Source organism: Oncorhynchus nerka, linkage group LG19 (genome assembly GCF_034236695.1).
Source record: "Oncorhynchus nerka isolate Pitt River linkage group LG19, Oner_Uvic_2.0, whole genome shotgun sequence".
NCBI lineage: Eukaryota > Metazoa > Chordata > Actinopteri > Salmoniformes > Salmonidae > Oncorhynchus > Oncorhynchus nerka.
The window spans coordinates 32421339-32482286 of record NC_088414.1 but is presented as its reverse complement, the minus strand read 5'-3'; the positions used below and the strand labels follow the sequence as shown (position 1 = coordinate 32482286).

General features: G+C 40.4%; 6 protein-coding genes across 11 annotated transcripts; 2 read left to right on the top strand and 4 right to left on the bottom strand.

Moving 5' to 3' along the window:
- Nucleotides 1-2399: 2399 nt before the first annotated feature.
- casr (calcium-sensing receptor) lies at nucleotides 2400-8627 on the bottom strand. The gene is made up of 7 exons (XM_029644984.2): nucleotides 8537-8627; nucleotides 6957-7260; nucleotides 6468-6774; nucleotides 5538-6377; nucleotides 5154-5384; nucleotides 4469-4592; nucleotides 2400-4367 (listed from the first exon to the last, which is right to left on the bottom strand). Exons 2-7 carry the CDS (start codon nucleotides 7139-7141, stop codon nucleotides 3229-3231), a joined length of 2826 nt encoding a protein of 941 aa, XP_029500844.1. The 5' UTR covers nucleotides 7142-7260; nucleotides 8537-8627; the 3' UTR covers nucleotides 2400-3228.
- A 243-nt stretch (nucleotides 8628-8870) lies between these two features.
- eif4e1b (eukaryotic translation initiation factor 4E family member 1B) lies at nucleotides 8871-12626 on the bottom strand. 2 transcript variants are annotated; one of them, XM_029644995.2, is made up of 7 exons: nucleotides 12519-12626; nucleotides 12235-12335; nucleotides 11742-11837; nucleotides 11493-11556; nucleotides 11261-11374; nucleotides 9648-9787; nucleotides 8871-9175 (listed from the first exon to the last, which is right to left on the bottom strand). In XM_029644995.2, the coding sequence occupies exons 1-7, from the start codon at nucleotides 12543-12545 to the stop codon at nucleotides 9061-9063; spliced, it is 657 nt and encodes a 218-aa protein (XP_029500855.1). In that variant the 5' UTR covers nucleotides 12546-12626; the 3' UTR covers nucleotides 8871-9060. The 2 variants fall into 2 exon arrangements, with proteins under 2 accessions (XP_029500855.1, XP_029500856.1); XM_029644996.2 differs by having other exon boundaries at nucleotides 11535-11556.
- Nucleotides 12627-16339: 3713 nt separating this feature from the next.
- Nucleotides 16340-23202, top strand: zgc:175280 (cationic amino acid transporter 2 family protein). The gene is made up of 11 exons (XM_029644983.2): nucleotides 16340-16944; nucleotides 17176-17331; nucleotides 20306-20468; nucleotides 20576-20712; nucleotides 20826-21048; nucleotides 21147-21283; nucleotides 21426-21528; nucleotides 21630-21763; nucleotides 21850-22016; nucleotides 22093-22201; nucleotides 22393-23202. Exons 1-11 carry the CDS (start codon nucleotides 16575-16577, stop codon nucleotides 22500-22502), a joined length of 1809 nt encoding a protein of 602 aa, XP_029500843.2. The 5' UTR covers nucleotides 16340-16574; the 3' UTR covers nucleotides 22503-23202.
- A 3325-nt stretch (nucleotides 23203-26527) lies between these two features.
- On the top strand, nucleotides 26528-36083 carry zgc:152816 (uncharacterized protein LOC777712 homolog). Of its 5 annotated transcripts, XM_029644978.2 has the most exons (22): nucleotides 26639-26799; nucleotides 27190-27256; nucleotides 29041-29577; nucleotides 29706-29767; nucleotides 29909-29950; nucleotides 30049-30149; nucleotides 30258-30301; nucleotides 30464-30580; nucleotides 30702-30827; nucleotides 30911-31075; nucleotides 31316-31440; nucleotides 31548-32100; nucleotides 33197-33290; nucleotides 33430-33449; nucleotides 33586-33714; nucleotides 33837-33959; nucleotides 34087-34215; nucleotides 34305-34435; nucleotides 34685-34808; nucleotides 35060-35207; nucleotides 35333-35454; nucleotides 35779-36083. In XM_029644978.2, exons 2-22 carry the CDS (start codon nucleotides 27254-27256, stop codon nucleotides 35815-35817), a joined length of 2934 nt encoding a protein of 977 aa, XP_029500838.2. In that variant the 5' UTR covers nucleotides 26639-26799; nucleotides 27190-27253; the 3' UTR covers nucleotides 35818-36083. The 5 variants fall into 5 exon arrangements, with proteins under 5 accessions (XP_029500837.2, XP_029500841.2, XP_029500838.2 ...); XM_029644977.2 differs by lacking the exons at nucleotides 26639-26799; nucleotides 27190-27256 and adding an exon at nucleotides 26528-26548; XM_029644979.2 differs by lacking the exon at nucleotides 27190-27256 and having other exon boundaries at nucleotides 26640-26799.
- Nucleotides 36084-36320: 237 nt separating this feature from the next.
- Nucleotides 36321-39829, bottom strand: tagln3a (transgelin 3a). Its single transcript, XM_029644982.2, is given in 6 exon segments — nucleotides 36321-37243; nucleotides 37512-37614; nucleotides 37865-38039; nucleotides 38603-38661; nucleotides 38664-38800; nucleotides 39674-39829. Coding segments are annotated over 5 exon segments (597 nt in total). The 5' UTR covers nucleotides 38782-38800; nucleotides 39674-39829; the 3' UTR covers nucleotides 36321-37101.
- A 3847-nt stretch (nucleotides 39830-43676) lies between these two features.
- On the bottom strand, nucleotides 43677-47775 carry LOC115116492 (palmitoyl-protein thioesterase ABHD10, mitochondrial-like). Its single transcript, XM_029644976.2, has 5 exons — nucleotides 47626-47775; nucleotides 46712-46895; nucleotides 46482-46593; nucleotides 46006-46143; nucleotides 43677-44901 (listed from the first exon to the last, which is right to left on the bottom strand). The coding sequence occupies exons 1-5, from the start codon at nucleotides 47705-47707 to the stop codon at nucleotides 44560-44562; spliced, it is 858 nt and encodes a 285-aa protein (XP_029500836.1). The 5' UTR covers nucleotides 47708-47775; the 3' UTR covers nucleotides 43677-44559.
- Between the last annotated feature and the right edge of the window lie 13173 nt (nucleotides 47776-60948).

Below are 60948 nucleotides of genomic sequence, written 5' to 3'. Positions count from 1 at the left end.
GGTGTTAGTTGGTGGTATATAATAGTTTTATTGGGGTTAGTTGGTGGTATATAATAGTGGTATATAGGTGTTAGTTGGTGGTATATTAATAGTGGTATATAATAGTGGTATGGGTGTTAGTTGGTGTTATAGAATAGTGGTATGTAGGTGTTAGTTGGTGGTATATAATATTGGTATATATTTGCTGGTTAGTGGTATATAGGTGTTAGTTGGTGTATATAATATTGGTATATATTTGCTGGTTGGTGGTATATAATAGTGGTTTATTGGTGTTAGTTGGTGGTATATAATAGTTGTTAGTTGGTGGTATATAATAGTGGTATATATAGTGTTTTAGTTGGTGGTATATAATAGTGGTATATAGGTGTTAGTTGGTGGTATATAATTAGTGGTATATATTGGTGTTAGTTGGTGGTATATAATAGTGGTATATTTAGGTGTTAGTTGGTGGTATATAATAGTGGTATATAATAGTGTATAGATGTTAGTTGGTGGTATATAATAGTGGTATAATAGTGTGTTAGTTGGTGGTATATATAATAGTGGTATATAGGTGTTAGTTGGTGGTATAATAGTGGTATATAGGTGTTAGTTGGTATATAATAGTGGTATATAGGTGTTAGTTGGTGGTATATAATATATAGATGTTAGTATGGTATATAAGGTTATGGGTGTTAGTTGGTGGTATATAATAGTGGTTTATTGGTGTTAGTTGGTGGTATATAATAATGTGGTTGGTGGTTTAGTTGTTAGTTGGTGGTATATAATAGTGGTATATAATAGGTGTATAGATGTTAGTTGGTGGTATATAATAGTGGTATATAGTGGTATGTTAGTTGGTTGTATAATAGTGGTATAATTGTGGTGTATATATAGTTGGTTATATAGTGGTGTATAGGTAGTTGGTGGTATATAATAGTGGTATATAGGTGTTAGTTGGTGGTATTGGTATATAGGTATATAATAGTGGTATATAGGTGTTAGTTGGTGGTATATAATAGTAGTATTAGGTGTTAGTTGGTATATATAATAGTGGTATATAGGTGTTAGTTGGTGGTATATAATAGTGGTATATAGGTGTTAGTTGGTGGTATATAATAGTGGTTGTATATAGATATAGTTAGTTGGTGGTATATAATAGGTGGTATATTAGTGGTATATAGGTGTTAGTTGGGGTATATTATAGTGGTATAATAGTGGTATGTAGGTGTTAGTTGGTGTTATAGAATAGTGGTATATACTTGTTAGTTGGTGGTGGTATATATATGGTTGTATATAATATTGGTATATATTTGTTATATAATTGTAAATGGTATATAATAGTGGTATATAATAATAGTGGCATATAGGTGTTATTTGGTGGTATATAATTGTGGTATATAGGCATTGTTTGTGATATAGTCATGGGTCATAATCATAGTGGTATAAAGGTGTTAGTTGGTGGTATGTTTAGTGTTAATTTGTGGTATATAATAGTTATATAGGTGTTAGTTGGTGGTATGTAATAGTGATATGTAGGTGTTAATAGTGGTATATAGTTGGTGGTATATAATAGTGGTATATAGTTGTTAGTTGGTGGTGTATTATAGTTGGTATATAATATTGGTATATAGGTGTTAGTTGGTGGTATATAATAGTGGTTTATTGGTGTTAGTTGGTGGTATATAATAGTGGTGTTAGTGGTATATAGGTGTTAGTTGGTATATAATAGGTGTATATAATATTGGTGCTGGTATATAATAGTGGTTTATTGGTGTTAGTTGTGGTTATAATAGTGATGGTTTTAGTTGGTGGTATATAACAGTGGTATATAGGTGTTAGTTGGTGGTATATAATAGTGGTATATAGGTTTTAGTTGGTGGTATATATATATAGTGGTATATAGGTGTTAGTTGGTGGTATATAACAGTGGTATATAGGTGTTAGTTGGTGGTATATAATAGTGGTATATAGGTGCTAGTTGGTGGTATATAATAGTGGTATTTAGATGTTAGTTGGTGGTATATAATAGTGATATATAGGTTTTAGTTGGTGGTATATAATAGTGATATATAGGTTTTAGTTGGTGGTATATAACAGTGGTATATAGGTTTTAGTTGGTGGTATATAATAGTGCTATTTAGGTGTTAGTTGGTGGTGCAATGTTTTCCTTTTACCCTCTTCCTTTTTGTACCACAAAATGTTATGTAATTAAACACACACTACTGCACATTAGGTGGCAGCATGCACAAACAAAATGTGTGAACGCCAGGATACCAAAGGTGTGTTAGTGCAGGGCTGAAATAAAAGCCTCTTCTCCATGTGTGTCCCCAGACAGACTGATGCAATGATAGGCTTCCACTACTCGCCTACATCTGATGAGCTTCCACTAATAGGCTACTTATTGCAGACTCTGATGCTTCTCTTCTTTGGCATATGGTGATTTTATTGTCATTGGATGCATTGTGAAAACAAACATTTTATTCCAGTGTATAGGTCTAACATGTGCAGTAACTTGGTGAAATAAACACTTGCAGAAAACAACCAGACAGTAGTATGACACCATATTGAAGAACCTACAAGTAGTCCTAATGTAATGTTTCCCAACCCTGGTCCTCAAGTACCCCCAACAGCACACATTTTTATTGTAACCCTGGACAAGCACACCTGATTCAACTTATCAACTAATCATCAGGCCCTCAATGAGTTGAATGAGGTGTGTTTGTCCAGGGCTACAACAAAATTGTGTTCTGTCGTGGGTACTGAGTGACCAGGGTTGTTAAACACTGGCCTAATGAGAGACAGGAAAGAGACTGATATAGCCTACATTAGTAGGCCTATGTCCTGTGCTCAGAGTGAATTACATAGTTTTATTGTCTCCTGTTATACCTCATGTATTTTACAGGTCATAGTTGAACTTTGACAATGTGAATCTATTGTTATTGACAATTGGTATGGAAAGTATTACTAATTAATGTCTGCTCAACAATGACTTGAATGGGCTATTCTATTCTCAAGAAAACGCAGTAAATTATGTATTTGACAATTTTCCGCATTTTGAAATGTCCTCATAATGAACAACACAGATTATTGTAATATAATGGAATCTTGGCCACCTATGCTGTGTCACCATTCTGAATACATCAAAGCTTTTAATATCATAATTTCTGCTACAACTACCCAACCAACAAAGAATGCAACACCAACTCAGGTTTTGACAAGGACCTCTGCCCACCAAAAGACACTTCCCTACTTCATAGAATTCTTTCTGGACTCCTCAAAGCTCAAGGACAGAGTAACTGTTCCACTTCCAAAGCTTACTCTTGGCTTATGGATTCTCTGCTGACCTGATGGGGAGTCATTGTCATTGGTCTTGAGGCTGATGGATGAGGAGGGAGTTGAGGCGCAGGATCCCCCCACACTGCTGGACCTCTTCCTGGAGGCTGAGCTGTGTCTCAGAGTAGCCTTGGCCGCCACTTTGAAAGAATGGGCCGCAGTGCTACAGCGAACCTCCTCTATAGTGTTCCTGGACGGTTTGAAGAGGATGATGTAGACTTTATTGAAGAAAATACAGGCCAGCAGTCCAAAGCTGGAGGCTAGTATGGCAATGACCTCCACAGCCGACACAAACTTTCCATAAGTGCTGAAGTAGGCAGGGATGAAAGAGATCCAGACGATGAAGAAGATGAGCATGCTGAAGGTGATGAACTTAGCCTCGGTAAAATTCTCTGGCAGTTTTCGTGATTTAAATGCAAAGAAGAAGCATATGGCTGCCAGCAGGCATGTGTACCCAATTAGGAAGCCAAGCGCCATCATAGAGCCCTCATTGCATGTAATGAAAATGATCTCATCAATGTCATGGTTCCTGTAGCTCGCCGGAGGAGCATTGTAAAGCCAGACCACACATATCATCACTTGCACAAATGTGAACAGGAACACCAACAGGAACTGCAAGTTTAGCCCCCACCACTTACGATGGAGACTGGTGGGGATCTTTGCTTCGAACACTAGAAGTACTCGGTTAGTTTTGACCAGGATGCAGGAGATGCAGAGAACAAAACTTATCCCGAATGCAGGCTGGCGTAGACGGCATGTCCAGTCCTGGGGTTCACCAATGAAGATGAGGGAGCTGGAAAAACAGCAGATAAGTGAGAACAGGAGGAGGTAGGATAGCTCTCTGTTTGTGGCCTTAACAATTGGGGTGTTGCGAAATCTGATAAACACTCCCATCACGAATGCTGTCAAGAATACCCCCAGCACAGAGCATAATGCCAAGGCGATCCCAAAGGGCTCTGTCCAAGACAGAAACTCTATCTCCTTCAGGAAACAGGATGTGTGGTTCTCATTAGACCATGAGTCATTGGGACACTTGGTACAAACACTGGCATCTGCAGGAATAGAGAAGTAGTGTTTGTATTTTTGATAGAAACATTAAATAGGTACAGATTTATATAATGGGGTAGTTCAGATTTTTCACTGTCTTTCTTACCTTTGTGATCACTAAACTCTCCTTCTGAGCATTCTGTACATTCAAAGCAACACGTTGGCATGCTTTCTATGATCCCCTTTCTGGTGCCTGGTTCACAATCTTCACTACAGTTAGAGAATGGCACCTAATGAAATGACAGAAACACAGACAAAGATCATGCATCATATGATTTTGGATACAGACACAATAGAAACAAAATGCAGCACATACTGTATTTTAGGAAGAATACATTTTTTAAAAATCAATATCAAATCATTTCTGGGTAACAATTAAGTGCCTTACGGTAATAGTTGTCCATTAAAATGGTCAAAAAGCAGCAAAAATGGCTTTTTAGCAAAACATTTTCTCAAGCAAGAATTTTGATAGAACTGTCTGGGAGTGGTCTGAGGGGGATGGATGTGTAATCTGTAAACTAGCTGTTACTGGCAGAGAGATTGCGCTATTTTATTGGTCTATATTAATTTACCAATTCATTAATTAATTATTGGTCTATATTAATTTTGGTAGGCCGTCATTGTAAATAAGAATTTGTTCTTAGCTGGCTTGCCTAGTTAAATGAAGGTTAAATAAATACAAATAAATTCACACCGCCTGGTGATGTCACCAGGCAAGCCAAAACTCCACCCATGCAAAACCTGCAAATCAGAAAGTCCTATGTTGATTGTCCCTGTTTGGAGCAACATACCTCAGTATTATATCCATTCCACAGAATCTTTGTGTTATCAATGAAAAGTTGAACTCCTCTCTTAGCTCGCATGTTGTAGAAACCGACCTCTTCAAACACAACAGAACCATCCTCAGGAGACCGGTGCCAATTGATAATGGTGTAGTTTCCTGACGGATCAGCATTCTCATCAAAATGTACCTTTTCTCCCATACTGTTTGAGAAGTTTAAATGTCTGAGCTGCTTGAGAACCTGTAACACAGAGCCAGGTATTTGATCAGGAAGGGATATAGGAAAGTATACAAAGGGGTCAACAAAGCTGGGAGCAAAAAAAAAAAGAGTATACAAATGGATGTGTCAATGTTAGTCATTAGATTTCCTACTCTTTTTAAAGTATCCATTTACCTGCCATGCTTCTATTTTCTTTATATCGGCACATGAGTTGTTGGAAAAAAGACCCCGTCCAGGAATGCAGGTGAGAATGTCCTGCAGGGCCTGTGCAATGGAGTGAACTGCAACATACACATTATAGGAAATACGAAGATGCGTGTAATCCAGATATGGGGTCTCTGCACCCATAATGTCCTCCTCTCCAGTACACAATGGTCTGAAACTGGTGCTCCCATTCTCACTGTCTCTCAGTCTCTGGCTGTCTTCCAGATAGCAGTTAAAAGTCTCCTCCCAAAACTCCCTGACAAACTCATTGTGGCTGGATTTCTTTGGTGTGACCTCTTGTAAGAAGTCCTTGAAGCCAGGTATTTCGCCTGCTCTGAGTGCAAAGCCAATGGTCCCAACTACAACATCAAGGTACTCTGGTTTGGCGATGAGGGAGGTGGTTGCCCAAGCCTCGCTGGCCAACCAGATGCGGTCTGTGATGTTCCGTCTGACCATCTCTTTGATAAGAGGCTCAATGTCAGGCCCACTGGCGAAAACGACTATAACTTTAGCTGAGGAGTTCTCAATACGGTCAACCAATCCTTGGATCTGCCACTCCTCAAAGTACTGAGAGATCAGCTCACTCAGATGGATACAAATGTCTCGTTCTTCCATCTCTTTCTCAAATTTTTCAATCCCTGGACGTCCATACTCATCATCAGAAGCCACTGCAATGACCCAATTCCATTGGAAGTAGTCGATGATATCTGCCATGGCAGTGGCCTGGTGCTCATCTGTGGGAATGGTCCTCATGAAGGATTTGAACTGGTTCTTGTTGCTCAGCAGGCGACTGGAAGAGGCATAGCTGATCTGCAGCAGTACAGGGGGAATAAAGTTACTGTGATTTGTTGTTGATCGATTTAAATAAATCAGGAAATTGGAATTGAGATTGTAACTCACCTGTGGGATGTAGAAGAGGCCCAACAGATTGGCAACAGCAGTGGAGACTGCTGACCCAGAAGCCCCCACCACTGCTATAGTCGAAGGGATGTGATCTGTGCAGTTACAGAATTCATCCAAGTTCAGAGAGTCAATCTTATTCTGTGCTACGAAACTGAGGGTAGCCTCCAGGGCCTTGGACACGGTGTTGCAGGTGTCAAAGATCCTGTAGCCCAGTGTGATGTTGGGCAGGAGAATACTGCTGTTGTTGATCTCCTCTATTGCAAAAATCATGGCCTGAAGCCAACGGAATCCCCGGAAATTGTACCTGCACACCATAACATGCATTTAGATACCTTTTGTTTTTCATGAAGTACAATGCAATAATACTGACTGCAATACATTAATGTATATATTTAAAAAACATTTCATCGTCAGTTAGCACAAAGCATAGTTTATACAGTTTTGCATAAAAATAAACATAGCCTCAATTGCAGATTCAAACCTTACCGTACACACTCTGTGGATTCTGGTCGCGCTGCCAGGTCTTGGTCTTTGGAGGTAACACCAAAGTGCATTGGAAACAGCCCGCCCAGCAGAATATCCCCAGTCTTCTGTGCTCTCTGATGAGGCCCATAGGTGGAGATGACAGAACTGAAGCCCAAAAGCACCAGGTAATACAGGTAAAATCTCATCGTTTAGCTCTCAAGAGGGGCTTGTTCTCTCAGCACATTAGACTTCAGAGTTAACCTCAGTCTTGTCCCCTCCAGTGACTCTGGCTGTCGCCTTGTTTCTGACTCATGCTGTTCTTGATCTGAAAAACAGTGTGAGAAGTCCATTAAAGAGAGAATTGGAAATGTGTATATTCTTAGTTTGACAAGTCAATTGTCTTGCACAATCCTGTGGAAAAAAAGTATTTAAAAAATACGTTTTAAAGGTTAATGAAATATAGCGAACCATGTTTGGCCCTAATGACTGCCATTGTTAGATCTTGTCCAATGTAGAACACGGAGGAAAAAGTCGCTCTGCACCGTGAACCCTTTTGGGTATAAAAGCATTACAAGTGTCTGAGCTCCTATTGTTGTAGTCTTTTTCCCTCTTGTAGATGCACAGTAGGAGTGACATGCACTGAGAGCGGCGTCACACTCCACTGCTCTTCCTTCCTGCTAGTGCAATGCTGTGGCCAGTGTACCCGGTCACCATGGAGAGGGAGTAATAACGGCCTGCGTCTGGCTAATTATCCTGGAAAAATGCTAGAGCAGGACTGTGCTATTGTGCAAAAGCCTGCTAGAACACTCTCTGGAAAAGGATACTGAACAGGTTATACAGAGGTCGGCATGCCCAGTCTATACCAACCTAACTTTCAAATGTGTGCCCAACTAATAAATTAAACTGATTGGTGTGAAAATTTAATACTGTACATCCACAGATGAGTCTATGGTTGCTGTGACTGGCAAAAGTTATTGGATATTACAATAATGAAAACCCAAGGAGGATGGATTACAAGGCTACCATCAACCATCATTTAATTTCACGTGGCATAGTAATGTCTGAGAGCAAAAAAAATGTTATACCTTTAACTAGACAAGGGTTAGGGAACCAGTTCTTATTTACAATGGCCACACCCAGACGACTCTGGGCCAATTGTGCGCCAGCCTACGGGACTCCCAATCAAAGCCAGTTGAGATACAGCCTGGATTCGAACCAGGTTGTCTGTAGTGACGTCTTAAGCACTGAGATGCAGTGCCTTGCACCACTCGGGTGCCCCAGGTCACATAATTCCCATAACACAATGCATAATTGAAAGCAAACATCTTCCAAGTATGTACTCTTACGTAGTTCCTTAGTCTTTACTTTATGAATACACTAAAATTAGTTTCCTTCAAAATAATTGATAAATACAAAAGTTATTTCCACGGCATACATTTAAGCTAATGCATCTTTTGTAAACATGTGAAACAGGCGTTTCAAGATTAACCCAATGATTGTATATACAGTTAATTTCCCAAAAGCACAATGTTTGTGCTTGCATTTAATGGTATACAACAACACTATCAATCATATGAAGAGCTGAGGCAAGAGAATCTTACCTTGATTTCAGACAAACCAAAGGAAAATGTAATGCTGTTGGAACAAAGACTCTCCTGCAATTCTAGTCTCGAATTAATTCAGCTCAGTGGTTTTGCCGAACCCCGCATCTGAACGAGATTAAACATTAACTAGGAGGGCAGTCCATTTCCTTTAGGAGATGGAGCCAATCTTTGGGCACTCCTTTTTCAAGTTCGTTGTAGTTGAGTAAATTCGGGAGGAGAAAAAAAAGGTACTTCCCAAATCTTAGTTATGCACTGAAATGGCAGACCAAAGTCAGGGGTTAGTGTAGTGTCAAATAAGATTCCAAGATCTGAAGAAAATTGCAAAGACAAATACGATCATATACATTTTATTTTGTAGCCACAAAAGAATGTCAAAAGAAACAATGTCAGACATGTATCATGCCAAAGTTACTATTTAAATAAGGTAATGAATTAAGCACAAATACAAACTTAAATTACAGTACAGAAAAACATAAAGAGCAGACTTGTCCTTTGCTATAGGAGACTTGGAAAAAACATTTCTACACCACAAACTTGTTCTTCGTTATTGAATTGCTTTTGGTGGCTGTGTCTGCATGAGCTTGATATCCAATGACGAGTTTTGGAGGTAGGCCTAGTCCTTCCTTGTACTTTCGTCTGAAAATATGAATCATACGGTAAAACATTAATTTACCTGACCAATCACATGATCAAACAAAGATAGCTTTGAAAATAAAGAAAATCTGTTAAATCTGGATGTATGAGGGAAATGGTTGATGCCAATTATTTGTAGCCAATGCTATATGTATTACTAATATCCTGGGAGCAATGGATTGCACCATTAGGTCTTTCCTTGGTCTAATGGAAATCCATTTTTCATTAGGTTGCTATGCAAATGTCCTCATCCTGAACAATTATAGTTTACAACATGATGGCCAACAGGACACATCTGGCTTCTGTGGGATTTGGCCCAAGCCTAGCTGTAACTGGAGTGAAGCCGGCAGATAAAATCCATGACTGTTCAAGGCAAATATGACTAGTCTGTCAAGACAACTGTGAATCAGGGTAGACATGACACTACAGAAACTAGTCATTTGGTCCGGCCACACTGAATAAATGTCAGACTTACCCAATATAGGTAACTGCTTCTCCATTCTCTGTATCGGTGGTCCAGATGGCAATTTTGTCACCTTTGGCTCGAACATTAATGACAGCACCACAAACATCCCTGCTGAAGGAGCCAAAGCCCTCTCCAATGAGGCAAAGGAGCTGTTAAAAATAACCATTTAAAATAATTAATTTGAATAAAAGGCATGAATTAAAGATTTCTTGCAATTCAGAGGACTACAGTTAGATTCCGCTCCAACAACAAAAACAGGGGACAGTATTAATTCAGTGGTCCCACGTCATTGGTTTCCTCAGTCTTACAGAGCCTTGGGTCTAAACCCTAACAGGGTCCTAGACCTCCTGACAGGCCAGCCATAGTTGGGGAAGATAGGCAACAACACCACCACATCACTGAGCTGCAACACAGGGGCCCCACAAGGATGTGTTCAGCCCCCTCCTGTACTCCCATGACTGCGTGGCCACGCAGGCCTCCAACTTAATTATCAAGTTTACGGACGACACAGTGGTAGGTAGGCCTGATTACCAACAACGACAGAGCCTACAGGGAGGTGAGGGGCCTGGCGGAGTGGTGACAGGAAAATAACCTCTACAAAACAAAGCTGATAGTGGACTTCAGAAAACAGCAGAGGAAGCACTCCCCTATCCAGAGACGGGACCGCAGTGAAGAAGGTGAAACGCATCAAGTTCCTCAGTGTACACATTACTGACAATCTGAAATGGTCCATTCACAGACAGTATGGTGAAGGCTGCACTAACAGCACATCTTCAACCTCAGGAAGCTCAAGAAATTCAGCTCAGCCCCTAAGATCAAACTTTTACAGATGCACCATTGAGAGCATCATGTAAGGCTGTTTCACCACCTGGTATGGCTACTGCAACACCCGCAGGGCTCTCCAGAGGGTGATGTGGTCTGCCCAACGAATCACCGGGAAACACTGCCTGCCCTCCAGGACATCTACAGCACTGGTGTCACAATGCCAAGATCATCAAGGACTTCAACCACCTGAGCCACAGCCTATTCACCCCATTATTATCCAGAAAGCGAGGTCAGTACAGGTACATCAAAGCTGGGACTGAGAGACTGAAAAACAGCTTCTATCTGAAGGCCATCAGACTTAAATAGCCATCACTCCCAGCCTCCCGCCCTAAACTTACTCACTAGCCGGCTACCACCCGGTTACTCAACCCTACACCTTGGAGGCTGCTGCCCTATGTACAGAGACATGGAACACTGGTCACTTTAATGTTTTACCCATTTCATATGTCTACACTATCATTTTAATCTATTGCTGTACATATACTACATATTATATCCACACTGTCCATAATGTCTTTACATCACATAGTTATACTCTGTACTCAGACATTGATCGTCCGAGTATTTCTTAATTCCATTATTTTACTTTTCGATGGTATTATTATTTGATTATACTGCACCGTTGGAGCTAGGAACAAGCATTGCTACACCCACAATACCGTCAGCTAAATAATGTAACCAATAATTTTATTCAGATTTGAATCAGCTTTCTGACATAAATATTGAGCAAACAGTATTTCTGGTTTTCATCGTGTTACAAAACTGAAAGTGTTGGGCAGAATGGACCGACTACTGACAGTCTCCTTCCAGAAGCGGTCGAGTTCAGTGTGCCTCTGCTGCTTCGACAGTGTAATCAGCCAGCGTCCTCCACACTTGTTACGCCTGTCTTCCCACATTGGCTCAATGCCATCCTGGGAGAAGTGACAGGATCACTTTAGTCCAATTAATATAAGAGTACATGTACGAGAAGTATTATGGAAAATGTCAATCTCAAACTGAAGGATACTTTTCTCCAAAAGTCTACATCACCTTGAAAACTGAGTAGTCACAACCAGATGAAAGCTTGCTCACCAGCTGAATGTTGTTGTACAACCTATTAAAAAAAAACAATACATTTTCAGTCAAGAAAACAAAAAAAGTGGTAGTGACCTACATCATAGGTTCTCAATATACTTTTGTAGGTTTAATTTACTGAAACTTCACCACAGTAGGTGTAAAACTGTCAAGGATATCAGCCATTTAGTCTGTACTGTAAATCAAGGACACTGCAAAACTCACGCCCAGAAGTCTTCCACTGTGTCAAACTTTGTGATGATCCTCAGATTGTCCTGCCACATTTTGCTCTTATCGTTCTTGTAGAACCAGAGAGCCCATCTGAAACACAATGCACAAGTGATTGAATAAAAGGAGGGGTTGCTGAATCTTCAAATATTACAATTCAGAACCATTTAAATCTAATTTGTACTTGATTTCACTTCCTGCACATTAAATTACATCTTGCAACAGAAACCATTTACCGTTAATGAACCAAAGAGTAAGTTAAAATTAGAGGGACCTACCCGAATTTGTCCTATATAAAATTACCTTTCGTTTCTAAACGTTTTCCGTTGAGTAAACGGTTGGTTGCGAAAACATTTAGTAGACGAAACGTTTTGCAAAAATCAGCGTAATGAATACACCCAGGTATGAACTATAAATGTTACTGATTGACAAAATAGAAACTTCCAAGTAATTGAAATGTACCAATAAATCTCTCAACCGGAAAACACACCTGTTTTGTAGGGGATGCTTCACATGTGGTCCCACTACAACACGCGCCACTTTATCAATCCTTTTTTTGGCTCCATCAATCCTTTTTAGGGCTCCTTTGTCCTAAAAATGGGAGAAGACATTTATAAAATAGCCATATAGGAAACGCGTAGGGAGACGACTTCGATTGAATTCAAAGGCACCAGTATCAAAAAAAGCAATAATTATTATTATATACTGTTCTAAAGAAAAGTTTGTCAATTTAAAACGAGAATTCCAGCAAAATATAGCCTAATGAAATTTTACCAAGCGAGCTGAAACGCACGCCATCATGAACGTAATTAGTTTGACGAAGCAGGTGTGGCACTTGAGGTGTCGCAGATCATTGAAACGGGTTCTTCCGGTGGATTTTTAACGAAATTTGGATTAAACCAGAGAGGAAGAGGCAAAGCGAGAGAGTCCTCTCCCGTCATAATCTTTCCACGCGGGAATACAGCGATAAGCAGACCGCTTTGAAGACAGCTGCCTTCCCGCCTTAGGAACGACTCCAATTGTTAGGGCGAAGATAAGACCATCTCGTCATTATATACAGTATCTCTTATTAAACTTCAGTTATGACATGTTGGCCTTTCACCCATGAACTTTAAGCATTTACCACAAGATGGTGCCGTAGGCAACATACGGTAGTTTTCATTATTCTTTAGGCATGTTATGGACATTTGTTGGGGGGAAATCAGATGATTTTTTGAATATAATTAAATCAATACAAAAAGTACATGGGGGGAACACAAGTATATTTAAAGAATATACAAAGGACATTTGGGCTAGGGGGTGCAATATCAAGTTACACAAGGGTCTTAAGAGGCCTACAAACATTTAGAATTCTAACTGCCTTTTTGTTGGTAGAGTATTTAATTGTCTTAAAACATAGTTACATGTATTTTTGTAAAGTAAGAAAATGTAGTGTTTTGTTTGTAAATTTTCATTTGTGAATATGAGATTTGGCCCCAAAAAATCTGAAATTAATTGCATAAAACAGTTTCAACTTATTTCTATTGTCGGTAAAGAATCCAAGCAGCACATCTCTCCATAATAGTGTAACATTTTCATAAATGTGTTAAATTATAAATCTACTGATTCCTGACATGAAAACAGATTCCTGACATGAATACAAGTTTCCATACACTAAGTTGACTGTGTCTTTAAACTGCTTGGAAAATTCCAGAAAATTATGTCATGGCTTTAGAAGCTTCTGATAGGCTAATTGACATAATTTGAGTCAATTGGAGGTGTACCTGTGGATGTATTTCAAGGCCTACCTTCAAACTCAGTGCCTCTTTGCTTGACATCATGGGAAAATCAAAAGAAATCAGCCAAGACCTCAGAACAAAATTGTAGACCTCCGCAAGTCTGGTTCATCTTTGGGAGAAATGTCCAACCGCCTGAAGGTACCATGCTCATCTGTACAAACAATAGTACGCAAGTATAAACACCATGGGACCAAGCAGCCGTCATACCGCTCAGGAAGGAGACTTGTTCTGTCTCCTAGAGATGAACGTACTTTGTTGAGAAAAGTGCAAATCAATCCCAGAACAACAAAAAAGGACCTTGTGAAGATGCTGGAGGAAACAGGGTACAAAAGTGTCCATATCCACAGTAAAACGAGTCCTATATCTACATAACCTGATAGGCTGCTCAGTAAGGAAGAAGCCACTGCTCCAAAACTGTCATAAAAAAGCCAGACTACGTTTTGCAACTGCACATAGGGACAAAGATTGTACTTTTTGGAGAAATGTCCTCTGGTCTGATGAAACAAAAATAGAGCTGTTTGGCCATAATGACCATCGTTATGTTTGGAGGAAAAAGGGGAAGGCTTGCAAGCCGAAGAACACCATCCCAACTATGAAGCACAGGGGTGGCAGCATCATGATGTGGGGGTGCTTTGCTGCAGGAGGGACTGGTACACTTCACAAAATAGATGGTGTCACGAGGAGGAAAATTAGGTGGATATATTGAAGCAACATCTCAAGACATCAGTCAGAAAGTTGAAGCTTGGTCGCAAATGGGACTTCCAAATGGACAATGACCCCAAGCATACTTCCAAAGTTGTGGCAAAATGGCTTAAGGACTACAAAGTCAAGGTATTGGAGTGGCCATCACAAAGCCTTGACCTCAAACCCATATAAAATTTGTTGGCAGAACTGAAAAAGCGTGTGTGAGCAAGGAGGCCTACAAACCTGACTCAGTTACACCAGCTCTGTCAGGAGGAATGGGCCAAAATTCACCCAACTTATTGTGGGAAGCTTGAGGAAGGCTACCTAAAACATTTGATCAAAGTTAAACAATGTATAATACAATGTATAATACAACAAATACTAATTGAGTGTACATAAACTTCTGACCCACTGGGAATGTGATGAAAGAAATAAAAGATGAAATAAACATTCTTAAAATTAAGTGGTGATCCTAACTGACCTAAGACAAGGAATTTTTACTAGGATTATATGTCAGTTGTGAAACTGAGTTTAAATGTATCTGGCTAAGGTGTATGTAAACTTCCGACTTAAACTGTATAATATATGTGTGGAGAAAAATGATGCTTATAAATTAAGGATCAGGGAAAGAAAACCTGCTGATGAAAAGCAGAAAGTTTCACTGGAACTTTGTCAATATTATAATTGCAATCCAACATGAAGTTAAGGCCACCAAAAGTAGAGAAGACATGATGAGGAATAAAGTTCCACATAGAAGTGGAATTGTTTTATCCAATTGATCTTAAAAGTAATAAGTGTAAGTAGTAAGTGCCTGAAAATTCAGCCCACCATACTCATAAGTGTTCACAACAGATTTCTCCACAGAAATCAGAGGATTCCACATGTGCAGTACAGAGCTTCTGGACTGAAGGGAGTGGGCCTGAACTCCATTTTCACAGTGAATTCTAAAGCATATTCATTTTGCACACTTAGAGCACGTTAATATAACAAAGCATAATCATTGACATTTTACATCTCATGAAATTTAGTAGAAGCAATAACGAAAATAAGTATGCAGTGTTTTATTTAATTATGATTTATTGTCATAAATCATACTATATGTTTGTCTATGGTTGTAAAATGTTCAAACACAGTCAATAAGCAATGAACCCAAAACATTTCCTATTAGAGAATAAGATCTATTGAAGTGGGGATTTGATACATCTTCTAGAGGACTGTGATCGTCAACTGGTTATGAAATACATGAGTAAATTATGAAATACTGTATGTACCTTATTACCTTTTACATCATAAGTCATCTAAATGTGCCCTGTTCTGGAATGTTCATAAAGGTTTTGCCATGAAGGTGAGCATCAAGCTCAAGTCACTACCATGCATCCCTAAAATAATGAATTCACCACCATACTGTAACCAAAAAACAACAATTAAATAAAACAATAAACAAATCATTTATTAAAACCCCAGTCTATTGGACATATTCTCTAAAACAACCCCTTGAGTCGTTGACATGACCAATTATGGACAGGTTGCGGACCAAGTCCAAGTTCTACAACAAATCAGTCTGGTCCTCTTTTTCAGAAATGGCACAGACATCTGAAATGTAACATAATCTGTCTAAAATGCTTGTACTTCAGAGATGTGAAAGTTAACAGGAGAGAAGCTATAGGATGGGTTTGTGCCCACGAATACCGAGGACAGAATCCATGACAACCCAGAGGGTCCGCACCTTAGCACACGGCCAAGAAGGTAAGATTACCTTAACTTAATACTAATAGTGACATGCACTGTAGCCTTCTGTACTGCAGCCTTGGTCAAAAGGAGTGGATCTGTATGGTCTCATCTGCTGCTCTATGGGCAGTAAATATCTAATATCAAAACGTATTTATGAAACAAGGAGAAGAATATCCACTGCTATAGTCTATGACAAATCTAAATTTCAAAAGATAAGATCTAATTGTTTGCTTGATGAAGTTCACATGGGTTAAACATACAGCTGGTCATAGCTTTGTTTGATTTTGACAAATTATATTTGTCACTCTGATCTTGTTATCAAATGTGTAATGTATGTGGAAGATGATCTAATCCTATTTATGAAATACTAGATACTGAATGTACTGCTTGCAAAGGTTTACAATTAGTAGTAGTTTTGTCTGTAGTGTCTTACAAGCAGTATGTACAACAGTTTACAGTAGATCTATAGTTAAAATCAACACTGCTTGTCATTGGTTGATAGATCGAGTCAGTCTATACATTTGAACCCTGTTTTGATGTAATATACACCTACCATTACTCAGTGTTCTAAAACAGTTGGTTGTACAAATTATGTGATGAATGGCATTTTGATGGACAGATCTTCTGCTCTTGCAGGATGTCTGGTGCCAGGCTGTTACTGTTCATACAGAGCCTGTCTCGTAGGAAACCCCTGGAGCCAGAGGGGGAGGTGTCCAACTTTAAACGATGTCTGACTACCCTTGACCTGGTGGCTCTGGGGGTTGGCAGCACACTGGGGGCTGGCGTGTATGTGCTGTCAGGAGAGGTGGCCAGGGCCGTAGCTGGGCCCAGTATAATTATATCTTTCCTTGTGGCAGCAATAGCTTCCATTTTCGCAGGGCTGTGCTATGCTGAATTTGGATCGCGTGTGCCCAAGACTGGCTCTGCCTACCTGTACAGCTATGTGACAGTGGGGGAGATTTGGGCCTTCATCACTGGCTGGAACTTGCTGCTGTCATATGTCATAGGCAAGTGACATCTGATATGGAATATAGAATATTTGATGCAAAATATGTTTTATTGGAAGCTACTGTCAGAGCTCAAGCCCATAAGGATTGTATAAAGGATGACAATGATCAATCAACAATAACAATTAGAGGTCACTGTTGCATTGACAATGTCTCATTGGCATATTGTAATGGTCCTTCACACATAGCCAACATCACCTCCTTTGGTTTCTTGATTTCTTCTCTGATCAGGAACATCAAGTGTAGCCAGGGCATGGAGTGGGACTTTTGATGACCTCATTGGAAATGCCATTGCCAACTCTTTAGGTCAACATGCAGCAATGGATATGCCAGGCCTCGCTACCTACCCAGACTTCTTTGCTGCTGCTCTCATCATGCTGTTGGCAGGCAAGTGCTATTAACAGAAAGGTTTCATGGTGCAAAATAACTGGACAATGGTGACAGTAAATAACTATATATACAGTTGAAGTCGGAAGTTTACATACACCTTGGTCAAATACATTTAAACTCAGTTTTTCACAATTCCTGACATTTAATCCTAGTAAAAATTCCCTGTCGTAGGTCAGTTAGGATCACCACTTTATTTTAAGAATGTGAAATGTCAGAATAATAGTAGAGAGAATTATTTATTTCAGCTTTTCTTTCTTTCATTACATTCACAGTGGGTCAGACGTTTACGTACACTCAATTAGTATTTGGTAGCATTGACTTAAAATTGTTTAACTTGGATCAAACGTTTCAGGTAGCCAACCACAAGCTTCCCACAATAAGTTGGGTGAATTTTGGCCCATTCCTCCTGACAGAGCTGGTGTAACTGAGTCAGGTTTGTAGGCCTCCTTGCTCGCACACGCTTTTTCAGTTCTGCCAACAAATTTACTATAGGATTGAGGTCAGGGCTTTGTGATGGCCACTCCAATACCTTGACTTTGTTGTCCTTAAGCCATTTTGCCACAACTTTGGAAGTATGCTTGGGGTCATTGTCCATTTGGAAGTCCCATTTGCGACCAAGCTTCAACTTTCTGACTGATGTCTTGAGATGTTGCTTCAATATATCCACCTAATTTTCCTCCTCGTGACGCCATCTATTTTGTGAAGTGTACCAGTCCCTCCTGCAGCAAAGCACCCCCACATCATGATGCTGCCACCCCTGTGCTTCATAGTTGGGATGGTGTTCTTCGGCTTGCAAGCCTCCCCCTTTTTCCTCCAAACATAACGATGGTCATTATGGCCAAACAGCTCTATTTTTGTTTCATCAGACCAGAGGACATTTCTCCAAAAAGTACAATCTTTGTCCCCATGTGCAGTTGCAAACCGTAGTCTAGCTTTTTTTTATGGCGGTTTTGGAGCAGTGGCTTCTTCCTTGCTAAGCGGCCTATCAGGTTATGTTGATATAGGACTCATTTTACTGTGGATATGGATACTTTTGTACCTGTTTCCTCCAACATCTTCACAAGCTCCTTTGCTGTTGTTCTGAGGTTGATTTACACTTTCGCACCAAAGTACGTTCATCACTAGGAGACAGAACGCGTCTCCTTCCTGAGCGTTATGATGGCTGCGTGGTCTCGTGGTGTTTATACTTGCGTACTATTGTTTGTACAGATGAACGTAGTACCTTCAGGCATTTGGAAATTGCTCCCAAGTATGAACCAGACTTGCGGAGGTCTACAATTTTTTTTTCTGAGGTCTTGGCTGATTTCTTTTGATTTTTCCATGATGTCAAGCAAAGGGACACTGAGTTTGAAGGTATGACTTGAAACACATCCACAGGTACACGTCCAATTGACTCAAATGATGTCAATTAGGCCTCCCGGGTGGCGCATTGGTTAAGGGCGCAGCGCCAGCTGTGCCATCAGAGACTCTGGGTTCATGCCCAGGCTCTGTCGTAACCAGCCACGACCGGGAGGTCCGCGGTAAGGATGTCCTTGTCTCATCGCGCACCAGCGACTCCTGCCGGGCGCAGTGCGCGCTAACCAAGGTTGCCAGATGCACGGTGTTTCCTCCAACACATTGGTGAGGATGGCTTCTGGGTTGGATGCGCGCTGTGTTAAGAAGCAGTGCGGCTTGGTTGGGTTGTGTATCGGAGGACGCATGACTTTCAAGCCCGTACGGGAGTTGTAGCGATGAGACAAGATAGTAGCTACTAAAACAATTGGATACCACGAAATTGGGGAGAAAAAAGGGTCAAATAAAAATAAAATAAAAACAAATGATGTCAAATAGCCTATCAGAAGCTTCTAAATGTTCTGGAATTTTCCAAGCTGTTTAAAGGCACAGTCAACTTAGTGTATGTAAACTTCTGACCCACTGGAATTGTGATACAGGGAATTATAAGTGAAATAATTTGTCTGTAAACAATTGTTATAAAAATTACTTGTGTCATGCACATAGTCCTAACTGACTTGCCAAAACTATAGTTTGTTAACAAGAAATGTGTGGAGTGGTTGAAAAACGAGTTTTAATGACTCCAACCAAAGTGTATGTAAACTTCCGACTTCAACTGTATATATCCATTGAGTGTACAAAACATTAAATATACTTTGCTAATATTGAGTTGCACCCCTCACCCTACCTTTCGCCCTCAGAACAGCCTCAATTCGTCGGGCATGGACTCTACAAGGTATTGAAAGCGTTCCACAGGGATGCTGGCCATGTTGACTCCAATGCTTCCCACAGTTGTGTCAAGTTGTCTGGATGTCCTTTGGGTGGTGGGCCCTTCTTGAGACACACAGAAAACTGTTAAATGTGGGGGGGAAACAGCAGCTTTGCAGTTCTTGACATGCCTAGCACCTACTACCATGCCCCGTTCAAAAGCACAGAAATATTTGATCTTTCCCATTCACCCTCTGAATGGCACGTGTACACAATCCATATTTCAATCGTCTCAAGGCTTAAAAATCCTTCTTTTAACCTTTCTCCTCCCCTTCATCTACACTGATTGATGTGGATTTAACAAGTGACATCAAGTTGGGCTCCCGAGTGGTGCAGCGGTCTAAGGCTCTGAATCTCAGTGCTAGAGGCGTCACTACAGACACCCTGGTTCGTAGCCAGGCTGTATTACAACCGGCCGTGATTTGGAGTACCACAGGGCAGCACACAATTGTCCCAGCATGTTCCGGTTTTGACCGGTGTAGGCCGTCATTGTAAATAAGAATTTGTTCTTAACTGACTTGCCTAGTAAAATAAAAAAATAAGGGATCTAAGCTTTTACCTGGATTCACCTGGTCAATCTACTATGTCATGGAAAGAGCAGGTGTCCTTAATGTTTTGTACAATCAGTGTGTGTATATATATATATATATATATATATAGTATACTGTATAAGGAGCTTACTCCTGGTTCTAATAATTTATCACTTCCATAGGGATCCTTGCATTTGGCGTTAAAGAGTCTGCTATTGTGAATAAGGTTTTTACAGCAGTTAATACAGTGGTCTTGGTGTTTGTTATCATCGCTGGCTTCATCAAAGGTGACATTGACAACTGGTACATTAGTGAGGACACTATCCTGAACATAACAACAAATGAGTATGAACTTTATAATTCCAGCACTATTATGAAATACGACATAACTGTTCTAATGAAGTACAGTAAATTGAAATTCAAAGAACATGAAGTATGTCATTCCCCTTCAGAAACTTCACATCGGCACTAAATGAAACCACAAATTACGGTGTTGGTGGCTTCTTCCCCTTTGGTGTTGAGGGAACATTGGCAGGAGCTGCAACCTGTTTTTACGCCTTTGTTGGATTTGACTGCATAGCCACAACAGGTAACTGTTGTATAATGTGCTGAAAACCTTGGGCATTTTAGAATGATCTGAAGTATAATCAATGTGCCTTAGTCTCATCTGTATGTATAACATCTGAATGTGTAATCTCCCAGGGGAGGAGGTGCAGAACCCTCAGAAGTCCATCCCTCTGGGCATTGTAGTATCCCTGCTGATCTGTTTCCTGGCTTACTTTGGTGTGTCGGCAGCACTGACCCTCATGATGCCCTACTGCATGCTCAGTGTCAATAGCCCATTACCTGTAGCTTTTACATACATTGGCTGGGGCCCTGCAAAGTATGCTGTGGCTGTAGGCTCCCTCTGTGCACTTTCAACAAGGTATGGTATGGTATTATGTATAATTACATAAGTTGTCCCCTGTAGTGTCATTTGTAAAGTTCAAGTGGTGGATTGTAAATGGTGTGTTGGTTTCGCAGTCTTCTAGGATCCATGTTTCCCATGCCCCGGGTCCTCTTTGCGATGGCCAGGGACGGGCTGCTCTTCAAGCCACTCAGTAACATGAGTTCTCAACAAAGTCCTGTGGTAGCCACTCTATCTTCAGGTGTTGTGGCAGGTAACGTTGCTGAACAGCACAAAATCATCAAGCCTAGGTCATTTAACTATGTATTGACATTTTAAAAAGTAAAATGCAGATGCTGTTCCTTGTTTGGGTTGGTATTCACAATGTACTATGTATCACATTTTTGTTTTTGCAGCAATCATGGCTCTATTATTTGACCTGAAAGCACTTGTGGACATGATGTCAATTGGAACACTCTTTGCCTACACTCTTGTAGCAATATGTATTCTCATATTGAGGTATGCTTGATTGATCTGAACAGAGACATTTTACACAATAGGATTTAACACCAAAGCATGTATGCATTTTATCTGGTTACTGTGTATGCATTTTTATTTAGGTACCAACCAGATCTTGGTGAGGAGTCCAGTGATAATACATCTGAATCATTTTCGATGATAGAGGCCCTAAACCCTCCTTCTCAGCCCAATGCTCAAACCTCTAAAAATGTATCCATGTTCACAGTCTTTATCAGTGAGCGATTTTCTTTATATCCTGTTTCCTTTTATATCCAGTGTCATACTCTCTTAGAGGTCTGACACGTTTGTTTTGTCCCCCAGTCCTTTTAGAAATTATTCTGAGCGTTTTCCTGACCAAGGCTGTGGATTCCCTGATGAACCAGGAGTGGTGGAGCATTTTAATCATCTCTGTGATCCTTTTGATGCTGGTCCTCACTGTTTTCATCATCTGGAGACAGCCTCAGAATACAACCAAAGCTGCTTTTATGGTAACATTGTGTCAAAGCTTAACTCAGATTTGGTTTTCTCCACAATTTACACCCATTTTGTTTGGTATCTCTGCAGGTTCCTTTTATACCAGCACTTCCTATTGTGAGTACATTTGTCAATGTCTATCTGATGGTTCAGTTGGGAGGAGATACATGGATTCGCTATGCTGTTTGGATGGCAGTGGGTAAGGAACCTAGGCATCTATTGGGCACACACTGGTTGAATCAACGTTGTTTCCACATCATTTCAATTAAATTAAGTTGAATCAACGTGGAATAGACGTTGAATTGACTTCTTCAACAACGCATACATTTGAAAATAAATTATGTCATGCTATTGTCGTAAAAATATTAGTGACGTTGTATTTTTTCACAGGGTTATTGATCTACTTTTGTTATGGAGTTCATCACAGTGTGCAAAAGCAAAGGCTGGAAAATGCACACAATCAGGTCAACATACAAAGTCTTAACACAAATATGGAGTAAAACTTTGTGACGGATGAGGATTCCTGTGGCCCTGATATCTGACCCGGAATTGAAATACAAGATTTCAAAAGAAGGGAAACATCAATACATTGTATTTGATATAATTATAATAATTGTTATTAATATTGCCATACAAAGCTGTTTTGATTTGAAAGGAGCATTCCATAAAATACCCTACTGCTAATCACTCACTTTAACTCTTGAAATATATACCCCTTGAATTTGAACAACAAGGTGAATAGTTTGCATAAAGCAACTCAAGTTATCATGCGAACAATTTAATCTTTGAAGGTGTTGCCCTGACACTGAAAATCATGTTGATTGTGTGATATGTAAAACTACTTGTAATGATGAATTTTAAATACACTTTTACTTAAATCATGACACAAGAGGCCAGTAATGTAACCAACATTAACAAACGTTTACCAATATACTTTACTACAGTACACTGAAAATACCAGTGGTTTTTATTATGTTGTGCATATCACAATAAAAGTGCTTTATATGATGTGGTGAGTGGGTGGTATTGGAGTTAGTGCTGCTGCCTTCATCCATCATACATATACCACTGTTGGCAAGGGTTCGAATCTATCTCACCATTTTCCTGACACTGCTCTCTATCATTCCTGTCACTCCAACTATCTGTCTATCAAAATACATGACGAATTTACAGGGGGAAAGTGCCGTAGATTTTGCTGCATGATGTATCTGTTGTGTTTTATACATTATTATATGTAATACAAATTAAATGTTTACTTTCTGTTGGTCTTAATACTGTATTGAAAGGTCAGTTGGCTCATTTATTGCTACCCTTTAAACAATGATAGTAATTCATAAATACTACAGTATAATCACAAAGAGAGCTGTTTCTCTATTGACAGTGATTAGATGTCCACCTTGTGTATACTAGATTGTCAGTTCACACCTAGTCAGAAATACCTGGACTTCGTCACATTGGTGTCAGAAGTGGGATGGATGGCACATTAATTGTGTTTGCTGCAGAAAAACATGAAGTGGCTTAAATGTGTGGTTTGTCTCACAAGTCAGCCTGGTCTCATTGACTTGACGTAGTATAGTAAATGTAAATCCGTGACACTCAAAGTAGTATAATATGTTACCTTTGGTATGGTTAATTAAGGCAAAAAACGAAAGTAGGGTGGACGTGAACATCTAGCAACCCAACGGTTGTGTGTTTGAATCTCATCATGGACAATTTTAGCTAATTAGCAACTTTGCAACTACTTACTACTTGGACAGAAATGTAAATGCAACATGTAAAGTGAGGGTCCCATGTTTCATGAGCTGAAATAAAAGATCCCAAAAATGTTCCATACGCACAAAAAGCTTATTTCTCTCAAATTTTGAGCACACATTTCTTTACATCCCTGTTAGTGAGCATTTCTCCTTTGCCAAGATAATCCATCCACCTGACATGTGTGGCATATCAAGAAGCTGATTAAACAGCATGATCATTACACAGGTGCACCTTGTGCTGGTATCAATAAAAGGCCACTCTAAAATGTGCAGTTTTGTCACAATGCCACAGATGTCTCAAGTTTTGAGGGAACGCGCAATTGACATGCTGACTGCAGGAATGTCCACGAAAGCTGTCGCCAGATAATTTAATGTTAATTTCTCTACCATAAGCCGCCTCCAACGTTGTTTTAGAGAATTTGGCAGTACAACCAACAGGTCTCACAACCTCAGACCACATGTATGGTGTCGTGTGGGTGAGCGGTTTTCTGATATCAACATTGTGGACAGAGTGCCCCATGGTGGTGGTGGGGTTATCGTATTGGTAGGCATAAACTAAGGAGAACGAACCAATTGAATTTTATTGATGGCAATTTGAATGCACAGAGATTTTGACTCATTGATGTCAGATATTTTTTTATATATATCTGTGACCAATAGATGCATGTCTCTTTTCCTTGTCATGTGAAATCCATAGATTAGGGCCTAATTTATTTATTTGAATTGACTGATTTCCTTATATGAACTATAACTTAGTAAATTCTTTGAAATTGTTGCATGTTACGTTTACATTTTTGTTCAGTATACTTACCATGTTAGATAACCCTTTAACCTAACTCCTAACCCTAATCTTAAACACTAACCCCTAGCCTAGCTAATGTTAGCCACCTAGCGAACATTTGCGTTAGCCACCTAGCTCACGTTATCCACAACAAATTGGAATTCATAACATACACTACCGTTCAAAAGTTTTGGGTCACTTAAAAATGTAGTTGTTTTCCATAAATATATACATGAAATGAGTTTCAAAATTAATAGGAAATATAGTCAAGACGTTGACAAGGTTATAAATAATTATTTTAATTTGAAATCATAATTGTGTTCTTCAAACTTTGCTTTTGTTAAAGAATCCTCTATTTGCATCAGTTACAACCTTAAAGACCTTTGGCATTCTAGTTCTCAATTTGTTGAGGTAATCTGAAGAGATTTCACCCCATGCTTTCTGAAGCACCTCCCACAAATTGGATTGGCTTGATGGTCAAGCTGCTCCCACAACAGCTCAATAGGGTTGAGATCTGGTGACCGTGCTGGCCACTCCATTATAGACAGAATACCAGCTGACTGCTTCTTCCCTAAATAGTTCTTGCATAGTTTGGAGCTGTGTTTTGGGCCATTGTCCTGTTGTAGGAGGAAATTGGCTCCAATTAAGCGCCATCCACAGGGTATGGCATGGCGTTGCAAAATGGAGTGATAGCCTTCCTTCTTCAAGATCCCTTTTACACTGTACAAATCTCCCACCTTACCACCACCAGATGGCATCAAGCACTCCTCCAGCATCTTTTCATTTTTTCTGCATCTCATGAATGTTCTTCTTTGTGATCCGAACACCTATTTTGCCCATCTTTAATCTTTTCTTTTTATTGCCCAGTTTGAGATATGGCTTTTTCTTTGCAACTCTGCCTAGAAGGCCAGCATCCCGGAGTCGCCTCTTCACTGTTGACGTTGAGACTGGTGTTTTGCGGGTACTATTTAATGAACCTGACAGTTGATGACCTGTGTGGCATCTGTTTCTCAAACTAGACACTCTAATATCCTTGTCCACTTGCTCAGTTGTGCACCAGGGCATCCCACTCCTCTTTCTATTCTGGTTAGAGCCAGTTTGATCTGTTCTGTGAAGGGAGTAGTACACAGCGTTGTACGAGATCTTCAGTTTATTGGAAATTTCTCGTACGGAATAGCCTGCATTTCTCAGAACAAGAATAGACTGATGAGTTTCAGAAGAAAGTTCTTTCTGGCCATTTTGAACCTTTAATCGAACCCACAAATGCTGATGCTCCAGATAGTCAACTAGTCTAAATAAGGGCAGTTGTATTGCTTTTTTAATCAGAACAACAGTTTTCAGCTGTGCTAACATAATTGCAAAAGGGCCTTCTAATGATCAATTAGCCTTCTAAAATTATAAACTTGGATTAGCTAACACTCCGTGCCATTGGAACACAGGATAATGGGCCTCTGTACGCCTATGTAAATATTCCATAAAAGAAATCAGCCGTTTCCAGCTACAATAGTCATTTACAACATTAACAATGTCTACACTGTATTTCTGATCAACTTGATGTTATTTTAATGGACAAAAAAATTGCTTGACTTTCAAAAACAAGGACATTTCTAAGTGACCCCAAAATGTTTCAAGGTAGTGTATATGTTTTACAAATTTGTAACATATAACATATATGGCAATTCATAGCACATCATACGGATTGTAATTCGTAACATATTGTAATGAAACAGGCAGGGAAGCAGGTCTCGAACCCTCGAACTTCTAGCCCGAAATCCAGTGTGCTATCGACTGTGCTGTAAAAGGGTGCTCGCGCGACAGAGTCAATATCCGCGTTTATAAACCCAGGGTCGTTACACTATCATAAGAAATGAATAATGGACATCCACAATTGAATGCATATTGTAGCATACGTAACATATCATGCCTATTGAAGTATTCCATACTTCAGTTTACTATGTTACGTCTACCCCTGAGTTCAGATTGCGCAAGTGTGTGGGCATCCTGAATGAAGGTAATAATAATATTTGTCTGTGTTTCTGAATAGTTAGCAAATATTCCACTCTGCCTTCCAAACGACAGAGCGGAAGTTCTCCGTTGACATACATCCTAAACTGACCAATGAAAACGTTTGCCTACCGTCCTGCACACTTTGTGGTGCAGGAAAAAACGATTAGCCAGATTGTAACGTTATAGGACTTAAACTGTGCTGTAGCCACTAGCTAGAACATTTTACGAAATACCTGAAAGGGGACTTCTTTAAAGGTATGTTTTACAGCAATCACAATTTGAATTCAACGTAGTAGTTGATCTTCATGCTCAAACATTCAGGCCAAAAAAATCTGATATTGCTTAATTTTCTAGAAAGCTTTGGTAAACTACTTCTTGCATGCTAGCGGGCCACATTCCCAAGTGCTGCGTGCAGCTTGGTAACACCAGCGCGAGCTAGTAACTAACAATACATTGACATAGCGCTTGGTTGATATCTAATATTTTTTTTTATCAGGGGGGTAAGACGATATTGAGCTTCGTTCTGCAGAGTTAAAGATGCGTAGCTAACGTTAACAACAAAGCTTTTGTATTGAAGGCCTCTCCACCATGGAGAATGTATTTATTTAGCGTGCAACAATATTCTGGGAAACGTATTTTTTTCAGCAAGGGACATCAAATTGCTCATTGCAAATGAAGACGATCAAGCTAACCATGGAATGAATTGAAGATGGTAGGCATTCAGTCAATACTAAGGAGTCTCAATTTGGGCCTATACTTTTTTTGACCCAACCAGCAACTAGCCGAGCTTTTTCTTAACTCCACGATGTACGTGAGATGAACGGAGACTACTTTGCGGACTGAACTTCCGACTACATCGAGTCGCTCAGCCGATAATTGTTCAACTGTAACACTTAAACTTTGCAGTGTGCCTAGTTACGTTTGATACCGGTGCTCCGGCGGCTAGGCATGCGTCGAAATCGCGAAGTAGTGTGCTTATGGGTGTATCACTTTATCAGAAGTACGTCATCAATGGCGTCCGAAGCTTCGTTTGATCACGTGCTTTTTCAAACCTTGAGTTGAGAGATCCAACTCATTTCTACCTGGTTCCGGTGCTTTTTTTCGATTCCAAGCTGTTTTCAAACATCGACCTCTACTGCGCTTAAACTTTTACTTGACAGGTAGTTTAGCAGGTAGAGGAAGGGGCTATGGAACATCAGAAACTGGGTGGTTCGAGCCCTGTATACCATACCGTAACATGGGTATTACAAAAAAACATTTTTTTTACTGCTCTAAGTTGGCAACCAGTTTATAATATCAATAAGGCACCTTGGGGGGTTTGATAAATGGCCAATATACCATGACTAATAGCTGTTTCCTAGCACTCCGCATCGTGGTTAAGAACATCCCCTGGGGCCTTATTGATTAATTCAGGGACGTGAGGGTATGAGGACGAATCTTGTTGATGACACACCATTTTGAAAATTGCACACGTACTTACAAATATAGTTAGGATTGTAAACAAACGTTTACCTGACAGGTAGTTTAGCAGGTAAGAGGAATGGCTATGGAACATTCAGGGACGTGAGCGTATGAGTTTGAATCTTGTTGGCACACTATTTTGAAAAATGTTCATTCTGCCCTGTTCAAATAATTGGTTTTATTTATTATAGTATAAGTGTCTGTTTTAAGCGTCATAAATAATGCAGTAGATTTCGTTTTTCAGAAATAGTCAACTTGTAGGCAAAAAGGGAAGCATGACGTAAGATGCAAACCTGGTATTCCAACTGATTACAGGCTACTAAAGCCAAACACTTACTGCTGAGCCACAGTGTTAGAATGAAAACAATGGAGAAAAAAATACCTCTCTGGTAATCACGCGCTGCTATTGCTGACCAGCAGATGTCACTAATGTGTATTGTGAACAAATAATGAAGCTCTGTTTTTCTGCACAAAGCGCAGTCTCTCTGTTACCAATTTGGTGAAAGCGCTAAAGCCTTCAGAAAGCCTCAGCGTCCCATCACTACTGAAATCCCAGGTGACTCAACTCCACGATTTAGGATGATGGGAGTTAAGCGGCAACTAGTGTGGACGGACTGGAGCTATGAAGTTTTTATAACAAAACTACTACGGCCGGGATGATACCAGTATCGCAATATTTTTTCCATGGCAAAAATGATAACATGAAGCAGGCAGACCAAAGTATTTGGACCTTAAAAAACCTGCTGTATATAAATTATAAATGTGGGCTATTCAATTCGGATATCGTAGCAAGGTAACAACACAAAGCGGATTTAACTTCATGGCTCAACTTCATCTTAAATCGTGTAGTTTAGTCTGCTACTGAAATCCATACTTTTTAATAAAACTTTAGTCAAATTACAACCTGTTTCTTTGTATCGGCTGACAGTGACTTGATGTAGTCGGAAGTGCACTCCGCCCACAGTCATCACAGTTACACTCATTACTTTAGCCATCTGTTGAAATGACTGAATCCAAACTATTCTCCCATTTCAGAATACAGTCTGCCCTGGAAATTTGAGGATGGCGGGCAGTGAGGGTCAAAGTTCTGCATGCAAAGGATCTGGTGATGGAGCGTTGAGCGCTATGAATTTATATGCCACTCTGGGGCTCTCTCCAGAAGACGTGGATGCTCTGGCCAAGATTCCAGAGAACGAGATCAGTGTGGAGACACTGCCTTATCTGATAATGCAACTGAAGGCCAATCGAGCCAAGCAAGAGGAGCAGGGAGAGCCCTCCCCAAAGAGAGACGGACAGGAAGAGGATACAGATGTTAAAGACCGCTGCAAACTGGACAGTCCCCCTGCATGCCGTCTCCGGTCAAGCAGCCATAGTGACACTGACTATAAGAAAGTAGAGGTGCGACCAGAGCAGGCCGAGGCAAGAAAAGATTCCCACCACACTAGGCCCTCAACGGAAAAAACATCAGACAGCCAACCTTCTTCCTATCAATTGGAAGATTTTCAAGGAGTTGTACCCAACATTTACCCACACACATGCTCGCTATGCTTCTGTATGTTGAATTCTACTAAGGTAAGCTTTGTTATATTTCAATACTCTTGCTGTTGGAGTGTGTCAACAAGTATATGCTTTTAATCAGAACACTCAACCTTTCGTAATGACATTCATTTTAGCTTAATATGAGTTTGTTTTTTTCACAGCAATGGAAGGATCATCTCAATGGATTACGCCATGCAGAGGGCTGTCGGGAACTCTTGCGTCTGTAAGTGTTTAAATGCAAAGTAAAACATAGAAAATAAACTGATGCAGATCACAAAATCAATCCGCAGAGGTATTTCCTATTACCTGGTTTTATTCAAATCTGATTTGTTTTTGTCTTCTTTAAAAACATTTTTTTTTACAGATTCCCAGATTGGGAAAAACAAGATGTCCAAGGGAAGAAAATGTGAGGGTCATGAAATAAAGCTTCATGGTGAAAACAAGCATGTCATAATGTAAAACAATTAGCCATCCTGTTCTTACTTAGCACTGTTTATCTTCCAGACCAATTTCCATCCCAAGTAGAGATGCTAATTCACCGCCCAGAAGAGCGCCACGTCCTGCTATGCCTTACAAGAGACAACATAGCTCAGACCGCGTAGGAGGTGATAACCTCATGTCCTGTCCTAATGTCAATTTTGAGCCAGACCAAATAAGGCCCAATGGCAAATCACTTGAAAATGTAATCTTTTTTGACATGTTTTCATCTTTAGGTGAAGTCTGGTCTGCACCAGAAAGACACCATTTGAAGCCCAAGGTAATGCCCCTTCTGTGTCATTGTGTTGTCTAATAAATAAAGCATATTTCCCATTCACTTCTTATAATGTAGTTTATTTGCTTAAGTCTACATGCTAAATAAATAAAGGTTCAATAAAAATAAAATGCATGCTTGAATGTGTGATCTTATCTTTTGCATCAGGCTGGCACAAAGGTAGTGGTCGCTAAATATCCCCGTGGGTCTGTTGCTGTTGAAGACTTGGTGACTTTGGCTAAGCCATTCGGCACAGTTGTAAAACATCTGGTGTTCCCCTGCAAGGTAAGTTACACAAATTGATAAGAACCTCAAGTTTAAACACTTACCTTAACGTTCTGTCTTTTTTTTAGTTTTTTTAGTGTAGTTTGTCTATTGGCAGATTCACTGTTGTTTTTTGTTCCAGGGCTTTGTGGAGTTGAGTTTGCACAAAGAGGCAGTCAATATGGTGGATCACTACAGTGAAAGCAAAGCTATTGTGAAGGGAAATGGTTTGACTCTGTACCTGTCACCTGTAGTGTGCAGTATTTATGTAAGTGCACCTGCCTCTTAAAAGATACAGATTCTGTATTCTTAATCACAGAATTCCCAGCATGAGCTTGTTTTTTCCTTTAGACGCCAAGGTCGGATGAACCACCAGGAAAACGCCCCAACAAACAAGTTAGCAGTACAGTAGTTTGTTTTTCCCGTGTGTCTCCTGGGAAAGAAAGAGAATCTGAGATTCTCGATCTTGCCAAGATGTTTGGGGATGTGCGACATTCGTCATTTTTAAGTGATCAGGTAAGGTTTGAGCAATATGGAATTGAATCAATTCCATATTGCTTGTGATCAATCAAATCTTCAAAATGTCTCTTTCAAATAGAAAAACATTATTAAAAATGATGGAACAATCTAGTGTATCTATTTTAAGTTCAGAATAGCATGGAATTGTGTGACTGGAGTAGATCAATCAACGCACACCTCCGTTATTAACCACCACCTCTAGCTTTCTCTTACACATTCTTCCTTATCCATCTGCAGGCCCTGATTGAGATGGTAGATTGGAAGGATGCTGACATTATGGTGAAGTACTACCACTCCAACCCCCTCAAGATCAATGGAAAGAGTGTCAAAGTCAGCTTGTCATCGTCACTGAAGCGTCTGAGGTAAGTAAGAGTCCACCTGGGGCAATGGCGGCCAGACCAATTTTCCTGTGGGCCTCGTCGGGAAGTTTGTGTCAGGGAAGTTTACCTCAATGGTTTTTGCCTTGTAGAGAAAGTCCTGACTCCACCACATCCAGAAGAACAGATTCCAGTAAAAGCCAAAGCAGCAGACAGAAGAGCGAGGAGACCAGCAAGAACTCAAACTCCACAAACAAAGAGGGATCCAGTACAGGCAAACAACCTGCTGAGAAAGTGGTGGAACAAGGAAAAGGTCAACAAAGCTCCTCAGAGGAGGTTAAGGAAGAGGTAAAGCAGGACATCAAGGACGAGGAGATCAAGGAAACGATTGAGGTGGTCAAGAATGAGAGAAAGGGGGAGGACATTGATTTGGAAAACAAAGAACCAGACAAAGAGAGCGTCCAGGTTGAAGATGACCAAAGCTTGTTAGATAAGTTTGGAGCTGATACTAACGACTCTGCTCCTTCCAAAAGTGCCTCTCTGGTGGCTGACTCTAAAGATAAGGGGGAACCTGAAAGCACAGAATTGTTGGCAGACAATACCTTGGTGGATTCTGACCTAAAGGCTGCCGATGATCCAGCTCTGTGTGATGCTGACGTCTCAATGGAGGACATGATGGAACAGGAGAGCTTTCATGAACATGGTGTAAGGAATTATTGTCATTCATATGTGTGACCTGAACCAACAAAGGCATTGTTCGCAGAATTGAAAATACGTTTTTGTCGAGTAAACAAGATGTTGGTTCCCAGCAATGGGTTCTTAAAGCAGCTTGGTTGAAGTTCTGAGTGCATTCCAGTGAATGTAGTTTGGTTGAGATCCTCCATTGATCAGTTGAAACAGATGTGGGCATCTTATGCGTAGAACCACTGAAATGGTTTCAGTGGCAAATCAAATCGATCTGACACTTGTGATTGAAGCTCAGATTGAACCTCGTCAACGCAGACAAACAGTCGAGATGTTTTCTGTGACTCATGTCGGCAATGCCCGGTTTCAGTCATGAATTGTTGGAATACTGAGTTTGCTTGGTAGCATAACATGCAATGTATCTAGGCTTAATAACATGGCTTATCTCTATTTAGGCTTAATGACATGGCTTATCGCTATGTAGGCTTAATGACATGGCTTATCTCTATGTAGGCTTAATGACATGGCTTATCTCTATGTAGGCTTAATGACATGCTCATGGTTTATTCATTCCATCAGTTAAATGATGGAGATCAGCTCTGAAGGGTTTCTCTTTACTTTCCATGGTTTAATATCAAAGGTGATCGAATCATCTCTGTACAAGTTCCTGAAAACATCAGTCAGTAGGAATCCAGAACAGGTGCTTAAGGCTCCCATAGTAGGACTGAGTTCAAGTGGCACAGCTTTGAAGCACAGCCAGTCAGCCAGACATTTTAGATGTATGGATGAGTAGCTGTTCAGCCTTAACTGGTTTGATCAACATGTTGATCTGACCAACAGGTTTTAATATGATTTGAAGCTGTCTATCGATTTGTTATAGTGCAGCCACAGGATTTATGTCCTAGCTTTAAGAGATATGGATCTTCATCATAGTTCAAGACCATTGAATACAGTTTTGCATACTTACATCTTCAGTGTTTGAGCAGCTTTTGACAGTTTCCCATAACAACCTCATAAATATTTGTCATGAGATTCGATGTGGTTCTGTTGCAGCACTTTGGAACTTGAAACATTCTTAATTCTTTAACTTATTGATGTTCTGTACTTATTCCAACAGGACGATATGGATGACATGGATTTCCCTGATAACATGGATGATTTTGTTACATTGGATGAACTCGACAATGATACTGGAGAGGACGCGTCAATGGGTAAGCAATGAATGATGAAAAACATTCTTACTTGGCAGCAAAGGACATAACTATTACTGTTGTTCTGCCCGTGTGGAAAACAAATAAAGACAATCTGCATATCATAATTTATACAAATTACGTTTCTTTTTATTTGCAGAGTCAAAGGATTCTTCATGGGTTGGTATTTTACATGGTTCACTAGACTACATGGTTCATTTAGAAACGTGTAGTTGGAATGTATCAAAAGTGTAGAAGTAGTTTTTTTATCCAACATTATTGCTAGTAGGTTGCTCAGTAAGACTGTTTTCTACAGGATGGAAAAGTTGTCCATATTAGCCCAATCAGAAAGGGCTATAGAGACGTAGAGGTGGCCATCTTGAAACTGGCAGAGCGAGCAAACGTGAAAGTTGTAAACCGTACCATATCCTTCTTCAGACAGGAGGTAGGTTCATAATTATGTTACTTGCCCATATGTTATTTGGGGATCAGTTATCTAGTTTGTTTATGGGATGGAAATAATGTTATCATAGTTTGTATGCCGTTGTGCTTTTTCTATATTTCCAGGGATGGTTAGAGCTTGATACTACCGATGAAGCGCATAAGATGGTGAAATTCTACAAAGGCAAAGGACAGTTGTTGGGGAAACCTGTCGATATTAGAATGTGCTATTCACAGAAAAAGTTGGAGGTTGGTTTGGTGTAGTACCTATGCTTTACACGTTATGCATTTGATACATTAATTGTAATAAGCTAAGCTACACACCTAGCATATAGTCAATATTTGTAACACAAAGACTATGTTTCTGTCATTGTAGAGTCCCAGTGGGAGATCCATCTACATTTGTTTGCTTCCACGGCAGAAGTACTCGGACGTCTCTCTGTTACGGCTTGCCCAACCTTTTGGGAAAATCACTGGCTATCATTTGAACTGGGTTCATAGAAAGGTAAGGTTTCACCAGCCCATTTCTTTAGGGAGGACTTAATGTGTTTTTCTATTGGTAAAGGAATCACTTTTCTTCTTTCCCCCCTCCAGTGTTATATCCAGTTTGAGAGTGTGGAAGCCGCTCAGAAAATGGTGAAGAAGTGCTTCCAACGTCCTCCCAGATTTTACGGCACCCTGATAAGGGTCAGTTTGTGCAAAAAGGGAGACTCACTGATATCCTGGTAAGTAATTTTCAATAGCCCCTAAGAATATACAGTAGAAGTGTGCAGCAGAGTAGATGATGGAAATTAGTTCAAGTTGAATTTGAAGAATGCTGATATCCTATCCAGCCAACGTCCACTGCTAGTTGAATACTTCATTCTTCCAATTGATATCAATCTCAGATATAAACACAATATTATTGTATGGTTAAACTGGACTGTATGAGTTCAAGTACTGGGTTGACCTTGTATTCTGTACTCTGGATACAGGAAGCCTCCAGTCAAGTATGAGCTGTGGTTGGCCAGTCAGAACAACAGAAGAACAAGAGATCGCCATGGAGATGAGACTAATGGCCAGTCAGCCAAAAGCCACTCTCCAGTGGTGAAAGAGAAGGTTATTTGCTATAATTTTGTTTCCCCAATTTAAATGAGGAGAGATTACCTTGTTTAGTGAAATGCTTGCTGAAATATTTATGTATTTAGGCATTTCTGTGAACAATACTTTTATAGTTGCCCAGTTAGTCAAGATGTAGTCAGTTAAAACGCTTCACAGAGAATAGTGAAATTATTTATTGGTGTTGGTCTCGCAATCTCAGGCTGAATAGAATTAATATGTGATAGACATGATCGTGTTTGTATGGCCAGGATGTCCAGCGACCTGTGTCTGATAGTAAGGGGGTCTGTGTGGACCTTGAGGGTGAGGAGACCAGTGGTGTGGAAGCTGTCCCAGAGGGAGAGGAGAAGAAGACGCAGCAGGAGCCTCTGGGTCCTTATCAACCCAACAACCCAGTTGGTAAGAGACTAGAGAGATACTGACTTCTGTTTCAGTTTGGCTGTCTGCTTTTTATGATCATGGGTGATGGGGATATCAAGTAGGACAAAAACAAGTTACGTTTTTATCTGTCCTTTTATTTGCAGGGTTAGACTATCTGATGCCAAGGACCGGATTCTTCTGCAAGCTGTGCAACATCTTCTACACCAATGAGAAAACAGCCAAATCAGTCCACTGTAGCAGTGAGGCACATTACCTAAACCTGAAGGTAATTTTCAACTGTAACAAGTCATTCTTATGAATCCTTACTTTGTGGTGTATTGGTAAGAAAATGTAGTTGACCTTGGAGCCCACAATACATTCTCAACATTCCTCAGGTTTCATTGTCAAATGTTAATTCTTAACAATAAATATCTTGAATAATCATCACCTTCATAGGGAAACATTGTTGATTTAAGCGAGTTTTACCTATGCTTGTGGAATCTTGACCAAATGGAAAGATATGAGACCTTTTTAGGGGATCTGATTTAGCTGGTGTTCTTGGTATTGAGTTAATACCCCCATTTGAATATCCCACTGATTTTCTTTTCAGAGAAAGATGGATGAAGATAAACAGCCCTTAGCTGATTGAGAGGGTTGCTGTCCACCTGTAGTCTTCCCAGAGGAAGATTGGCCATTTTTAGTATAAATGTTTCTGTCCAGTTTTAACATTCCAGTATTTTCTGTTACTGTTGACAGCATTATGTTATCCATTTGAAATTAATTAATGCAGCCTATTACAATGTAGTCCCATTATGTGGTTAATAATAGTACCTGGATATAGTTTCCTCTTATTGAATAAACAAATGTTTGCTTGATGTATTCTTTGACTTCTGGAATTAAATTTGTTGCTTCTGATATGGCTAACATTTACTCTGAACCTTATTTGACAGGTCTATGGTTAATGTTTTTTAATGGTTAACTGTCATCAATGACTAGGACATGTGCACAGGATTGGCTGGAACTACAGAATTTGCCATAACCCAGAGAGCAAAGAACCATCTGGTGCTTGACTGTGACAGCGAGCTGGCTAAGATTCACCTACCCTGTCGCAAGGAGCAGCAATTCGCTTGAGGAAAGGACAAATGGGGGAGATTTTTCAGTCCAAACCATCATGAAGGATTTAATCCATAGAGGCCTAGAGGATTTTGAAACCAATTGGGGGAAAATTCTGTAAATATATAACATGATACATTTCACACAGTACTTATACATCTGTGTACATTAAGTAATATAAATTAAACCAGAAAATATATTCAATACTGAACATTAGCATGCAACCAAGTTATGTGAAGAAAATGGCCGTATAGCGTCAACATTCCACACTGTAGTAAAAAATAAGACTAGTCGTGCTGTAAATTACCTGAATAAAGAATACTGTAATGTAATACTATTGTGGCTATCATTACAATGACTTTCCTAAATAACCAAAAATGTCTTCTTTGACAATGGCACAGTTCCATGCTGTCGTGTCACAACTGTGTTGACAGAAACCTTGGAACACCAGTCTGATCCACAGACAACTGAGTGAAGGCTGTTTACACAGGCAGCCCAATTCTGATCTTTTTTCCCCCCAGTAATTGGTCTTTTGACCAATTGGATCACCTTTGGAAAAAGATCTGTGATTGGTCAAAATACCAATTAGTGGAAAAAATATCAGAGTTGGGCTGCCTGTGTAAATGCAGCTGTAGAGCCACTGTGCGCAAAAAAAGATTTTTTTTTAAGGATGTCTGTAATGCTCCATTAGAGAGCTCAGATTTTCAGTATGAAGTGACATCTAGGGCCCCTATAGAGAGATCATCAGGGAAACTTCACGCTGCCCCTGAGCTAATGAGAGAGCAACTTTGGATCCGTATAGGGGAGCCAAGTGACATTTTTACATTATCTGGCGTGGCATGCCGTACCCTGTCATGCCAGACTGAGACGCCCCTGAGTTGCCGCCCATCTGCATGCCAATCAGACTACGGCCTTGACGCAGCTGCTCCTCAGAAAACTCCCGCCGGTTTCCCTGAGCTTTCCTGGAAGCACAGGAGAGACACAACTGGTTAGTTACCTGCAGTGATAAATTTGAATCTCTCTTGTACAAACATCTATGTCAGATAGGAAGGCCTACACCTACAGTAATAGCATGGATGCATAAACAAACAGATGAGAGAGGTAGTGGGTGTTGGGTAATGAGACTCATTGTAAATAGTTCATTTTAGAGTGGTATCTAATAAAGAAATGGACAATTTTTGCTGTTTTGTAGGACTCATTACAAACATAATTAGTTGATTTGTTTCTTACTTATGAAACCAATCAGGTTCACCACGATATTGACCATCATCCTTTGTGAGTGCCATACTGCCTAGAGCCGACAAGGTCCTTTGCACGGCAGCCATATCCTTCCCTGTAGTCACGCAACATACCAGACAGATATTTCAATATCATATTTGGCTTTAGTTGGTCCTCATTGACTATAATGCAAATGTGTTTTTGTAGAAGAAAATGTATGATTTGACAAAGTAATCCATTCCAGAAAGTTATTATATTGAACCAATATATTTACATACCTGAAGTTATCTAACATAACAACTAACAGTTTGCTGCATGTGAGTTTATGCTGGAGTGGAATCACCACTGTATTAGGAGAGCTGTACCTTCCCACAGGTCCACAGTCTGGAAAAGGTCCCCGGTGATCAGCCCATAAGCTTCAGCTGCATGCAGGAACTGGGAGATCTTTTCCATCTGCTTGAAGACCATTTTTGTCTCTGGGATCTTCTTTATGGGCTCTTGACCAGGGGGATATAGGCTGTTAATGAGCCTACAAAGAATCTGTAACGAGATATGAAATGTTGTAATGAGAGGATACAACTGGCCTACACCCAGCCAGCCTCATCAGGGGTTGGTTGGAGGAGAAACCCCATAATACCCAAGGCTATCAAATATGGCACATTATGACCATGGTAGATTAGAGTCTGAGATTATCTGTATATGTGTGTTTTAAAGTGCTGCTCCATAATTTGTGTATAATTTCAGCCAGTAGTTCTGAAAGTGGTGCTCACAAGTCAAAATGGGTCTCCGTTTTTTCTGCACTACTCATCAATTTCATATGACATGTTATACCCCCCCCCCCCAAAAAAAAAAGTTTAAAAAAAAAGGTTTCGTTGCAGTTTGTATGATATGTTAAGAATCCAATATGTAACAAATTTGTTGTACAAAAGATCCTGGACTGCATCTTTAAGAGTTAGGTTTAGAATACAGTAAAGGCTATGAGGTTATGTTTAAATTGTAGTCCTTTAGTAGACACTTCTATCCATAGTGACTTAGCGCTATGTGCCTTCCTCTCTAGGCTACCCGCTGCCCTACTTCAACCAGAGTTTGGCTCAGAGACTCACTGTTCCATCTTTGAGCCAGCTCTGGAAGTTCAGTCTCCCAGGCTCTGGTCGCTCTATGTTCCCCCAACCTGCAAGATGATCCAGTCCACCAGTCTGGCCTCCAGGTCCAGAATATACTTCTGGTCTATCTTCTCCTGAACCTCCCTACTCAGTCCGTAGCTGGGTCCTCTGTTAGCCATGGCTGCCAGAGTTAGAGACCTTCCAAAAGAGGGACGGCAAGGAAAGGGTTCAATTTAATCAATTATTGTGGGCCAATACATAACAATTGAACTGCCATCTAGATTGAGGATGTGTCAGATGTGTAGGCCTATGCTGCTGGAACCATACACTATGGCTGTGTTAACACACACACACAGCCCAATTCTGATATTTTTTTCCACTAAATGGTCTGTTGACCAATCAGATCAGCTCCTTTGTCAACAATTGGGTAAAATATCAGAATTGGGCTGCCTGTGTAAATTTCACTGCTCTCTGTGTATTCTTTGTATTCATAAATAATGTACTCTATGCAGCTCACTCAGAATCCCGCCCTGCGCTTTCATTTCTGATGTCATATGTAGGCTATATATAGCTAGATGCGGGCATGCGTAAGCCTCTGACTTCAAGGAGATGCAGTTAACGTAGTTGTAAAGTTCATCAATTTTCTTCATATTCGGACACCTCTAGTTTCATATCGAGAAATGTATCATTTAACCGTGTGAGTGATACTTCTCTCTAAAAAAAGAATCAAGGTAAATATGAAAGAAATGTATTATACGTAGTGGTCCCGTGATGCGCGCGGTGTCACTCGCCACTGGAGAGCATATCCAAGGAAGGATTTATGAAACGCCATAATGCACTTGCATAGATAGGCAAAAGGCAAATGGATCCCCCCCAAAATAAAGTTCCTCTTGGACATTCGAGCTATGGAAATAACTTAGGCAAAACGGTCTGGATACACTCCCGCCGAGGGAAAATACTGCAAGTGCAAGCAAAATGAATTCATTTATTATAGCGTGCGCAATACATCTAGGCCCCTTCGGATTGTCATTCCTCAGCACATTATTTTTTCCATTTAATTCGTTTACTTACTAATTGTAAATGAATATATGGTCTGCTTCTCTCCGTTCCTGGTCGTTAGTCCGGCTCTGCAGTCACATGCTGTTCAAATTGTACATCTTTGAGGGGTGCAGTACCAAGCTCAGCATCCCTACTCAGCAACTGTTCTCCGACTCGCCACAGCTTTCAGAGCCACGCGAGTTCAGTGATGCCTCAGCGCCCCTGGCAGGGCATTTAAGGAATGAATTCATGGCCAAACGGGAGAAACGTCACAACATCCAGTGGAAATGTCCAGGAATGGTTTTAGGACTATATTACCCTTCAATAATTTACTGGGAGTTCATTCCAATTAATTCATTAATATATTGTAGGCCATCAATGATTCAATTTGCATGATTTGTGTATAATCTTTACCAGTTAATTTTACTACTATGTGCTTTCTCTATGTTGATCAAAACATTGATCTGTTGTACGTTTACATTTGAGTCATTTAGCAGACGCTCTTATCCAGAACGACTTACAGTTAGTGCATTCATCTTAAAATAGCTAGGTGGGACAACCACGTATCACAGCCATAGAAAGGAGGGATTATTTAAGAAACTGTTTGATTCAAAAGTCAGTCGAATCAAGGCATATTTGCCTTCATCTCGACGAAACCACATGTTTATAATTCCTATAAAATAGTTTATATTCATATACTTACTTAAATGCATGTCACAGAAATACAGTAGCGTATGCTATATGAAAAAAACGTATGTGCAAAAACTAAACATACATACGAAAAAATTGAATTTTCCTTTAACTGTTTATTTTGACAGAATAAACAGGATAATAGGCTACATACAGTAAATGCATTCTGCAAGCTATACACTCTTACGTCAAGGACAGCGCCGTAGAGAAAGCACATTTAGCGCAGTGTTTGTATTCATCCACCCTCACGGAGGTGATGCTACTGTCCATAACACTCTGCCTGCTCAGCATCTCCACAACACATCTACTGACCATCGGTCACTGTCCACCTGTCAAGGTTAATACAAGCATGACCCAGCATCTCCATAAAGAAGAGCCTGTTGTTTTCCCTGGAAGACATAAATGCAATCTGACGATTTAAAAACGCATGCCAACAGCAGAGTTACACATTATATGAATTCGTAAGGCGTGTTCTAAATGGGACTTGTTTGGGGTCTCGTTACGGTTATATATGGGCGACTTAAGTAGCCATAGAGTGGTCGAACATCAGGTGTCCCATATCCATGTAATACTTGGCATCTTTTCTTAGTTGTGTCCAGTGCTCATTGGCCTTGGGTAGAGAGAGCAATATATCATGGCAATGCAAACAAACACCCATACATATTTACACAGGTGGAAAGCTCGGACTGGTCAAAGGCAATACAAAATCCATTCACATAATACAATGAAAATCCATACACACAATACAATGGTAGATGTGGAGGCACCTGTTCTTGAACAGTGTAAGCCCACTGGTCCTGGTTGGGATCCCAGTATCCTGATGATCTCATCAGTCTGATGAATCAAGTAGCTTCCTCTTCCTTAAGGAATGAAGCAGCAAAACCGGTGTTAAAAAATAGTGGTATTGCACATTTCTGTTTAGTAATTGATAAAACATCTTATTTTGGGATTGCTTCTGACCTGAAAAAATACAATCTTAATCCAGTTGTTTAAATGACCAAAACAAAATGTTTTTTTGTCAATATATGACACTAACATAATATGCCTACGTTTCCCCACAAACCTTAATAAATCAAGACAGCTTGATTATGCATCTGGAAAAATATACCACAGCTGCAACATCTCATAGCTTTCAACCACCTACCTGTTAAAGGTATTTAAGGGAGTTCTGGAAAAGGTAGCAGAAATCAGTTAGATTTACCTGAAGCTGGAGACGTGAGCTGTTGCTCTGTTGCATGCGAGAGTCTCTGGGCTGGAATCTCACAAACGGATGTGAAGGGAACAGAACTCTCGTTCACAGGGAATGCAGAAAGCCCTAAGGAATGAATACCAGCAAACTTGCAAGTTAGCAACCTGTTTCTGTGCCAGAGCTCTGATATAGAAATAGGCCTTTCACACAAAGTTGTCTGGCTGGGCTGGTGCTTTCAAGCTCTTAAAGACAAGTCTAGCACTGAGGATCACATAGTAGAGACCCTATACAGAAACTTTGTTTCCACTCCAACTTAACAAATATTTAGGTTTATTTACTGTAAAGGACAAGCATATCTCATTCTTAAATTGGTCAGCATTGAGCTTTTATTAAGGAAAGCAGTGTGTGTGTATGTATAATAGATATCAGAAACAAGACACTATACCTGTTTGGAAATGGCTCATTTAAAAAAAGAAGAAAGAGGCCTACCTGATGTACAGTATGAGAGAAATAAACAAGTGAAAATGTGGAAACGAATGTGTTAGGCCCATCCTAAAATGTCCATCCATAAGTTCTGGTACTTTTCTTATCAGCCTCAGCTTCAGATGCATTGTTAGCATCACTATACAGTGAGCTAGCCCATCAATTCTGCAACATAGTACTATCACCTAGAAACATTTAACTGTGATATAGAACATGTCGAAAACAAACTTATTTCACAAGATGAAACATTCCGGATAGAGGTTGTGATACTTTTGTATTTATAGTGTATGAGGATACCACTTCAAATTTGTGGATTCAGCTATTTCAGCCACAACCGTTGTAGACAAGTGCATAAAGATTGTGCACACAGCCATGCAATCTCCATAAACAAACATTGGCAGTAGAATGGCCTTACTAAATAGCTCAGTGACTTTCAACGTGGCACCGTCATAGGCAGCCACCTTTACAAGTCAGTTCGTCAAATTTCTTCCCTGTTAGAGCTGCCCCGGTCAACTGCAAGTGATGTTATTGTGAAGTGGAAATGTCTAGGAGCAACAATGGCTCAGCTGCGAATTGGTAGGCCACACAAGCTTACAGAATGGGACCGAGTGCTGAAGCACGTAAAAATCATGTGTCCTCGGTTGCAACACTCATTAACAAGTTCCAAACTGCCTCTGGAAGCAACATCAGCAGAAGAACTGTTAGACGGGAGCTTCGTGAAATGGGTTTCTATGGCCGAGCAGCCGCACACAAACCTAAGATCACCATGTGCAATGCCAAGCGTCGGCTGGAGTGGTGTAAAGCTCGCCGCCATTGGACTCTGGAGCAGTGGAAATGCGTTCTCTGGAGTGATGAACCACACTTCACAACTGGCAGTTTGGGGAAAGGCCCTTCCTGTTTCAGCACGACAATGACAGTGCACAAAGTGCGGTCCATACAGAAATGGTTTGGCGAGATTGGTGTGTATTAACTTGACTGGCCTGCACAGAGCCCTGACCTCAACCCCATCGAACACTTTGGGATAAATTGGACCGTCAACTGCGAGCCAGGCCTAATTGCTTATCGGTTCCCGACCGCACTAATGCTTGTGGCTGAATGGAAGCAAGTCCCTGCAGCAATGTTTCAACATCTAGTGGAAAGCCTTCCCAAAAGAGTGGAGGCTGTTGTAGCAGCAAAGGGGGGGGGACCAACTCCATATTCATGTCCATGATTTTGGAATGAGATGTTCGACAAGCAGGTGTCCACATACTTTCGGTCATGCAGTGTATGTTGGAAACCAATTACATCAAGTCCTAACCACTTTCAGCTGACAATGTGCTAGGCAGTGTATCTGGCGTCACATTACACTAATGACAGCTTACCATCACTGTTTGATGTAGGAGCCACACATGGCATTTTATCTAGTTAAATCAGAATGTTGACTATACTAAAACATGAGCTTCCTACACAGCAATGCTTTTCACCTAATTACTTGTGCGTCTTAGACCAGTCAAACATACCAGGCCATCTCATGCTACTGTTCAATCATTATTTGAAATCTTTGTCATTTTGGAATGGCCAATACTTGCAACAAAACCAACATGAACTGGGCCAACATTGAAAAGTTACCCAGAGTGACTGTTGAAATTACATAAGTTATAATTCTGGACTGCACTAAAATCACTCACCATAATATATATTTTACACCAAAACGGTAAAATACATTTTAATATAACACAATGCTCAGTTCTACATGAGTTGTCATACAGTCAATATTCTGTTCTGACCTTACGTGCAAAATTAAATGGCGTGGACAAATCAATACAAACAGAGATATGTTCTGTCAGCATTTGAACCAAACAGCAAATACAGACAGCATAAGAAATGGGCAACGCATGGACGTCAGCATTAGTTGAGTAAAGTTATTTTTCAACCGATTGTTCCACAGACAACACCCCCCCTTCCTCTGCTGGAGACATGTTACATAGTAGAACTGCCACACCATAACTGACATTGTATAAATGCCTTAACACAAGGAAGAGTAGCTGCAGCAGCTAATGGGGATTCATAATAATACAAATACATGGTGAAGTGCCTAAAATACAGTGCTGATATTTGCTGCCTCCTATTGGTCTTTAAGAGTACATGCATAAATATAGCAAAAGGCACATCACAATTGTTTGAATAAAATTGACAATGGATAAAATAAATGTCTCACAAATGGACATAATGCATCTGTACCTGATGGGCTACTCTAATAGGAGTGATCCCTACTCATTGAAGGTTTAACGGAATAACTATCAGACCACATTGTGGGAATAAATCAAAACTGTTCACAGCAGGCCCAAGAAGTTTGGTAGTCGTGGGAACAGTGTCATGGCAATGGTAAATACAAATCCTAATAAAAAGGCATGGAGAGAGCCGGGAGAAAACACAAGAGTTCATTTTCTTCACAGTGTGTGTTTGGTACAATAGCACCTTTGATTATGTAACGCATTGTGAACCAAACGGCCTGAGTGCGGAAAAGTTGGGGTCGGGGTGGTAGGAGTCACCCACAGCATTGTCCTGATTTGGTCACTCAAACCAACGTGGTCAGCTTGTCTATGAGGTCATCGATGGTGTAGACTATGAGCTTGATGTCCTCCTTTTCTGCCATGCGGTGCTGGCCATGCTTGCGCAAGATGACATCAACGTCGTTGCTAAGCACACGCTCAGCTAGCTGCATGGAGACATGCCAAGGCACATCCTGGTCCTTCATCCCATGGATGAGCCTCACCGGGCAAGTCACTGGAATGGGGCTCTGCAGAACGAGGTGCTGCTCTGCCTCCTTCAAGAACTCTGTGGTGAACGTGATGGAGCCCTCCTCATTGTGTTTGGTAGGAACCACCCACTGCCCCTTCTCTTCAATCTCCTTCCTCACCTACAATGACAAAACGATACCATTTTATTTTGGGGGTAAAGACATTATCTAAGATGGCAGCCATTTAAAAAATGTGCATAGTAAAGATGTTTCAATTGTAATTCCATCCAAATGTTGTTCTTGCAATTTCAAGATTAAACTGTCGTGGCTGAATCAGAATTAGTTAGGTAACATTGATAAATAAGATGTTTTATTTACATAATAATGCTTATGTGAGATATGTCATTAGGATGTCTTCTTTTGGATAATACTGTTGGTAGTTTGCAGTTATCCCTTCTCTGCTAGGGCTTAGTCACTAGGGGCCCAGAGAGGGGAGATCAGGCTTGTCGTCATATGTCAATGTATCTGTTAAACCATGTGATACTATGAAGAATATCAGAAGGGGAGGAGGACCGAATGGAGGCTTGTCTTCTTATGGGAATGTGTCTGTAACTATTGTATGTCCCCTCTGAGGTTGCCCTTATCTTGATTTAGTATATGACCTAGGAAGCTCACTGTCTTTTCTGATCTTGTCCAGGAGGGGGTGTGTTTGAGGTGGGAGTATCTAGAATTGACAATTGATATATGCCATTGGATGAGGTAATGTTTTGGTCCTAAGTGGTACCAAGAACGAGATAGGAACTTAGTTTAGGAGACCAAACTGAACAATAATGTATAGCTAATGCTATCTAGCTATGGGATACTCTTCTTTCAAGTAAAAGGTTCTTTGTGTAATGTTCCTAAGATCTGTTATTAGTCATGTGAGTTGAGATGGGTGTGTCTTGGCTAAAAATTATACTAAGAACTGTTTTGTAAGCACTCAGAGAATTCATTTATAGACACTGAATTGATCGGAGAGTCACAGGGCTATGGTGAAGCTCATATAATTAAATATGTACTTTATAATATACTCTGACTTGTGTGTGGTTTGCTCTCTCAATGTTCAGTAATACAGGAAATTACCTGTACAATGCACATGTCCCTTTCCTTTGAACCACCTTCAGTGTTTTGATATGACTCATTTAATCAAGCATCTGTCATTAGGGGAAATGTGCATGGCTCTGTATACAGAGCCTGTTAAGGTTATTGAAAACTCAAGATGGTTTATTCTGAATGCTGATTCACCTCAATAGGAAGTGTATTGTAGACAGTTACAAAGTGGTCAGCTGCTGTAGAGATGCCAACCATGGCCGCAGTTCTTTCTGGACGAGCTATAGCTGCCAGGCACATCAGCCAGCCGCCCATACTGGAGCCAACCAGAATCTGCAACATCAGAACAATTAGCTAGATCAGAAATGATCTTCTAAATGACAGCACTGATATCTCTAGTGTCAATTACGCATGCCGGAGGACCCAAAGTCTTATTATACAACTGAAGGCCAAGTCGAGGTATATTAACCCTAAAACCCTCCAGAGGTTTATTGTTAACTCAGTGGACAATTCACACCGAAATCTGTAACAGTTTTACATCAACTACCATCCCAAATGGTTATACACTATTATACAATAGCCTTTGCAGGTCTATTTCAGCTAACAATACTTTGGATTACACTGGCTGATTAGAATTTGTCTCTTCATAGAAACGGAGGGGAACTACTTACTTGTGGCCCCTCCACAAGCTCGTCCAATACATATAGAACATCCCTCTTCCAAGTGCCAACAGTGCCATCTACTATTTCCCCTTCAGAAGACCCACAGCCTGTATAGTCAAACCTGGAAAGACCACATACATCTGCAACAATTGGTTTTCCTGACTAATTGAAGGACTGACATACTGGTATGCACAAATGAGACTATTTTTTTATCATTGAAAATACTATAGCCAACTTACCTTAGGTAAGAGTGGCCTAGTGACTGGCAGAACTCCTCAAGGGCTTCTGCTTTCTTCCCACCCATGTTTGAGGCAAACCCCGGCAAGAACACTACCCCTGGGCTCTTCCCCTTCACTTTTCTATATGCCAGTTTCGGCAAGTCTGGGCGTGTAGCATAATGCACTGTAGACTTGTGTCTCACTCCTGTAAAACAGAAACATTACATGCTTTCCCCAACCCATTAGCTATGTCAATCATGCAATACATGATTTCATGAGATTACAATGATAGCCATGTGGTGCAAGGGTGATTTACAACGGTTTTGTTTGTGACTCCAATATTGATTTGATTCTTGTTCGACACCTCTGACCAATCATGCTCCGTTCTGACAGATGTAGATATTACTTAGCTAGTTAACCCTCATTAGTTAGCCAATACTGACAAATAACTGTTGGCGAGTTAGCTCCAGGTTCCCATTAACAGGGTACATTCCCGTAACTACCTAGTTAACCATCTATTTAGGGTTGTGCAGCAAAAGACGATGTAGCCAAGCAATGCATTATATCAAATTAGCCAACTACTGTAGTTCGCTAGCTGGGCTAGTTGGCCTTGCTTGGCTGGGCTAGTGTTACAGTTAGTTTGTTAAATAACTAGTTAACTAACGTTAACGTAGCTAACGCCAACAGACTTTGTTTTTGAAGCAATGATTACGTAGAAATAACATTCGTTTGAAAATCTGTCTAGTTAGCTAGCCAGTAGACGTTTTTCGTTAAGGATTTAGCTATTGGTTAATTAGCTAGCTAGTTAACGCATTGTATCGTTAATTTCCTACAGTGGTGTAGCGACACACCTGACGTTATTGCTTTATGGAAGTCTGCATTACTCAAAGTGTAATAGTTGGGACATGAATTAAACACTTTTAGCTAGTACTCACCTGAAAACATAATATCTTGTCTTTGGACATTTAATTGGAAAACCCTGCTGAAACGCCTTACTAGAATATACGCCATCGCCATTCTGACAACAGTCCGACCTTATTGAACTAGCTGGTGTATTTGAATGACACCGGCTGATTAGCTAGTCAGCCAGCTTTCCAGTTCCGGGTCCTACCAACCCCTGCGCTGGATGAACAAAACAAATACAGATACAGAAATATACAAACAAGAGTACATAAACCTAACAGACAGGGGTATTACATATCAAAATACATTTGTAATTTGTCAAAAAGTTTTATGGTCCGTATTGCTTTTAGTTTTTTTTTTTTACATTTACTGATAATTTCAAAATGATATTTCAATTGTATCTTAAATCATGTGAAGAGGGGTTTGTTCTCTGCCCACTTCATTTTATGGCTAAATAATCTTCCATTAAAAATAAACAAATGAACAATGAAAGTTAAGTCAGGTCGTTAATAATAGTCGTTAAATAATAACTACTAATAACTAATAATTAGTAGTTACTAATAGTAATTCTTTTAAAATAAAGTCTTAAGAACAGTAAGAACAGTCTCAAAATAAATGGTCAAGAGTTTCTGGATCACAACCACAAAATACACATTTGTTATCAACAGCTATTTTGAATCTGTGTATAATAAAGGTCTTTACAGGGTAGATTCTATGAATGAGTTCGTATGATACTTCACCTTATTAGATTTACGGTATTTGACCGAGGTAAAGACAGTTTCAAATTGGATATTCGCCTGTAGTTTTCCTTACGTTCACCAACAGCAGTTAGGGAGCATCAACATAGTGACAATTCAACATTTTCAAATTTCAATAGCTCTTTAACCATTACTCCTAAAACGTTCAAAACTGGTTGTAAGCTAACCCGATGGCATAGACACACATTGCACACACTTTTATTTTGTCGATTGACATCTTGCACTATTTTAAATTATTTATTTACAATTTTGAGTTTCAATAGCTCTTTGGTCATATGACCTACTGACTTCAAACAAGGTTTAGAATGTTCACTGACTACCCTTCTATATTGCACACCCTTTAATTTGTCCATTTTCGTCTCACATGATTTTACATTAATTATTCTAAATTTTAAATTTCAATAGCTCCTTGGTCATGTGACCTACTGACTTAAAACAAGGTTCAGAATGTACCCTCAGTGGGCCTACACATTGCACACCCTTTAGTTGGCCTATTTTCCTCTCACACGTTTTTACATACATTTTACAAACTTTCAAATTTCAATAGCTCCTTGGTCATGTGACCTACTGACTTCAAACAAGGTTCAGAATGTCCACTGCCTACCCTCATGTATTGCACACCCTGTAGTTTGTCCATTTTCCTCTCACACGTTTTTACATGAATTTTTCAAACGTTCAAATTTCAATAGCTCCTTGGTCATGTGACCTACTGACTTCATACAAGGTGCAGAATGTACACTCAGTGGGCCTACACATCGCACACCCGTTAGTTTATCCATTTTAATCTCAAACATTTTTACATTAATTTTGAAGTCAGTAGGTCACATGACCAAGGAGCTATTGACATTTGAAAGTTTGACAAATTCATGTAAAATTGAGTGAGATGAAAATGGACAAACTAAAGGGTGTGCAATATAGAAGGGTATTCAGTGGACATTCTGAACTTTGTTTGAGTCAAGTAGGTCACTTGACCAAGGAGCTATTGAAATTCGAATGTAAAAAAAGTTTGTACCTAGTTTACTCAACTAGGAATAGAACATGCTGCTCACATTTCCACATGTTTATTAGCTTTGGAAAGCAAATATATGTCCAAATCGTGATAATAAGACTTGTGCAATGATGTGCGCAATTTTTCCAACATCATGACACTTATTTGGAGTATGTGGCTCAAATGGTTTGAAAGCTATTGAGGTTTGAAAGCGCAAATATCTGTTGAATATCCAACTTGAAACTGTCTTTACCTTGGTCAATATTTGCCAGACAACAACAAGACTTTGTTCCAGTTCACTTGTCCTAGTGCTGTATTCCAGTACATTTTAGCAGAGGGAATAGGAACATCTTGACATAGTTTTCTTATATACATGTTATTACATTTATAGTTTAAAATATGAATTCCTTCTAGCTGTATTGAGGCTACAAAATCCTCAACAGTTGCACTTGGAGTATTGTTATATTCTCCTAAATGAAGAATAGCACCTTTAGGGATAGCTCTAACAACTATTTGATACTCCTCAGGAGTGAATGTAACATTGTGTGTTCTCATGAATTTTGGATAATCAAATAGTTATCCATCATTATTCAATAATTGTTAAACCCAGATAATGCTGTTGTCAAACCAGTTCTGGAAAAACATGTATTTTATGTCTTTATTATTCCAGATTGTATATCTATGTGGGGAAAAATACACAAGGTTCCAAGTTAGAAGTACTTGTTTATGAAAGTTAACAAGCTTATTAATAGGGATCTTACCCACATAAAAGTTTCATTTGAGTAAGAATTCTAGACCACCAATCTGTTGGAATATTAAATTAGGGATTATATTCTAAATGCAATCATAATTTCTTGAATCTTTTTGGATCCATTTGATCTTAAAGATTATATTATAAAGATTAGGTTTTAAAATCCAGAGCATTCAACCCTCCCTCACGTTGGGTGCTACATATTACCGCTTTTCTTAAATAATGAGGTGTATTCCTCCATATGAAGTTAAATCATTTAGTATCAAGCATTGTAGTTAGAGGAACATCCAATGCAAGGGAGGTATAAACTCATCTGGACAGACCTTCAGAATTTTACAAAAGTACACATCCAGATAAAGAAAGATCTCTTAATAACCAGGAGTTAAATATCTTTCCAATTTTCTCTACAATAGGAGGAATATCAGTTGGCCCTTTCTTTCTGATCTTTGCTAATTTTAATACCAATATACGTGATCACGTATTTTACAGGGATATTACATACTGAATTTAAGTCACATCTTTTCAACGCAAATAATTCACATTTCCTAATTTTCAGAGATTAACCAGATACAAGTGAGAAGGCATTAATACACCCAATAGCTGTCCTGACTTCATTATTATCTTTAAATAAAAATGTTGGTGTCGTGAGCCAATTATGAACACTGTATCTCTTTATCTGGTATCTGAATACCCCTAAAACTATCCTTATGTCACGCCTTGGTCATAGTATTTTGTGTTTTCGTTATATATTTGGTCAGGCCAGGGTGTGACATGGGTTTATTTTGTTGTGTTTGTTATTGGGGTTTTGTAGGCATTGGGATTGCGGCTGAGTAGGGGTGTAGCATAGGCTTGGCTGCCTGAGGCGGTTCTCAATCAGAGTCAGGTGATTCTCGTTGTCTCTGATTGGGAACCATATTTAGGTAGCCGGGGTTTCACTGTGTATTTTGTGGGTCATTGTTCCTGTCTCTGTGTAGTTTCACCAGATAGGCTGTAATTAGGTTTTCACGTTCCGTTTGTTGTTTTGTATTTATTTAGTTATTTCATGTATCGCTATTTTTTTCATTAAAGAACATGAGTAACCACCACGCTGCATTTTGGTCCGATCCTTGTTCTACCTCTTCATCAGAGGAGATAGAAGAACGCCGTTACACCTTATTGATATGAAGTGCCGTAACTTGTGTGACCAATAAAAATAAGAAAGGGGAAATTGGGCATCCTTGTTAAATTCCACGTCTAATGTCGAACTTCTGTGAAGTTCCATGGGATAAAATAACTGAAGTGTTACTATTATTGTAAAGTGTCTCAATTACTTTAACAAGTGCAATAGGAGTCGGGAAGCAAGTTCAGGGAGTGCATCATTTAATAAACAAAACAAGAGACACGAACAACACACAGACAGGAAACTGAAACAATAACATCTGGGGAAGGAACCAAAGGGAGTGACATATATAGGGAAGGTAATCAGGGAAGTGATGGAGTCCAGGTGAGTGATGATGCACAGGTGCGCTTAACGATGGCCACATGTGTGCCATAATGAGCAGCCTGGTGACCTAGAGGCCTGAGAGGGAGCACACGTGACAATTACACTTAGTCTCAAAAATAAAATAATGCCTTGTAAAAGTCTACAAATAAAATAAAGCTATCTTCCATAATGTGCTAATTGTAGTCTATGAAGTCCAATACTAGTAAAATATTATTACACATATGTCTGCCCTTCATAAAATCATCAATGATTTGGTCAAGACCTTTTTTAAGTCTTTCTGCAAAGATGGATGCAACTGGCTTTCCATCATTGTTCATTAATGTGATTGGTCTCCAATTTTCTAACATCATAGGATCTTTGTTTTGTTTGGGGATTACAGAAATGAGGCCTTGTGTCACAGAAACAGGCAGGACCCCTAAATCAATTGCCTCCTTAAAATCATTAAATATAAATTCAACAATATCTTCCTGAAAATATTTATAGAACTCACTAATAAGGCCATCATTTCCTGGAGATGTGTTCTCTTTTAACTTGCTGATTAAATTATTTTATTTCATTAATAGATCTATATTCATCACAATACATTTGGAAGTCTTCATCTATGAATTTAGCATATTATTTGACAGAGTCTAGAAAGGCAGATATGTCACTAGAATGACAGGCATTACTGGTGTAAAGATTACCATAGAATTCTGAAACATATTTTGAAATATCTTTGGGGTTTTCATTTTCTTTGCTATCTAAACTCAGCAAAAAAAGAAATGTCCTTTTTTCAGGACGCTGTCTTTCAAAGATAATTCGTAAAAATCCAAATAACTTCACAGATCTTCATTGTAAAGGGTTTAAACACTGTTTCCCATGCTTGTTCAATGAACCATAAACAATTAATGAACATGCACCTGTGGAACGCTCGTTAAGACACTAACAGCATACTACTTCCGGCCCCGACTGAGATGGCCGCCTCGCTTCGCGTTCCTAGGAAACTATGCAGTTTTTTGTTTTTTTACGTGTTATTTCTTACATTAGTACCCCAGGTCATCTTAGGTTTCATTACATACAGTCGAGAAGAACTACTGAATATAAGATCAGCGTCAACTCACCATCAGTACGACCAAGAATATGTTTTCCGCGACGCGGATCCTGTGTTCTGCCTTACAAACAGGACAACGGAATGGATCGCATGCAGCGACCCAAGGAAACGACTCCGAAAAAGAGGGAAACGAGGCGGTGTTCTGGTCAGACTCCGAAAAAGGGCACATCGCGCACCACTCCCCAGCATTCTTCTTGCCAATGTCCAGTCTCTTGACAACAAGGTTGACGAAATCCGAGCAAGGGTAGCATTCCAGAGGGACATCAGAGACTGCAACGTTCTCTGCTTCACGGAAACATGGCTTACTGGGAAGACGCTATCCGATGCGGTGCAGCCAACGGGTTTCTCCACGCATCGCGCCGACAGAAACAAACATCTTTCTGGTAAGAAGAGTGGCGGGGGCGTATGCCTCATGACTAACGAGACATGGTGTGATGAAGGAAACATACAGGAACTCAAATCCTTCTGTTCACCTGATTTAGAATTCCTCACAATCAAATGTATAGCCGTATATATCCCCCCCCAAGCAGACACATCGATGGCTCTGAACGAACTTTATTTAACTCTTTGCAAACTGGAAACCATTTATCCGGAGGCTGCATTCATTGTAGCTGGGGATTTTAACAAAGCTAATCTGAAAACAAGACTCCCTAAATTTTATCAGCATATCGATTGCGCAACCAGGGGTGGTAAAACCTTGGATCATTGTTACTCTAACTTCCGCGACGCATATAAGGCCCTGCCCCGCCCCCCTTTCGGAAAAGCTGACCACGACTCCATTTTACTGATCCCTGCCTACAGGCAGAAACTAAAACAAGAGGCTCCCACGCTGAGGTCTGTCCAACGCTGGTCAGATCAAGCTGACTCCACACTCCAAGACTGCTTCCATCACGTGGACTGGGACATGTTTCGTATTGCGTCAGATGAAAATATTGACGAATACGCTGATTCGGTGTGCGAGTTCATTAGAACGTGCGTCGAAGATGTCGTTCCCATAGCAACGATAAAAACATTCCCAAACCAGAAACCGTGGATTGATGGCAGCATTCGCGTGAAACTGAAAGCACGAACCACTGCTTTTAATCAGGGCAAGGTGTCTGGTAACATGTCCGAATATAAACAATGCAGCTATTCCCTCCGCAAGGCTATTAAACAAGCTAAGCGTCAGTACAGAGACAAAGTGGAATCTCAATTCAATGGCTCAGACACAAGAGGCATGTGGCAGGGTCTACATTCAATCACGGACTACAAGAAGAAACCCAGCCCAGTCACGGACCAGGATGTCTTGCTCCCAGGCAGACTAAATAACTTTTTTGCCCGCTTTGAGGACAATACAGTGCCACTGACACGGCCAGCAACGAAAACATGCGGTCTCTCCTTCACTGCAGCCGAGGTGAGTAAGACATTTAAACGTGTTAACCCTCGCTAGGCTGCAGGCCCAGACGGCATCCCCAGCCGCGCCCTCAGAGCATGCGCAGACCAGCTGGCCGGTGTGTTTACGGACATATTCAATCAATCCCTATACCAGTCTGCTGTCCCCACATGCTTCAAGAGGGCCACCATTGTTCCTGTTCCCAAGAAAGCTAAGGTAACTGAGCTAAACGACTACAGCCCCGTAGCACTCACTTCCGTCATCATGAAGTGCTTTGAGAGACTAGTCAAGGACCATATCACCTCCACCCTACCTGACACCCTAGACCCACTCCAATTTGCTTACCGCCCAAATAGGTCCACAGACGATGCAATCTCAACCACACTGCACACTGCCCTAACCCACCTGGACAAGAGGAATACCTATGTGAGAATGCTGTTCATCGACTACAGCTCGGCATTCAACACCATAGTACCCTCCAAGCTCGTCATCAAGCTCGAGACCCTGGGTCTCGACCCCGCCCTGTGCAACTGGGTACTGGACTTCCTGACGGGCCGCCCCAGGTGGTGAGGGTAGGCAACAACATCTCCTCCCCGCTGATCCTCAACACGGGGCCCCACAAGGGTGCGTTCTGAGCCCTCTCCTGTACTCCCTGTTCACCCACGACTGCGTGGCCACGCACGCCTCCAACTCAATCATCAAGTTTGCGGACGACACAACAGTGGTAGGCTTGATTACCAACAACGACGAGACGGCCTACAGGGAGGAGGTGAGGGCCCTCGGAGTGTGGTGTCAGGAAAATAACCTCACACTCAACGTCAACAAAACTAAGGAGATGATTGTGGACTTCAGGAAACAGCAGAGGGAACACCCCCTATCCACATCGATGGAACAGTAGTGGAGAGGGTAGCAAGTTTTAAGTTCCTCGGCATACACATCACAGACAAACTGAATTGGTCCACTCACACTGACAGCGTCGTGAAGAAGGCGCAGCAGCGCCTCTTCAACCTCAGGAGGCTGAAGAAATTTGGCTTGTCACCAAAAGCACTCACAAACTTCTACAGATGCACAATCGAGAGCATCCTGGCGGGCTGTATCACCGCCTGGTACGGCAACTGCTCCGCCCTCAACCGTAAGGCTCTCCAGAGGGTAGTGAGGTCTGCACAACGCATCACCGGGGCAAACTACCTGCCCTCCAGGACACCTACACCACCCGATGTTACAGGAAGGCCATAAAGATCATCAAGGACATCAACCACCCAAACCACTGCCTGTTCACCCCGCTATCATCCAGAAGGCGAGGTCAGTACAGGTGCATCAAAGCTGGGACCGAGAGACTGAAAAACAGCTTCTATCTCAAGGCCATCAGACTGTTAAACAGCCACCACTAACATTGAGTGGCTGCTGCCAACACACTGTCATTGACACTGACCCAACTCCAGCCACTTTAATAATGGGAATTGATGGGAAATGATGTAAATATATCACTAGCCACTTTAAACAATGCTACCTTATATAATGTTACTTACCCTACATTATTCATCTCATATGCATACGTATATACTGTACTCTACATCATCGACTGCATCCTTATGTAATACATGTATCACTAGCCACTTTAACTATGCCACTTTGTTTACTTTGTCTACATACTCATCTCATATGTATATACTGTACTCGATACCATCTACTGTATGCTGCTCTGTACCATCACTCATTCATATATCCTTATGTACATATTCCTTATCCCCTTACACTGTGTATAATACAGTAGTTTTGGAATTGTTAGTTAGATTACTTGTTGGTTATCACTGCATTGTCGGAACTAGAAGCACAAGCATTTCGCTACACTCGCATTAACATCTGCTAACCATGTGTATGTGACAAATAAAATTTGATTTGATTTGATTTACAGACGGTAGGCATTTAAGGTCACAGTTATGAAAACTTAGGACACTAAAGAGGCCTTTCTACTGACTCTGAAAACCACAACAAGAAAGACACCCAGGGTCCCTGCTCATTTGCGTGAACATGCCTTAGGCATGCTGCAAGGAGGCATGGGGACATTAGATGTGGCCAGGGCAATAAATTGCAATGTCCATACTGTGAGACGCCCAAGACAGAGCTACAGGGAGACAGGATGGACAGCTGATCGTCCTCGCAGTGGCAGACCATGTGTAACAACACCTGCACAGGATCGGTACATCCAAACATCACACCTGCGGGACAGGTACAGGATGGCAACAACAACTGCCTGAGTTACTCCAGGAACGCACAATCCCTTCATCAGTGCTCAGACTGTCCGCAATAGGCTGAGAGAGGCTGGACTGAGGGCGTGTAGGCCTGTTATAAGGCATGTCCTCACCAGACATCACCGGAAACAATGTTGCCTATGGGGACAAACCCACCGTCGCCGGACCAGACAGGACTAGCAAAAAGTGCTCTTCACTGACGAGTCAAGGTTTTGTCTCACCAGAGGGGATGGTCGGATTTGCGTTTATCATTGAAGGAATGAGCGTTACACCGAGGCCTGTACTCTGGAGCGGGATCGATTTGGAGGGGGAGGGTCCGTCATGGTCTGGGGCGGTGTGTCACAGCATCATCGGACTGAGCTTGTTGTCATTGCAGGCAATCTCAACGCTGTACATTACAGGGAAGACATCCTCCTCCCTCTTGTGGTACCCTTCCTGCAGGCTCGTCCTGACATGACCCTCCAGCATGACAATGCCACTAGCTATACTGCTCGTTCTGTGCGTGATTTCCTGCAAAACAGGAATGTCAGTGTTCTGCCATGGCCAGCGAAGAGCCCGGATCTCAATCCCATTGAGCACATCTGGGACCTGTTGGATCGGAGGGTGAGGGCTAGGGCCATTCCCCCCAGAAATGTCCGGGACCTTGCAGGTGCGTTGGTGGAATAGTGGGGTAACATCTCACAGCAAGAACTGGCACATCTGGTGCAGTCCATGAGGAGGAGATGCACTGCAGCACTTAATGCAGCTGGAGGCCACACCAGATATCGACTGTTGATTTTAATTTTGACCCCCCCTTTGTTCAGGGATACATTATTCAATTTCTGTTAGTCACATGTCTGTGGAACTTGTTCAGTTTATGTCTCAGTTGTTGAATCTTGTTATGTTCATACAAATATTTACACATGTTATGTTTGCTGAAAATAAACGCAGTTAACAGTGAGAGAACGTTTCTTTTTTTGCTGAGTTTATATTAAGCTTATGAACAGAGGTAAATTCAGAATTTCTTCTCTCTAAATTGTAAAAGTTTTTTTTTTTCACCTTCCTCCAACCATTTATTTCCTTCTTGATCTTACAAATGCCCCTTTTGCTCTCTCTTCATACATGCGGTCCATTTCTAGTTGTAATTTTTTTTGTTAATCTTCCCTCAATCTTTGAAGTTCAGCAATTTCTTTACCTCTCTCCATGGCTGTTTGTCTTATTTCATACTTCATTAATTCCCAATATTTCCCATAAGACCCAACAAATAGTATTTATAATATCTTTGGCATTCATCTTGAAATTATCATTTTCCAACAGCCTACAGTTGAGTATCCAATAACTCCGATTCGGTTTATGAGATCCATTAATATTTAAAGATAAGGATATAACTTTATGATCAGCAAGAATTGATGGTTCAATGGATACCTTGACTGCAGTGTTATATAATGAATTAGAAATCAACCAGAAGTCAATTCTTGACTGTCTGGACATTTTTATTTATTTTTTATTTCACCTTTATTTAACCAGGTAGGCTAGTTGAGAACAAGTTCTCATTTGCAACTGCGACCTGGCCAAGATAAAGCAAAGCAGCAGTTCGACACATACAACAACACAGAGTTACACATGGAATAAACAAACATATAATCAATAATACAGTAGAAAAATCTATATACAGTATGTGCAAATGAGGTAGGATAAGAGAGGTAAGGCAATAAATAGGCCATGATGATGAAGTAATTACAATATAGCGATTAAACACTGAAATGGTAAGATGTGCAGAAGATGAATGTGCAAGTAGAGATATTGGGGTGCAAATGAGCAAGATAAATAAATAAATACAGTATGGGGATGAGGTAGATTGGATGGGCTATTTACAGATGAGCTATGTACAGGTGCAGTGATCTGTGAGCTGCTCTGACAGCTGGTGCTTAAAGCTAGTGAGGGAGGTAAGAGTCTCCAGCTTCAGAGATTTTTGCAGTTAGTTCCAGTCATTGGCAGCAGAGAACTGGAAGGAGAGGTGGCCAAAGGAAGAATTGGCTTTGGGGGTGATCATTGAGATATCCCTGCTGGAGTGCGTGCTACGGTGGGTGCTGCTATGGTGACCAGTGAGCTGAGATAAGGCGGGACTTTACCTAGCAGAGACTTGTAGATGACCTGGAGCCAGTGGGTTTGGCGACGAGTATGAAGCGAGGCCCAGCCAACGAGAGCATACAGGTCGCAGTGGTGGGTACTATACAGGGCTTTGGTGACAAAAACATGTTCTTGTTACTCCAAGTGAAGTCCTTTTTACCAGGATATTTAGATCTCCAAGACCAAGAAATAGATTAAACCATGCTGGATCTGTTAGGATGGGGATATCTGTCAATCATCACATTAGATACAGAATTAAAATCTCCACCTAAGATGATTCTGATATCCTGAAATACACCTAAACTCTGTTAATCTCTTCTTCAAATTCTTGTTGTTTTGTTTGTTGTTGGACGCATAAATACAGTTGAAGTCGGAAGTTTACATACACATTCGCCAAATACATTTAAACTCCGATTTTCACAATTCCTGACATTTAATCCTAGTACAAATTCCCTATTTTAGGTTAGGATCACCACTTTATTTTAAGAATGTGAAATGTCAGAATAATAGTAGAGAAAATGATTTATTTCAGCTTTTATTTATTTCATCACATTCCCAGTGGGTCAGAAGTTTACATACACTCTATTAGTATTTGGTAGCATTGCCTTTAAATGGTTTAACTTGGGTCAAACGTTTTGGGTAGCCTTCCTCAAGCTTCCCACAATAAGTTGGGTGAATTTTGGCCCATTCCCCCTTACAAAGCGTGTAACTGAGTCAGGTTTGTAGGCCTCCTTGCTCGCACACACTTTTTCAATTCTGACCAAACATTTTCTATAGGATTGAGGTCAGGGCTTTGTGATGGCCACTCCAATACCTTGACTTTGTTGTCCTTAATACATTTTAACACAACTTTGGAAGTATACTTGGGGTCATTGTCCATTTGGAAAACTCATTTGCGTCCAAGCAACTGATGTCTTGAGATGTTGCTTCAATTTATCCACATAATTTTCCTCCTCATGATACCATCTATTTTGTTAATTGCACCAGTCCCTCCTGCAGCAAAGCATCCCCACAACATGATGCCGCCACCCCCATGCTTCATGGTTGGGATGGTATTCTTTGGCTTGCAAGCCTCACCCTTTTTCCTCCAAACATAACAATGGTCATTATGGCCAAACAGTTATATTTTTGTTTCATCAGACCGGAGAACATTTTTCCAAAAAGTACAATCTTTGTCCCCATGTGCAGTTGGAAACCGTAGTCTGGCTTTTTTATGGCGGTTTTGGAGCAGTGGCTTCTTCTTTGCTGTGTGACCTTTCAGGTTATGTCGATATAGGACTCGTTTTACTGTGGATAGAGATACTTTTGTACCTGTTTTCTCCAGCATCTTCACAAGGTCATTTGCTGTTGTTCTGGGATTGATTTACACATTTCGCAACAATGTACATTCATCTCTAGGAGACAGAATGTGTCTCCTTCCTGAGCGGTATGACGGCTGCGTGGTCCCATGGTGTTTATACTTGTGTACTATTGTTTGTACAGATGAACATGGTACCTTCTGGCTTTTGGAAAATGCTTCCAGGGATGAACCAGACTTGTGGAGGTCTACAATTTATTTTCTGAGGTCTTTATTTTGATTTTCCCATGATGTAAAGCAAAAAGGCACTGAGTTTGAAGGTAGGCCTTGAAATACATCCACAGGTACACGTCCATTTGACTCAAACATCCAGAGTGGTGAGTCTTACTACTGATGACCTTCTCTTTAAATGCACCTCTTAAAACTGCTACACCTGCAGAGTGGTTGTTGCCATACGATAACCAGATACTGTCACCCTATTGATTTTTCCAAAATACTAGATCGGAAGAACAAGCATGAGTCTTTATTTTTTATTTTACATTTAACTTGACAAGTCAGTTAAGAAGAAATTCTTATTTACACTGACAGCCTAGGAACAGTGGATTAACTGGTCTAGGAACAGTGGGTTAACTGGTCTAGGAACAGTGGGTTTACTGGTCTAGGAACAGTGGGTTAAGTGCCTTGTTCAGGGGCAGAACAACACATGTTTACCTTGTCGGCTCTGGTTTAGATCTAGCAACCTTTCGATAACTGCCCCAACGCTCTAACCACTTGGCTACCTGCCACCCATTAGTCTCTTGTAGAAAGTAAAAGTCTGCATTAAACCATTTGCAATACCAGAAAATAGCCTTACATTTTAATAAATTATGAATACCCCTGATATTAATTGAACAAAGAGAAAAAGACAAACTTCAACAAACAACCTTGCTATGCCAATATAAGCTTTTCCTAAGGATATATAACTCAAAAGGATTTCCATCCCATGTTTAACCCCTCCAACAAAAAACGAAGAGATACTGGTCATAAAGTTACCATATTATTCTTACTCCCACAAAAGGGGGAGACATTGTGTAGACCTTACAATAAGCAGTTATTCACCCATAGTTAGTGTTTAGTCTACCAGTTTTCAGGTCAGCCTTTTCTCATTCAAGTGTTTGTGTAAATTCATTCCAATAAAAAGCTGCTTTTCGCCTGGCAATTAGGCAGTGTTTAGGCCTACCAGTTCTGTCTGAGTTAGACTCTGACTCTCTCTCAA

Excerpts from the sequence above, each read along its gene's own strand:
- eif4e1b (XM_029644995.2), bottom strand. The coding sequence starts at position 12,545 with ATGATGGCGTGCGTTTCAGCTCGCTTG. Across the intron at positions 11,838-12,234 it reads AAGCATCCCCTACAAAACAG|ATGGGCTCTCTGGTTCTACA; the intron begins GTGTGTTTTCCG and ends ATTGTGTTTCAG. Across the intron at positions 11,557-11,741 it reads ACAGTGGAAGACTTCTGGGC|GTTGTACAACAACATTCAGC; the intron begins GTGAGTTTTGCA and ends TTTTTTTAATAG.
- zgc:152816 (XM_029644977.2), top strand. Across the intron at positions 33,291-33,429 it reads TGGAGAGGACGCGTCAATGG|AGTCAAAGGATTCTTCATGG; the intron begins GTAAGCAATGAA and ends TTTTATTTGCAG. Across the intron at positions 34,809-35,059 it reads CTCCAGTGGTGAAAGAGAAG|GATGTCCAGCGACCTGTGTC; the intron begins GTTATTTGCTAT and ends TTGTATGGCCAG.
- LOC115116492 (XM_029644976.2), bottom strand. The coding sequence starts at position 47,707 with ATGGCGATGGCGTATATTCTAGTAAGGCGTTTCAGCAGGGTTTTCCAA. Across the intron at positions 46,896-47,625 it reads ACAAGATATTATGTTTTCAG|GAGTGAGACACAAGTCTACA; the intron begins GTGAGTACTAGC and ends TCTGTTTTACAG. Across the intron at positions 46,144-46,481 it reads AGCTTGTGGAGGGGCCACAA|ATTCTGGTTGGCTCCAGTAT; the intron begins GTAAGTAGTTCC and ends CTGATGTTGCAG.
- casr (XM_029644984.2), bottom strand. The coding sequence starts at position 7,141 with ATGAGATTTTACCTGTATTACCTGGTGCTTTTGGGCTTCAGTTCTGTC. Across the intron at positions 6,775-6,956 it reads GAATCCACAGAGTGTGTACG|GTACAATTTCCGGGGATTCC; the intron begins GTAAGGTTTGAA and ends TATGGTGTGCAG. Across the intron at positions 4,368-4,468 it reads AGAGTTTAGTGATCACAAAG|ATGCCAGTGTTTGTACCAAG; the intron begins GTAAGAAAGACA and ends CTATTCCTGCAG.
- zgc:175280 (XM_029644983.2), top strand. The coding sequence starts at position 16,575 with ATGTCTGGTGCCAGGCTGTTACTGTTCATACAGAGCCTGTCTCGTAGG. Across the intron at positions 22,017-22,092 it reads CAACCAAAGCTGCTTTTATG|GTTCCTTTTATACCAGCACT; the intron begins GTAACATTGTGT and ends GTATCTCTGCAG. Across the intron at positions 22,202-22,392 it reads TGCTGTTTGGATGGCAGTGG|GGTTATTGATCTACTTTTGT; the intron begins GTAAGGAACCTA and ends ATTTTTTCACAG.